Source organism: Python bivittatus, unplaced genomic scaffold, assembly GCF_059951505.1.
Source record: "Python bivittatus isolate LINGU-HERP-01145 unplaced genomic scaffold, Pbiv_v1 ctg000960_np1212, whole genome shotgun sequence".
Classification (NCBI taxonomy): Eukaryota; Metazoa; Chordata; class Lepidosauria; order Squamata; family Pythonidae; genus Python; species Python bivittatus.
The window spans coordinates 16,125,354-16,197,442 of NW_028277124.1; the positions used below are offsets into that span (position 1 = coordinate 16,125,354).

General features: G+C 39.3%; 2 protein-coding genes across 3 annotated transcripts in view; one reads left to right on the forward strand and one right to left on the reverse strand.

The window, feature by feature from the left end:
- The first annotated feature begins 12,538 nt into the window (after nucleotides 1–12,538).
- On the forward strand, nucleotides 12,539–50,992 carry RBPJ (recombination signal binding protein for immunoglobulin kappa J region). Of its 2 annotated transcripts, XR_015794216.1 has the most exons (12): nucleotides 12,539–12,601; nucleotides 30,488–30,526; nucleotides 31,453–31,548; nucleotides 35,434–35,599; nucleotides 37,883–38,057; nucleotides 38,619–38,756; nucleotides 38,897–39,009; nucleotides 40,171–40,311; nucleotides 41,814–41,969; nucleotides 42,545–42,648; nucleotides 43,474–44,122; nucleotides 48,898–50,992. XR_015794216.1 is itself a non-coding variant. In XM_088131372.1 (11 exons), the coding sequence occupies exons 1-11, from the start codon at nucleotides 12,582–12,584 to the stop codon at nucleotides 43,787–43,789; spliced, it is 1,464 nt and encodes a 487-aa protein (XP_087987498.1). In that variant the 5' UTR covers nucleotides 12,539–12,581; the 3' UTR covers nucleotides 43,790–47,312. The 2 variants fall into 2 exon arrangements, 1 of the variants encoding a protein (XP_087987498.1); XM_088131372.1 differs by lacking the exon at nucleotides 48,898–50,992 and having other exon boundaries at nucleotides 43,474–47,312.
- Nucleotides 50,993–67,250: 16,258 nt separating this feature from the next.
- The window catches only part of CCKAR (cholecystokinin A receptor), a 21,540-nt gene continuing 16,701 nt past the window's right edge, over nucleotides 67,251–72,089 (reverse strand). The window contains exons 4-5 of the mRNA XM_007426858.3: nucleotides 70,606–70,733; nucleotides 67,251–69,477 (exon numbers count right to left, since the gene is read on the reverse strand). Coding sequence (XP_007426920.1) covers nucleotides 68,936–69,477; nucleotides 70,606–70,733 — 670 coding nt within the window. The 3' untranslated portion in view covers nucleotides 67,251–68,935. The remainder of the gene's footprint in view (nucleotides 69,478–70,605; nucleotides 70,734–72,089) is intronic.

Below are 72,089 nucleotides of genomic sequence, written 5' to 3' on the forward strand. Positions count from 1 at the left end.
GTCATTACCAGACGTATGTCTGTCTAGTATCCTGTGAAGTATGAGTCATGCTGCTCAGACTTTCCCTATGCTCAGGTACTCAGCAGAGAGGCAAAACTTCCAGATACATTAATATAATTTATACAGTTCACTCAGCAAGAAACAGAAGCTGGGCAGATGTTCTTTATCAGGTCAGAACATGACAAAATGTTCTGCTAGATTCGGGGAAAATGATTACAATAATGAGGATAATGAGTAGGATCCAAGACTATTTAATTGCCAATATGCAGAAGACAACAGGAATTCATAAGAGAACCCTATTAGAAAGCATCTCTATAGCGGTGTTTATTCCATGGTAGATCATAGACACCAGCTAACATCTAATCAATCTGGGGAAATTATTTGCTAGACAAAATCGGAAAGTTTGTTATAGGTATGTGGCCCTTCTACAATACGGCTCTTTAAAGATAAGGGCTGCCTAAGTATGGATGTCCAGGAAAGAAAGAGAGGAACCACTAACTCTCTGCTCCCATCTAGTGGTCTTCAGTATTTTTGCAGCCTAAATCTGGTAGCCTGTTCGAAAATAGCCAAAGAGCTCTGGCATGGCAGATTCATTGACCTGCTCGCTGCCCCTGAAGTTCAGCACATGCAAGTTGTGTTTTCACAGCAACCCTGTTTTGCACTTTTCCTCTCTTGGAATGCAAAGCATTTTTGGGTGTCTTCAGGGAGGACTTCAATGTTTTTTCTAAAGTCCTGTTTCTTTCAGAACAGCTATTCATTTCTGGCCTTTGAAGGAAAGGTTTTTTCCCTTGCATAGGGCAAATAAACCCCTAGATATTTTTAGCTCCTGGTCTTTAGCTCCTGTTGCTTGCTAAGCAGTAACCTCCTTTTTTGCATAATTAAACTGTGGAATTCACTGCCAGCAATTGTGATGAGAGCAGCCGATTCTGATGGTGTTAAAACAGGACTACACAGATTCATGGAGGATAGCCTTTCAGAAATTACTAACAATGATGTCTGTTTACCGTCTCCTGAATCACAGGAAGCTGCCTTTCCATACTGATTGCTGGGAAGTCATGATGGAAAGGGTTATGGGCTTCTCAGTTGGCCATGGTATTGCCCAAAATGGAGGATTAGATGGGTCAATGGCCTGATCCAGCTTTAGAGCTCTTCTTCTGTTGAATCATCTTCCTTCCCCAGAGAAAGAAACAAGGATGGCTTTGTGAGTCTGCTTTCTGTCAGTCTGTGGGTTTGTGAGTTATTCTATATGAACATGGATTTTTTCCTGCTTTCAATCCCCACCCCAAGGGGATGGTTGGGCATATGGATCACTTAGAGTATAGTGTAAATCTAGACATATTTGTTTAGAAATAAGTCTCATTCTATGTAGAGAGCCTTACTCCAAAGAAAACAAGGATAGGATTGGAATCTTAATCACTGCACTGAACAATTAGCAAATTACATGTAACTTGTAGATGTAAAATATCTGCCAATCTACCATTAGAGCTGGAATGGAAGAAACAATATTTTCTCTGAAAAGAAAAATATGTTTGTTTTTAAGTGTATAACTGCAATATATAACTCTGTTAAATGTTACAGGAAGTCCTTACTTAACTACCATTTGTTTAACAATTGTTTGAAGTTATGATGGTGCTTAAAAAAGCTACTTATGACTAGTCCTCACACTTATGACTGTTGCAGCTCCCCCTGCAGTCATGTGATTGTGATCCGGGCACTTGGCAACCAGCTCACACTTATAACTGTTGCAGCATCCAGGGTCATGAGATTGCCATTTGCAACCTTCCCAGCCATCTTCCAGTAACCAAAATCAATGGGGAACCACACGATCCACTTAACAACTGTGTGAAATGCTTAACAACCACTGAAAAAAGTCGTAAAATTGGGTGTGGTCATGTGATGTTTCGCTTAATGACCACCCCACTTAATCACCAATTTTCCAGTCCCTATTGTGGTTGTTAAGCGAGGACTACCTGTATTCTATTACTGTCAGCCCATTTCCTTAATCTATCAAGATTAGTTTCAATTTTTATTTCCTGATCATATTTCTATTCATCTCAAGATTGAATCTTTCCCTTTTATCCTGCTGTTCACAAATGCCTGGTAGGACACATACCCACATCTCAAGAAGACTGAGTTAATGCAAGAGTTTAATTTTTTTGCCTTTCCCCCCCATCTTATTAGCATTTTGCTGTCTTCATTCTCTATTTCAAACATATCTGAAGAGGCCTTGTTGTTAGTCTTGCCATCCTTCACCAACCTGACCTCTTCCTCACCTTTAGCTTGTCTACATCATCTCTCCAATTCCTACCTGTATGTACTCTTCCTTCCATGACCTGTACCTCTTTCCATCTTCTATATGTGTCAGGTGGGGCTTTTTTTTGGTCCTTCAGAACTTTTTTGTAGAATGATGCTGCCTTTCTCTTCTGCCTTCCATTTTTCCCCCAGCAGAGTTGTTTGCAATTGTGCTTTTAGAATTTCCTTTTCTTAGGAATTTCATCCCATTTTATTACTGTGTTGGCTGCTGATTTTGTATACCACTTAGAGTAGCCTGGACTGCAATATTTATAAATTCATCAGTAAAGGTTAAAAAATATGATATACCTTGGGCTCTTTTTTCCATTGGTTTCTCCTGCCACAGAGTCCTGGTTATCATTGTTCTGAGTTCATTAAAAAGTATTCTTCTGACAGTTGTCTCCTGCTCCCCCCTTCCCTTGATTCTCAAATCTCTGAAGGAGAAGTCAAGTTAGGAAGGTAAGATAAGAATGCCCTGGAGGACCATGCTTGGCAGAGTTGATCTTCCAACAGATGCTGGCGTAATTAACCTTCCCTATCACTTTTGCATGGGTTATTGAAATATAAGCTTTTTTGGAAAGTAATCATCCATATTTTCTATGGCTGAGTGTTATTAGACACTCATAACAGTACTGCTTTCAGTTGCTATTCTTATCCTTTTAACCCAGATGATCTTTATAGAATTGCCAAATATATGAACTTGAATTTCTGAGCAGGTGTATATACTTTTACTATATGTAGAGTGCAACTCCTGTCTTCTGTTGTTGCTATTGCTTTTCAAGAAATTGTATCCTTCAGCTGCTGTATTGCAGTCATGGATGGGACTCATCCAACAAGTCTCTGTTGTGCTTATTAAATCATGTTTGCCTTCCTGTACTAGACATTCAAATTCATCTTTTTTTATTTCCCATATTCTGAGCTTTAGCATATAGACAATGAAGGCCATGAACTTTACAAGCCAATATATTTTGAGATTTTTTTCTTTAATAGAGTGACTTAACAGTGTTCCACCTTGGACTAGTGTTGTCTTTCTCTTCACCTTGCTTATAAAAATCATGGTGAGCTTGTCTGGTTTCTGGAGACCTTTGCTGAGGTGTCACCAGTACATGGAGGTTATCCAGATCTATCTCCCATTGTAATCATTTAACTTTCTTGTCACTTCTTTTCTACATCATTCTAATTGTTTTAACATGGCTGCCCATTTTTACTCCTTAATTTTATTTTTTAATATTACTTATTAGATCCCTTAATTAAGATTCCTTGGAAAATTACTTTGAACATTGGGATAGGCTATCTTAAAGAAATAAAATTTATTTCATGGCAGCAATGGTGCCTTGATAATTTTCCCTCCATGCTGCTATGTTATGCCTACCATCTTATTCAGATGAACCATTTCATCCTCCATTAGGCTTTGGAGGCAGACATTAGTTGACCTTGTCGAGCAGAGTCATCCCTGGTTGGTTTTTGTATGAGAGACTAGCAGGAAAGTAGAAAAGTTGAAGAAGCCAATGGCAGCTGCTTCTGTATTGGAAATCTATTTGGATGTGTCCATGAAGTCACCAAGCATTAACTTCAATTCAAAGAAGATTTTACCTTCTTATTTTTCTGAGCAAACTTAGAACCCTCTGAAGTTATGTATCTATGTAAACCATATGTCTTCTTTCTGCTCTGACTACGGCTATTGTTTCCATATCTTTCTTTTGGGTGACACCTCAGAATGTTGCGTGTATAGGATGCTACATTACCTATAAAATGAATCTAGGAGTTTACCTGGTGGGAAATTGAAGGCACTTTAGAAACGCCTTCGTTGTATTAGAGCATCTTTTTTTCACAGGAAAATATATTGTAGAACCTTTGTTTCATGCAAATTAATGCGATGATGGTGAGAGAGTTCACGTTTCCTACCTCTTGATCCATATGGATTCATGCTTCCTATGAATGCTTTATTCACAGTACAACAATCATGGGTCAGTGCTTGGACTGACCTGGACAACTGGCCAGACCCCCTGCAGATGGTGGTACAACTGTGTCCTTCCCTCCCTTTCCCTTTCCCTTTCCCTTTCCCTTTCCCTTTCCTTTTCCCTTTCCCTTTCCCTTTCCCTTTCCCTTTCCCTTTCCCTTTCCTTTTCCCTTTCCCTTCCTTTCTCTTTCCTTCCCAGATAGATAGCTTTTATAAGAGCTGTATCCTAACTATCACTTCAACCTCTCTGCCGTTCATAACAGGTCATGTGTAGAGAAAATGTCATCTCTGTGAACTCCACAAAGTTGCCACACATTTATTTTTATTGCAAAGTAGAATCCGTAAAAATGCATACATGTCTCCTCTTCCGGCAAAATATTTCTGCACAGCTATCAGAACTCATAAGAAGCTCATTGACTGATTATGTGCCATTGGTGTCAAGAGTTAGCAACCACATAGATAGATTTTCTCCAGGAGGATCAGTCCTTAATCTGATCTTTCAGGTTTTCCAATGGCACACTAATCATCACTGTATCTGAGTCTTCTTCTCATTCCTTCCCTCTTTCCCAGCATCAGAATCTTCTCCAGGCATAATGTGTCTGAAGTAGAATCATTTGTACCTCAAGTGAGAACTCTTAATTTTTACTTTTTTTTTTTTGATCCATTTGTTTGTTTTCTTGGCTGTCCATAGTATTCTCAGGAGTCTTCTCCAACACTAAAGTTAAAAACCATCAGTACTTTTTCTATCCTGCTTCTTCAAAGTCCAACTTTCACTTCCATAGAGTGTCACAAGAAAAATCATTGTCTGCACTATTCCGATCTTTGTAGGTACAGTGGTACCTCGGGTTACGAATGCCTCTGTTAACGAACTTTTCGGGTTACGACCAGCTCTGGCCGCAAAAATTTACCTCGGTTTGCGAACTCCGCCTCGGGGTACGAGCAGGATACGTGGCCATTTTCCCTCCTGTGACACAGTCCGCAGCCATTTTTCCACCCCTGACACGTGGTCCGCGGCCATTTTCCGCCCCTGACACATGGTCCGCGGCCATTTTTCCGCCCCTGACACGTGGTCTGCGGCCATTTTTCCACCCCTGACACGTGGTCCACGGTGTTTTCCGCCCCTGACACGTGGTCCGCGGCCAGTTTTCCGCCCGACACGTGGTCCGCGGCCAGTTTTCCGCCCCTGACATGTGCTCCGTGGCCATTTTTCCGCCCCTGACACATGGTCCGCGGCCATTTTTCTGCCCCTGACATGTGGTCCGCGGCCATTTTTCCGCCCCTGACACGTGGTCTGCGGCCATGTTCCGCCCCTGACATGTGGTCGTAAGGAGGGGGGCTCTCCCTCCAAGCAATAGCCGCCTCCCTGTCCTCCACGCCAGAACGGATTAACGGTAATTGCATTGAACCTTATGGGGAAATTTGCTTCGGGTTGTGACCAATTCGGGTTGCGGCCAGAGTCACGGAATGAATTAAGTTCGTAAACCGAGGTTCCACTGTATAGATACATCACAACATCTGATTATCTTTTCCAACACAAGAAACTGCTTCAGCATTATCTGTGGAGTTTACCTTTGGAAAGTTGTCTTGACATTAAAAACCTACAAACAGCCCTTTTGGACCAGACCAAAGCCCACCTTAATCCATATTTTGTTTCTCACAGTGGCCAACCAGACACCTTTGAGATACTCTCAAGCAGGACCTACTTTTCTTCTGCTGTTCTCCTGAAATTGGTATTTGGAGGAGATTATGCTGCTCCCCAAGCTAGAGAAAACACAGAGACTTCAAGACCAATGGTTCTTTATAAGTCTGTCCTCCTCACTTCATCCTCTTTTAAAGAAGTTCCAAATTAATGGCCACATGTTGTGGTATGAACTGGACTGTGTACCCTCTTCTGTCTATTACAGTGTTGTGCAAACTTGGCCACTTTAAGATGAGTGGACTTCAAGTCCCAGAATTCCCCAGCCAGCCATGAGTTGAAGTCCACTCATCTTAAAGTGGCCAAGTTTGGACAACACTGGTCTATTATAAATTTCCCTCCAATCAGCTTCATTTGGATAATGTGCGGTCCTAACTTTTTGAGAGAGAAATATTTCTTCCTATCTACTTATTTTCTTTCATATGTGATTTTACATACCTCAACATGATCTCCCCATCAGCTTTTGTCCAAGCTAAAGAATCCCTAACATCTATCCTCTTCTGTACTTTTTCCACCTGTTTTTTCAAATGTGGCAACCAGAACTGTACACTGTATTCCAGATGTGGATATGGCATAGAGTTGAGGAAGACCATTACAATGTGGCTGCTTTTATTTTCATTCCTCTTCCTAATGGTCCCTAACATGGAATTTGCCTTCCACATGCTGAGTCAATACCTTCATTGAGCTATAAGCTATGACCCCAAAATATTTTCCTGCTTAGCTTCTTCTTAGAAGGCCATCATTTTAAACTCTACACCAATATCTGTCTAGCATTGTTCAGGGAAGTGGAATATTAAAATAGAGATGAGATCCAGTTGTCTTACAGGACTGAATGCATGGAATGTATGCAATTAAAAAGAAAAAAAATCCAAAAATCTTTAATAAGCATACATTAAAATTGATCTAAAATTTATCAAGAAATAAAAATTTATCAAGAAATAAAAATCTGACCAAAAAACTATTTTTAATTTTTTTTTTAAAGAAATGTAGCATTTTCACTTTTTTAAAAAAGGTGGATAGCCAAATGCAGTTCTATGGCCCAGGAACTATATTTATTTATTCATTTATGTATTTATATTTCTATCCCGCTGCAATTTACAAAAGACTTTTGATGGCTTACCCAGAACAGATTATACAGTTAACACATCTATGGTACAATCTAAAAAACCCAGCAGTTATAAGTAAAAAAAAAAAAAGCAATAAGAATAAACAATATAAGTAAAACCACAATAATATATTATATATAATTACAATAATTATATAATGTAAACAATTATATATTATATATAATTATAAATATATAATGGTATACATTTATATTCATATATATCTATATTCTGTAAAATATAATGGAAACACCAAATCAAGGGAAGGCTTTCCAAAACTGATTTTCAACCATTTTTGAAAAATCAACATAGAAGGGGTCAGCCTAATCTCCAAAGGGGGCCATTCCACAAGGTTGGTGCTGCCTCTGAGAAGCAACATTTCCATACCTCAACCCCTGAGACTCTCAGAAGTGCATGATGGGTAGCAGTTTCTCTTTAATGGATCTAACCAGTTGGGCTGATACTAGCTAGAGTAAATAGTCCTGCAGGTGTTTGGTGCCAAGCCATAAAAGATTTCATAGAGCAAAAACCAGCACAGGCAAAAATTGTTTTCCATATTCCATAATAAAACACGTAGAATAATATTCCATAATAAAACATCAAAAAGAATAGCAGTTGGGAAAAAATGCTAAAAAGTACACATTATCAGAGCTCTGTATCTTTACCTATGTTTATTCCCAAAGGAATTCCCTGTGTGTGGCAACTCCCAAGTTTTATCAAGACAGATGACAACACTTGTTTTCATCAGGTACTTTTATCAGATAGAGCTGTAGCATAAAGATTTCCTTATTTTCTCTTTTATTACAGCATACCAACAAGCATGAAGAATTATGTTTTGGGGCTTCCTATATGATTTAGGGTCCTAAGCGATGTGCTAGAACTTTCTCTTATTTTAGTTTCACTATATACAGTATAAAAGAGGCATGAGATATTAAAATATCATTCTCTTATCGATGTTGTATCACACAAGTACAGGCCAAACCACTGATGTCAAAATGAAAATAGGTTAGGAAATTTACCCTGTCTGGCACAGTTATAGTGCAATTCTGGGGGCGGTTGCAGAATTTAGGGTGTCTAAGCTGAATGGACATTTGAGGAGTCTTAATCTACTTCAAAAAGTTGAAGGCTGAAGAAATCTCTCCTGATTTAGGATGTTTCAGGGACCATTTTGGCTTGCATGAAAGTACAACTTTTACTTTTTTAATTAAAAAAACACCCTATGAGCTCATGAATATTCTATTCAATGCAGCACTTCTTAATCTATCACAGCCTTGCCAGAAATTTCAACAGTGAGAGGAGAAATGTTGGGGGAACTACTGAGGAACAATGACCTGCTAGCTTGAAACTGGACTAGGTCCTTCAACCAAAAGGCTAGTGGGTTTTGATGGAGAAAGGCAGAAAGAAAATGACAATGGGAAGTATCCCAGCAGCCACTCTGCTCCCCATCATCTCCATCCTATCTCTTCCAGGGAGAACTATACTGGAGGACAGTCAAACCTCAGAACCAAAACTATAATCTGACTCATAATATCATGGCAGTTTGGACTAGCTCATTCTGAGGTCCTCCAACAGCTGGGAGAAGATCCAAATAATTGTAGGATCTTCAGAAGACCATCTTTTGTAACAGCTAAGGATGGGGCAACCCTATAAAAGAAAGAGCTAAGCTGGTAAGCCTTCTCCAATGCCACCAGTTACAATGGAACCAAATTAATGATTTCCAAATTATCTTATCAGTCAGTGAATTCTCAGTAGCAATGTATTTCTCCCACTTGTATGGCTGCTGTTATCAGAGAACAACTTGTGGAGGTGTATAGCCTCACTCTTTTGTTTGGAGAAGCCAGGAAGGAGAACAGAGCACCACTGCAGAGCAGATGCTTCCCCCCTCCCCCATTTTCAATCATCCCCCTTTCATTCCTTGCCTTTTATTTATTGAATTCTCAACCCAGTTTGATTTGCATGAAATATTTCCCACTCAGTGGAACCAAGAATGGTCAGAATGAATAATTATTGCTCATACAGCATGCCAGATCTGGGAAGACAATGAGCAACAGGATGTTTAAAATGCAAGATGTGGTTGGCCTGTATATTTGAAGAGTTAGGAGTAAATATGCCCTATAGAATGAACACATTTAAAGGGTATAATCACCAGACTATATAAGGGACTACAGGGAGTCCTCAACGTATGACCACAATAGGAACCAGAAAATTCTTTGTTAAACAGTGTGAACATTGAGCGAGGCATCATGTGACCGCACCCAATTTTATGAACTTTTTCGCCATAGTTGTTAAGTGAATCGTGCGGATGTTAAGCAAATCTGGCCTCCCCCATTGATTTTGCTTGTCAGAAGCCAGCTGGGATGCTGCAACTGATGTAAATACATGCTGGTTGCCAAGCACCTGAATTTTGGCCACATGACCATAGGGACACTATAGCGGTCGTAAGTGCAAGGACCAGTTATAAGTCACTTTTTCCAGTGCTGTTGTAACTTTGAACAGTCGCTAAATGAATGGTCGTAAGTCGAGGAGTACCTGTAAATCTCCAAGAAGCAAGGAATGTGCTGATCATTAAGAGTTTGCAGCAAGACAGACAGACAGACAAATATAGATCTTAACAGGAAGTTCTTTTCAAGTTTAAGAATGTGAAAGGAGTCAGTGGCCTACATGTAACAACACTTGCCTGTTACACATAAATCGTAAAAATTGGGGTAAATTGTAGGGGTGATACAGAAATATGATTTGCATATTTTCTTATTTCTTTTTGTTTCTCTTATTCTATTTTTAATATATGGTCTTATTAATGTTCTGTGTTTTATATTCTATATTCTGATAAGGCCTAATGGCTAATCTATAATAATAAACTAAACTAAACTTGCCTGTTACCCTCTCCTTTTCAGATAAGTAGAAGTTCTCAAGTCCCTTGCGATATGAAAATTCAAGAGGTCCCTTCTAGAGAGCACTGCTGAACATAACACATTCATGTACTATTAGATAGCTATAGCAGTTACCAAAGGGGCAAACAGAGAAAAAGAAAAAAAAATTGTGATAGAGGAAAACAAAGGAAAAGACAGCCTATAGTTTTAGGGTTTTTTTTTCTTTTTTTACTAAGGTCCCATTGGTCTATAGCCCCAGCAGATTACCTTGACAGATAAAATAATTCCTATATGCAAATATTGATAATGTAACCATTTGCAATCTTTTGACTCCATGGCTATGAGGAACGTGGTGTTCTCTCCCCCCCTGCTCCTTTGGAACAATACCTGCTTGCTTTTCCAACCAAATGGGAGGCCATTATACTGACATTTAGTCAGTTTGTTAAATAAGACAGGACCTGTGCCCAGATCCCATTCCTTTGGCAATGTTCACATCAAACACGGAGCCACAACAACATTTAACCAGTCCCTGGGATATAGTTTATGCTTCACAGAATGTGGCGGAATGAATGAACCATGGGTTCAGGTTGCTGGAAAATTACGGTAAGTAATCTCTAGTTTAGTTTGTACTCAGCACCCTCCCAGTCAAGCCCTAAATTTAGGACAGAGCAAGCCCCCACGCCACCCACATCAGCCACAAGAAATCCGCAAACATCAAAAAACAGTTGACTGGCAAAATGGGCAAAAAACAGAAGATAGATGTATAAACAAACAACCAGTAAGAATGGACATCTATGTCATATAAACATAGAAAATTATCTACGTATACAAAAAGGCACTTAACCTTCCAGAGCCACTGGAAACAATACGGTGGGGAATTAGCAGGGAGAGTTCCTACCGTTATTCCAGCCACAGCTCTTTTACGTACATAACAGCAGCAGAAAAGAGATGGAAAGTAGGACACCAGGTAATCTTTCCTAAATGTTGTACCATGAAAGAAACCATTTGGTGAATGGGGATGAGGTATCCAACACAGGTAACAATGGGTAAGGGAGCCAGGGAACGCAGCCCCTGAGAGACTCTCTGACAGTTAGAGTGAGGATAAAAATACTTTTAAAAAGCTGTTGAAAAAAAGTTGGAAATACAAATCATGAAATAGGTTTTCCCCCTAGAGGGAAAAACGGTTAACTTATAGCATCATCTGCCCTTTTCTAATAAAACTTCATATAAGAAAAACTTACTCAGGCTTATAGTAGACATAGAAGTAAATGGAACAAGATGTTTATATTTCAATGGGTAATATTAATGGATATCCTACGTATAATTTTGTAGGTATTATTCTACTATTACATATCTTATACTGATTTAAAAATAAGTTTGACACACCTGCTAAAACTGCTGAAACCCTGTTTTGGACATGGATCTCTGTCCCAATTATTTGAAAGCTCAAGATCAGGGCTGTTCCAACTTAAAAAAACAGAAAAACCGCAATAGCAGGATTTGAAGCACATTGAAATGATCATCTAGAGACAGATGGTGGCAAACATCCAGACATCATTCATAGTTAGTTGAGTTGAAATAGCATGCATGCTACCATTTGCCAGGAGTGACTTTGATTTAAGGAGTTCATGCGCAAGCGTTATTGAGAGGATTCCGCCATGTACTGTAGTAATGAATGCATGACAAATGTTAGGAAAAACTAATAAAACTGATAGTTTTTGTTTGAAAGTCTACTCTAGTAGTCATACCAAAATAAAAATATCACTAGTGGTTTGGGTGGAAGGAAAACAAAAATGTATGACACTGACACAGGAGAAGGAAACAGGAAACTCAACATACACAGTTGTGTGAAAAAGAAAGTACGCCCTTTTTGAGTTCTATGGTTTTACATATCAGGATATAATAAAAATCATCTGGTCCTTAGGGTTAGTCCTACAGGGCTTTTTCAACGTTACTGTTTTTATTTTCCATATTCTTCTTATTTTTTATTCAGGTCTCAGAGGTTATTCTTTTATTCTTGTTCTTCTCTCTTTATTTTTATTGCCTCCTTTCTCAAATCACCCTCAACCACGAGCCCCCCCGCCCCTGTCCGAAATAGTCCCGCCCGCAGCGCTCGGTTTCCCTCCGGCAGAATCTCCTCCCGCACACAGCGCACCCCCCAATCGTTTGCGAATGGTTTGTCTCGCTCCCCCTCCGACCGCTCCAACGACGGGGGGCCGACGAGAAGGGAATCCCTTTGGCTCTCCCGCCCGGCCGGTCCCCTCGTCTCGCGAGACTTGGCAGCCCGGTTCCCACGCCTGTTGCGTCTCAGCCTGGGGCGGAAGGGAGACAGGGAGGGAGAGAGAGAGAGAGACAGCCGGTGGGCAAAGTAAGTAAGCGAGTGGGCGGGACCGAACGCGGCGCTCTCTCCTTTTTTTTTCTTAGCCCCTCCCTTAATTAAAAAAAAAGAAGGAAAAGGCTCGCGCGTGCCGCCCACAGGTTAACCCCCGCGCGTGCGCGTTGATGGCTGGCCGGGGAGCGTTGGAGAGAGAGAGGAAGGGCGGGCGCGCGCCCTCGCGCCAGGCCGCACGCACGCCCTCGCGCAGGCGCGCGCGCGCGGCGGACCCCCATTGGCTACTTCTCGCGAGAGTAGGAGTTTTGGCGAGAGTTTGTGGAAGATGGCGCCTGTTGTGACAGGGTAAGTGCGGGGGGGTGCGCGGCACAGTTCCTCCGGAGTCGCCCCCTCTCGCCCTCCCGCGAGGCCCCCGGCTTTGGCCTCCCGCGGGCTGCTCCTCGGCTGGCGGGGGCGTGGGACGCGGGAGGCCCTCTTGGTTGTGGACCCCCGGGGCTCCTTCCGCGGAGGACCGGCGGGGCGGGAGGCCGCGTCTCGGGCTCGTGGAGGCTGAGGAGTTCGGGGGGCCCCTGCGCTGCCTCGGCCCCGGGCCCGGGGACGGTGTGAGCGACAGCAGCAGGCTCCTCGGGCGCCCGCAGGCTGTGTCAGGGCGAGAACGTGTGAAGGCGAGGACACGTGAAACCGCATTTATTTATTTATTTTGCTGGGGGTCCGGCTCCCGTCCCGCTTCCCCTGCAGGAGGCCCGGGCGGTAAACGCAGCCCTTCCTCCGGAAAAACGCCAACCCCGCGAGGAAGGGCTGGGTTGCGAGAGCGAGGGGGCGGCTGGCCCGGAGTCCCCCAGGGAGATTCAGTGGCTGAATGGGGGCTTGGAGCTGGGTCTTCCCTAGCCCTGGTCCAGCGTGTAACCCGGTAGCGTTTTCAGCCTTCGGGCGTTGGTCTCTGGATCCCCGTGTTGTACTGCATTTTTGTACCAATTAATATTGTGGAACTGAAGTCACACAAAGTTTCCTTCCCCTGTAAAAACAAGGAGGGACTTGGTTTGCTCCCGCTCTCTGTCTGCTTGTTTTGTTGTTTGTTGTTTTGGGAGCTGGGTGCTTCAGTTTCCCTAAGTGGAAAAGGGATATAATGAGCATGCTGGTCTCAGACCATAGTAAAGTTTATTATTATTAATGGTGAGAGTTTAGGTGGTGCATTACTCACTCCTGAGTGAGGACACATGTTAGTTTCTGTAGGAAGTCTAAGCTGTTTCGAGGGAGAGCTGTCATTTTAGCCCTATAATTATCTGGCTATAATGGCCACTTCTGTTGCATAACATAGCTCATTTCCCCATCTTTCTTGCAGCACATTTGTAGCCTATTTAAGGGCTGAGCTGCTCCCTGAAATTGGGTCCAGTGACACTTGCCCTGTGTGTCTGTAATTTGACAGATTTAGTAATGGGAGATTCCTCTGCAAGGGAAGTTTTGGATCACATAATGTACTGAACCTGTTCCACTGTAGAATGTAGAAGTTCTCTTGCATCAAGCAGCAATTGCTACCTCCTCTTTGTGTCATGCTTCTCCCCAGTCTATTCTCTACAAATATCGTTACTGCTTCTCCAAATACCAGGAATATATAAACTTTGGTGTCTTTGTGTAGCCCTAAAACGTATTGGGATGGGGGCTGGAATTGAACCTCAAGGTTTTTCATTTAGAGCTCTCATTGCTGTGTTACAAGTAAATTGTGGCTCAGTGGGCATCAATTTATCAGCTAAAAGTAGTTCACTTTTAAATGATGGAGAGCATGATTTGCTGTTTCTAGTAGTTGCCTTGCTCACAGACCTTTTCAAAATATGTGAAATTGCCTCTTTGATATAAAATTCACTTCTGTAAAAATACTGAGAATTAGCATGCTGTGATTTCTTATTAGAACTGTCATCGAGGTGCTGATTCTGTGTTGTCCACTGTAGTAATATCTGCTTGTTCAGTTTTGTTATTGTACACTTCGTCTATGTGTTTAAAGGAATTCTTATTTCTTTTATTTATGGTTACTCATTGATGTGCTTTCCTCTTAAAAAAAAAAAAAAAAGGATGTTTTTTCCCTGATGAATCTGAAATCATGTCCTTGGATTCTAAAAGTTAGGACAACCAAATGAAAATAGACTTTGAAATTATGGCTCAACTTTTATGGGATGTAAATATAATAAAATTAAATATTTGTTATTTTTGTTAAGTACCTGATATCTCAACTGGTGGAGGTGGGGGGGGGGGATTCCATATTTGTTGCCATAAACATGTTTAAATTAAAATCTATTTCCGCCTCAAGCATTGACTTGTCAAAAAAATCTGTTCTTTGTTTTGTTCTATTGCTTTCTAGTGTTATCATGAAATGGTTGTTTGAATGTTATTATTCCTGAACATTTGCAGGGATCATGGAGAAAAGCTTAGATGGCTTTGCAGAGAAGACTAGGGAGTTTAGAAAACTGCCTGATAATGCAGCTCCTAGTGCTTTCTGAATGAAGTACTTTAAGATAAATTCGTAGAAATCTGCAAATTGAAAAACAGTAATCTTTGCAAACACATTTATATTTCTTAAATTAAATTTATAGTACACTCCTTTCCTTGTTTTTTCAGTTGGGGTTGGACTTCATTAGCTGTTTTCAAAACATAAATATTTTTGGGTATCTTTTAATTCTTTAAGTATATTTTTTATTCTGCAAATGAGATTTTAGGACACATATTGGCAATCAGTCATAGAAAATCTGAATATTTTATTAAATAGTGAATTGAAAAAATAGGTTTCAGAAAAGAAAAGAGTTGAAAAATAGATTAGCTATTACAGCTAATGAAATCTCAGCCTGGAGGAGGGACAATAGCATGAACATCACAAATATCCATTGCCTAGCTGCTGTTTAGGAAGGCAGATTAAGAAAGGTACAAATCAGGTAATGCTGATTTTCTCATGACATTTATTTATTTTATTTATATTTTATTTTATATATCAAATTTGTCACCACCCATCTCACTGTAGAACGACTCTGGGTGGTGAAATAGTTGTTTGGATGTTACTATTCCTCAACATTTGCAGGGATCATGGAGAAAAGCTTAGGTAGCTTTGCAGAGAAGACTGGGGAGTTTAGAAAACTGCCTGATGATAAGATAAAATAGCTCACAGTATTTCTGTGGCAGTTTCCTAATCTGGCCTTTAAAATACTTGAAGGTATCTGACTGTGCTGAGCCTGAAAGCCTATAATGATATATTTACTTAATGTCTTTCTTATATGCCTTTCAAAATGGCAGTCTTTTATAAGGATAGCATATAATGTAAAACAGAATCCCACATCAATATAATGTTAAAAAAATCAAATAAGTTTCATATAAATATGCTAAAATTCAATAAATGGCTTTCTGAAATTGTTCAGTTAAAAGTCAAAGGAATCTATTGATAAATAACTTATGTAGCCATATCTCTTTTGTAATTCCATAGGGTATGGACCATCAGTGAAGGCACCTTTTACTGTCCAGTAGTCTTAATGTTCTTAACAGATGGCCAGCAAATAGTCTATCTGATTTAACACATGGAGCATTTCATAATAGCACAGACATTCCTTCATGTTTCCTGAATCCAAATAATTTAAGAGTGTCAGGTTTCAATGCCAGTATTTTGAACTACAGTAAACCCAGAAACATACAGGCAACTTGTGCAGCAGGTATAATTTGATGTATTGAAATACATTATGTCCATTTGCAAAACAGGTAGTTTGCGAAATAACAAGTACGTGTGATTTTATATTTCTATGTTTTGAGAGATTTTTAAAGGGATAAGTACCATGGCTCTGAAACATCAGTTCATACCTGTGAAAATTAACCTTGCCACATACTGTGCATCAAATAAACTTTCAGAAACTTGAATATGATGTGCATTATAAGAAATAAGTTGTTTTTCTTAATTGTAAAGTTGGTTTCATTTTTAAGGCTCAAAATCTTCAGGATTACAGTTGAAAACCATATCCTACAGGCTTATAGCATGTCACAATTAGGTCAGTGACATTGCAGAACTTGTAATATTGTGGAATTTGCTGTGTATTGTAATGACAGTATTAAATGCATGCACCCATTTTATTAACCAATTTACACTGATGATTTGATTCTGCTAGAAACATTCTAGGCAGAGATTTTTGAAACCAGAGAACAGTGTAGAAAAGTATTAAAGTGCCTTGCGAATTATACATTCAAGGTATTATCTTTGTATCTAACTTTTCTGCAAAACAATTCAGAATCATGACAGTCTTATGACATGAGTTGAGTTTGCTCAGTGCCTGAGCCTTTAGCTGAACTGAGATTTCTATGCGAATTTTCCATATCTAGCATTCAGGGCATTATGCTACAGTGACGTACACCTGGGGTGTTTGTGTGTACGTCCCCTTTAGTTTTATTAGTAAGTTTCAGGGAAACAAAAAGGGTGCTTATTTTCTGCTAAGTTTCCTTATGTTGAAATGCAAAGCTAAATATTAGTTACTTTCTGCCAGTGCATTGTAATTTCAAGTTTGTAAAGAAAAGAGTGTGTGCCTGCCAGATTAAGTTTGAAACTAAATTTGTTCTCCAGATATAGGTTCCTTACACTTTTCAGGTTTCATCAAATGTAGCATTTTTAAAAAGTGCAGTCTTTGTTTTACAATATTTTAGTCTTTAAGTCTTAATCCATACATGTAAATAATAGCTTACTTGGGACTTATATCAGTTTCTCTCAGGTGAACAGTCAAGAAAGCTTTTTTTAAAAAAAATTGATAAGCTTATTATTCTAGATACTATGTAAACATAGTTATATGAGGTAGAATCTGAGCTTACAGTCTCTCTGAATTTTTCACAAGATTTTATTGCAGGGATAGGCAGTTTTTCTGTTTCCAGAGCTGTAGCGGCAAAGAAGTGAGGTAATTCTTTTTAACAGCTGGGGCCTGTGTTTTTGTGTGAGAGGGGGTTGCACTTAGAAAAGAAAATCTAGGGTTTACCAGGCAGGTTTTTAATTATTTCCACAAAACATTGACAGGAACTTGCGTCATAACGTAAGGTGATGTTGGAGATGACTTTGGAAACTACACAAAAGAGCGTTGGGAATTGCCTGGGGTTCTGTACCCCTGTTACATTGTTAAATCAAAAAGTTTCCTTCTTCCCTTAGAGCCATACCACTCTCAGAGACTGAGAATCTTCTTGCCTTGTGTATCTAGAGTACACATCGATTTTCATTGCTTATTGGTGCTTCTCCCTTTCTGGAAACTATTAGCATACAAGCCAAATTTGTTTAGAAATATTTTAAATCATCCTCATTAGTTGTGGTATTTGGTGGCTGAGAAGTTTATTTACATATCAGTTAGGTTGACTATGAATCACACTACTCATTGACATTTTGATAGGACAAGCTAAAAATCTAAATAAAATATTAGAAATGGTTAGGAAATTGATGATATTTAAAACGTTACAAATAGACTTACTCAAAAGGAGCAGAATGGACTTTTTTTTTGGTAAAATATTTTCTAAAAAGAGCCCTTCATCTTAAAGAAAAAGTACTTCATGCTCATGTTCTAAACTTGCAATGTTAGATAATATTAAAGAAAGCAGTGCTTCTATTCCCTATCACCCTTGTTCATGGCCTTCACAACTCTAATGGGAAGGTAGTTTGTTGCTTGTGTGGTATGGCTTCAGTCTGAAGAGCAATGTGGACTGTTCCTGGATGAATTATTTGTAATTTCTCACTGAAGGTTAGTAATCCTTACATATATTTGCTGCCGTGAATTTTCAGTATGTTGCTATATTGAATGCTGCAAAGACTTTCAAAAAGTTATTTTAACAAAGGCTTTTTAAGAGGATAGGATAACCTGCTAGATAACCTCACTGAAGAAAACAGAATGAAAAGGACAAGAGAATTCCTTTAAGCCTTATGTTAATTTCCGATGAGTATGGACTTCAGTATTAGAAGTCATTTTATCAGTGAAGTGCTATAGTTTGTCTTACATTGAACACTTTGAAAGTAGAGTGGTAATTCATAAATGCAATTTATTTATTTACAACTCAGGGCAGCCTACATAGCACCCCCCCCCCCAGTTGTTCCAATAACAACTGTGTGAAATAGGCAGGGCTGAGGAAGTGAAAATGGTTGAGTGAGCTTCCATAGTTGAGGACGGACTTAAACCTGCATCTCCCTGGCCCTAGACTATTGCTTTAATCACTACACCAAGCTGGCTCTATCACTGTATCAGCTCTACATTTTTTTTCGTGCATTGATTTGGTGGGTATTTTAATGCTACTTAAATAGCATCTTGAAGGTTCAGGCGGTTAGAAATAACTGAAAACAAAAAACATACTCTCTTCAAAGTTTAAAATTGAAATCAATAATAAAGCTGTTTCTGGGTATCCATTTGTTATGCATGTTAAAAGCTCATTCTAATAGTGTTTATTAAAACAACTACAGCTTTGATTGGCTACCAAGGGACTGAAAGCTTTTTTTATTATGTATTCATTCTTTAGATTTATCTCTCCTCTAGGAACTCAAGTCAGAATAACTAATACCTTTTTTTCCTACCACAGTCTTTGTGGTGAGGGATTACACTGAGAGATAGTGACTGCCCAAAGTCACCCACAAGCTTCCATGGCTGAGGGAAACTTACCCTTATTTATGCATTTGTGGATGCTGTAGTCTGTATTCTGCTGAAGTTGGGATTACTATGAAACATTGTCAGGATCTGCTTTTATGTCTGCTAATATTTAAGGCTTTATAGTTTAAGACAGCTTTTATAGTTGTATGTATTGCATATCAAACATGTGCATTACCTGATGTAACCATGGGTAATAAACTATTTTTATATTAAACTTGTTGAATGATGCTTGATTCTACCTATTTGGAATGGTTGTGATATAGAATCATTCTACAGTATAGCTTAAGGCTTTATCTAGATATATGACAGGATTCCATTTTTATGCAATCTGAAGACTCCAGGCTTTCTTTTCTCCCTTGTAATAAATATTATCTCCTTTTTTATTTTTTACATAGTGTTTGAACAAGCTTTTCATGTAAAGAAATATAGAGCCAATTTATGCTAAATTTGGCCAATAGTCAATGCAATTTTATTTAATCAAATTTAGCTTGCCTTTTTACTTGATCATCTTAGATTTTATCAAGCTGCCTTTCACATTCTAAGAGGTATTTCATACAGTGTTATATTACACATCTGTACAAAAGGTCCTATAATAGCAGTTGCCTTTCTTCTTGTAAATATATATTCACATGTGGTAAGGAACCATTTAAATGTATGGAGTGTTCTGTACTGTATCTTGTAGGTTTTAAATTTTTGTAAACTGCCTTAACTATTTATTCAAATAGAAAGGTGAGGTATCAGTGAAAAATAATGGGTAATTTCTGGATGTTGGGCAGCAGACTAACTGCAAATCTGTAATCTACTAATGAGCCATATATCATTTTGAAGAACTTGCTGCTAGGTATATGCTACAGGAAGATCTCAAAAGCAACCAGCTGACTCTAAGACATCACTATAATGCTCATCTGAAAGCACTGGGGTTATAATGATTTTTATCATTGCTGTCCTGAGCATTTGAAAAATAATTAATTGAGCTTAGTTAGATTTTCTCAAGTTAAAGACATATTTGCATTTCTGTTTTATATGTCCAAAGAATTGGTTTTGTTGATGTGCTCTTTTCCTTTGGTATATAAGCTCCATCTGGCAATACACTGCATTTTTCCTGGTTTTCTTTATCTAATGCAGTATTTGTTTGGTAGGAGATTCCTTTTTATAGGATAATGTTCTCATTTGGAGTCTTTGCCTGAGACATTATTAATCTGTTCAGTACATGTTTTTGAGTACTTTAAGGATGGGAGTAAGAGCTGTCTGAATGGGGAAAATAAATAAAGGCAGAAATTTGTGTCTGAAATGCTCAGCAGGGTTTATACAGTGTGAGATTTAGGGAATTCTGTTATTTATAGTAAGAATGGAAAAGGTGAATGTGAATATGCATAGTATTGTATTGTGGGGGGAAATCTGGCATTTACAAGTACATATCCAATTGCATAGCACAGTTGGGAAATTGTAGCCTGGCATTCTAACATACTTCCAGGCAATTCTATTGTTGCTTCTTTTTCAGTCTCTGTTTTTGTCAAGAGCAAAGGTGTAGATGGGTTGAATCATTAGATGAGGTTCTGCTTTGTACTTGTGAAATAGAGTAGTAGTTTCTGATTGGAGTTGTTGGAGCTGTCTGCCTCAGACTAAATTATAGTAGGATTAGTTAGGAAGTTCTTAGAGTTTACTAGAGCTGTTGCTATCAGTAATAATAATAGTAGTAGTAGAAGTTAATTTCATGGATTTTAAAGATAAAGAAGCCCTTAAGTACAGCTTGAATCCTGATGACTAATGGATCTAACTGTGCAGTTTTCTTGGCCATGGTACAAAAGTGGTCTGCCGTTGCCTTCTTCCAAGATGATTTTTTAACTTCCAGTTTAGCCTGCAGCCTGGACATTCCCAACAAAATAGTGCTCAGGCCAGATATTGTTTTGCTTCTCAACCCTGACAAGGGCAGCCAATGACTGCTACCTACTGAGACCAGCATTTTAAACAAAGAAAGAAATGGCAGTTGCAGGTGTATACCTCTAGAAATGTGATAAAGAATGGTGGTCCCCTTGTCCCAATCCATTTATCTAACCAAGTGTTTTTATACATAGAACTTTTTATGAGTAGTTCTGTGCTGATTTTGGGTAGTTGAAGCTTCCTAATTGTTTGAAACCATGTTAATTGTGAGTTCTTGAATGTGTTGTTCCAAATGAATGAAAAATGAAATGCATTTTAAAAAGCAACAAGATGCATTTTGTTGAATTTGAAAATACTATTTTTCTAACCAGTGGTGAGGGGGGAAAAATCCCCTGGCCCATTAGCTATGATAGAAGTCTATATTGTTTATTATAAATGGGGAGAGGAGATGAAGGAGTAGATGTGAAATATTACCAGTGGCAAGTGAAAGGGAAGAATGATTTTGTCTCAGTCCTCTCTTGCAACAGCAGTTGTGTTCAGTCTGTGAAAAGGAGAATAAAGGAAGAACTTATAGCCCAGGATAAAGAAGGAGGTGATAGGAGACCATCCAGCTCATTGAAATTGGCTGAGTCTAGAGGATCAAATGAATAATGCTCCAAAATGATAAAAGAGCTTGCAAATTAAATTCAGGGCTATTCTCCTCATTGAGGATTCTTTGAGTATGGCTCAGACAGAATATTGGTATGTCTTCAGGCTTCTGTCTTAAAAATGTAGAAAGGTGGCTTTAGAAACTTGTAGACTTGACATTGATATATTGGACAGTTTTAAACAGTCTATGATTGTTTTTAAAAATTGGCTTGATTAGTTAAGTATTATTGGTTGTCCAGACCCAAGCTATAGGTCACACTGTAGATTTACTTACTTTGACATGTTCCCCAAACTCATTTGTAATGAACTAGACTCATTAGGGGAGATTATCCTCCTCCTTTTCTGAAATTTGGACATAGAGATGTGAGCCTAGAGTAGCAGCAAATTTTAAGCTAATTAGAAATGTCCCATCACATAGAGTAATAGTACCATTATTTTCTGTCTTAAGCTATATTTGGAATATTTTGTCACCATTTTTTGAGACAGATACTGAGAAATTGGAATGTATGTAAAGAAGAGAGGCTGATGAAAGCAAAGGTCTTGTAACTAAGCCTTTGGAGAAACAGTTGAAATAATTCAGTTTATTTAGCTTGGGGAGGAAAAAATAAAGGGAGGTAAAATAGCTGTCTTCAAATATTTGAAAGGTTGCCTCTTGCTTTTAATACATAGGGAAGGCCTTGAACTAATGTATGGAATTGCAAGGAACGTATTTTGTCAGTAGGTTCAGCGAAAGTTCTGAATCATGAGAGCTCTTGAATGGAATGCACTGTCTTTAGAGATTATAGACTCTTCTTTGCTAAAAAATTTAAAGTAGATGTTAGATTGGAGAGGGATAATAAATGGGGTGCCATGTTCATTAAATGTTTGTGCTTGCATTGGGATTCTTGTGTTGTTTGTGTTGAGATTGTATTAAGAGATTTTTGTGAGCATTGCCAGTTTTCCATCTATAGCATTTTGTTTGCATTAGTCATTTTGTATTTGGATCTGAAACTCAACCATTGCATTTTACTTGTTTTATTGATTGTGGTACTTGCCTTTTGTTTTCACCTGATACTTACGAATGTGTCCCTGGTCACAAATGTTTGAAGATTTTGTTCCAGTTGCACCTTGCATTGTAGAACGATTGGGTTAAATGGTCACCAACATCTACTGGTGTTTCCAAATCTACTGTATTTACCTGAGAGGAAGTTAGTTCTGAATGTTAGTCTTCCCCTCTTCCTTTGGAAGAGGAGATAGGCCAAAAAAAAAAAAAAGTGAAGATAGAACAAACCATTGTTCAGACCCCATTGTCCCACATTGTCAGACTAGGGTTGCCACCTCTAGTTGAAACCAGTTTGGGGTGGGTATTATGCTCCCCAAAAGCCATACTTCAAAAAAGAGTAGGGCCAGGGCAAAGAAAAAGGAATATTAATTGAATTAATAACTACTGATTAAATTTAGTTTCCTGTAAAATAAAGTGCCACATTTATGAAATTGATCCTCCATTGGCCTGTGCTAGCAGTTCTCTCTCTCACATGCGGAAACAGGAAAAAAAAAATCTTATCCACATGTTGAAAGAAAAGGATACTTTTAATGTTTATTTGCTATATTGTTAGAAGATGTATGTCCTTCCTTTCCATACATATACAGATGTGCTTCTATGCATTTATTTCTTGTTAATGCCCCTTCTGCTCTACACCACCAGCTTGCTGGTGCTGGATGAGACTAGAGTTGCCAGCCAGTAAGCACTTGCAGATCAAGGGGGTTGATGGTTGTAGCTGCACACACTTTTAGCTGGAGGGAAAAAGCCCTCCTGCATCCTTTCGATCTTGGGATGTCTGCTACAGAAACATTTGATTTGTCATAAAATATTTTTTGTGCATCCTCAGTTCCTGTTGGCAGTTTCTTTTGAACGATTTCATTGTGCGTTGTGAATACTCTGCCAGACTCTAATTCCAGGCAGAAAGCTTGTAAATTTTTTAGGATGTGCCTAATTCTAGCTTATAGGTTTGAGTGATGAATAATAAAGAACAAGCAGTTCATATTAATTACACAGAAGATTAGGCTACCTTTGATAACATAGCACTGGAAATTATTGGACTTTGGTGGGAAGCCTAAAACCTTTCCTACCTTGAAGTAAGCTTAAAAAAAACAACAACAGCTAAAGTTAATATTGTATTAATGATTTGAAGCCATTTACGTAAATGGAGCCTTGAACCTTTTAACTTGTTTGTAGTAAAAAGAAAAAAAAGTTTGCTGGGGCATCCTTCCCTTTAAAAGTTCTGTGGAGTGCAGTTTTGTCTGCCCTTGAACTTACATGGAGTGACTCAGAATGACATGGTCATAGAAAGATTAGCACAGTTTAATGGAGAGAGTACTAGGTCTTATGATCAATACGGGCATGTAGCATGTATGTATGTATGTATGTATAACTAAAAATCCCTTCTCACCCCATGGGTGGTATGTGTTTTCCTCAATCAAGAAGCAAGCATGTGGTGTGTCTTCCTCAAGAAGCCCCTGAGCCTCAGCATGACACATAGCTGCAGCGGCCCCAGCCCAGCCATGTGAAGCCACCCCAGGAAGCAGCAGCTGTCCCAGCCCAACCACCCCAAGCCATGCAAAGCAACCCAGGAAACTGCAGCTGCTGCCATCCCAGGAAGCATTCGTTTACCCAGCTACCTTCTCTCCCAGTTCTCTGCACCAACCTTTCGCCTTTGCACCCAGCTCCTGCGACTGAAGTAGAAGCACCTTGCTGCCTTTGCTGTCTCCTTTTCAGACCCAGCTTCTCTGGCAAACTTTTCCTACATGTGGCTCCCTGAGCCTTTGGAAAGGGGCTTGCTTTTGCCAGCTTTGCGCAAAGGGGAAGCTGGCAAAACCAAGCTCCTTTGCAAGTGGTTCCTCCAGCAAATTATTCTTACACATGGCTCCCTGAACCAACCCTCGGCTCTTCCATGGGGAAGCCAGAAAACGGTTTCTCCCAATGGCAAAGGCAGGATGTACGGTGGCCAAAAGTGCAGAGATAGAGAGCTAGGCAGGTGGGAGAAGTTGAAATATTCCTGCAGTTGTAAGCGCAGGCAGGCTGCCAAGCACCCAAATTTTGATCATATGACTGCGGGGGCGCTGCAATGGTCATACATTTGAGGACCAATCATAAGTCACTTTTTTCAGTGCTGTCGTAATTTCATATGGTCGCTGAACGAATGGTTGTAAGTCGAGGGTTACCTCTACCTATAGCAGATGAATGCTAATAGAGAAATGATGAAAGGACATCTCTTTAGATAGATACCCTTTCATTGCTAAATTTCTTAAACAGTTTAGAGCAGCATGTATCAGATTTGCAGGTCCTTCCCTACCCCTCATTTTATCCTTGGAATGCTACTGTGATGTAGTTTAATATGAGAATTAGTGACTGATACAAAGTCATTAAACTTCCTTGTGACTTAAGAGAAAGACAAACCTTAATTTCCCACTACATGTTAAATATTCTGTCTGCTGTCCTTTAGTGGTTTTATATTCACGAGTGACTTATAATAAAGTTAAAGCTTTGAAAAAGTTCGTTCAGATGTGTGATAAAGATTGCTTTTGAACAATTAATTTGAAATTGTTTCTAAAAATTTATATCTGTTCACTAGCTACATTACTTTAATTACATTGCTGTACAACTGGGTTCTCTCAATGCGTTAAGCCAAAAACAAAACAAATTACATCGTGAATAAGCATGGTTTAATGAAATATGTGAATCATGCCTTATAAAACTGAGCAAAACCCTTCAGTAACATATTTTGACCTGTCACATACTTGGTAATCTTCCCCAACCCAGTATGCTTGGATTATGATTTGTGGATTTTGTATAGCTGTGTTGATTTGTACTAACATTAAATTTATGTAAAGTTGGAATATAAAATTTATATCAAAAAAGAAAAAAATACAAAGCTTAAGAAAAGGTTTCTTCAAGTCGAGCTTGACTTCTGATGACTGATATATCCATGTACAGTAGTCCTCAACTTACAACCACAATTGGGACTGGAATTTCTGTCGCTAAGTGATGTGGTCATAAAGTGAGATGTCACATGACCTCATCACTTAGCAATGGCAGTCCTGGCAATCCCTATTGCAGTCATTAAGTGAATTCCGCTGGTTGTTAGCTGAGGATCCACCCCAATCCAAGCCATTCCAGGCTTGGTCGCTTCCAGCCCTGAGCCTGAGTAAGACTCCTCCAACTCTCCCCACCTGTCTATCTCCCCCATCTCTGCCCTTTTGGCCACCATGCATGGCTCTGGGGCTGCTTGCCACTCCCTGGAAGCCACAGCCACCTCAGCCCAGCTGCAGTCACCCACACATCCCTGTACTCTGAGACCCCTGCCACCCAGCTGACCGTTGCCATTTTCTTGCTCCTGCTGCTGCTGAGGTGTGCCCAGCCTGGCTGCTGGACCCTAAGCAATTTTCAAGAACAGATTTAAGAAGACTACTTGTGTCAAAATATGTCATTATGGTGATGGAGCACTTGAATAACCATTCCATGTTTTATCATACTGTGTTCTAACAGTATAACAGTCTGATACTGTATTTTATCATTTCTCCTAGATGATCAAACACATTTTATATATACAGTAAAACCTTTATTTTATGAACCCCCTTTTAATTATGCAAATGGCATAAAACGTTGATTGTGTCAATTGACTAAATGGACATAATTTCCAAAGCACTCTAGTCAATTGATGTCATTTATATGATTTGCATAGTTTTACATCATTTGTATAATTATATCAGCAAGCTAAAGACCTAAAATAAATTAGATAAATTTGGATTTGACAGATATAGTATTTAACTTTATCAAATACCTGTCAGGCCTAGCGCAAGGAACTCCAAGAGACAATGCAAATTCAGTCCAGTTATGTTTATTGGCTACAACCTCTAGCAAGAATCTTCCCAGACCGAAACCCCAGCTCCCAAAGTCAGCCAGCCACAACAGTGTGAATTCCTCAGCGAGGTGCCAGTCTCATCCTCTTGTTCCTCCCGCGCTCTTCTGGGGAGCTAAGAAAATGTTTATCTTCCTGAGCCTGGCCTTCATAATTCCATTCCATCACAATACCCTATCCCCCAGTTGATTCATAAAAATTGAGATTTTACTGTACCATGTTTTCCCACCCAAGATAATAACCAGTATAGCCAAATTCTCTCTGATAAGTAGAATTTGCCAGGAATGAACATTTAATTCAAGCCTGTATTTCTTTTTTCTTCTCTCTTTCCAACATGTTTATCTGGCAGTTTTACCAGGATGTTATACATGTAAAAAGGTAAATGTGCTTATCAGCAATCTTTATAACCTAAATTTGTTGTGCTTGTATGTGTCTATATCTATTAGTAAATTTAATTATGGTGAGTGGTTGTAATAATACACATTTGAGTTGTTAAGTAGCATCATTCTGCTCCTCTCTATAGTCACATGCATCAGTTATACCTGACTGGGGCCCCAAGGTGCCCCTCTGAAATACAGCAGTCTAAAAGTCACTTGCATTCTGTCCTACTATGGAGCTGAAGAGAGGTTATAAACTATTCCTCTAATTTCTCTAGGCAACCAGTCTTTTCTGAGCTGGCTGGATGAATGCTGTTACCTTAAAAAAACGATTGAACCATGAAATCTCTGCTGGTTTTTAGATACCTACTACTTTTTGATAGGTTCAGCACATGGAAGCACCTAGTTTATCTTGGCTAATCTTGGAAGCTAACTAGAGCTAACCTTGGCCCTGGTTAGTATTTGGATGAGGGACTGCCTGACAAGGTCAGGGTTGTTGTTTAGAGTGCTAAATTGAAAAAAAAAAAGCAGGGGCAAACAAGCTTGCACTGAGGTGTCTTTTTATTGATTTAATAAATTTGTATGCTGCCCAGCTCCCCCAGAGGGTGATTCTTTACCTTTTAATCTTCAGTTAGGATTAGTAATGGTTATGTGGTACTATCTCAGAAGTTCCTGTCTGACAGTAATCTGATACACTTTCCTGTGTTGCTGCAGTGATTTCACCCAAGGTGGGTTAATCTGCGATTAGTTTCTGAACTAATTTTAAAGTATTATCTAGACCAGTGCTGGCTCGGGGAATTCTGGGAGCTGAAGTCCACACAACTTAAAGTTGCGGAGGTTGAAAAACACTGATCTAGACGCACAAATAACACTTATATTGCATTGGATACTGGATAAGACCTCCGGTCAAAAAGAAAACACTTTTAATCTATTTTATCTCAGTGCTTAAGATTTAAGCCTACAAATGCAGATCTTGTCAAAGCGCTTGAAATTTATGTGTGGTCAAAGCCTGACTATAATTTTTCCTCCCACAGTACCAGCAGCTTCTCACTGAATTTGTCTATAGTTCGTGCTGTTACTGCTTTATCTCGGTATCTTGCACCATGTTTCTCCTCCTGTCTAGTCAGCCAATTAGTGTCTTCTTTCATCTAACATAGCAGATGATCACTGGAGTGCATACTGCTATCCTTACATAGTAGTTGCCTATTTGAGGCTTTTCACTGAACAATGTTACTTGTTGACAGGTTTAATAAAGCCCATAAAAAGTGACCTTGCCCTCTTACTTTTACTTGGTGCATGAAATAGTCATACGTGAAAAATTCCGTACGTTACCACATCAGAGGACCAGCTTCATATCCTGCGTAAAGGAAACATAAGTTATATAGGTTAGCCTATGTTTTGAAGTTGTTCAGCACAATTACTGAAATTCAGGAAATCTGGTCTAGCAATATCAGTTGAAGCAATTAGATGCCAAGTGTTGGTCTGGTATTGCTCAAAACTATTATTATCTTGATAAAGATGATTGAAATTGAATAGAAGGAGAGCTCGGAGGGTAAGCTTTCACATGCTGTAGAAAAAGAGAATATCTCTCCTCGAACATTCATATACTCAGTCTGTACCAACATCACATAGTGACTGGATCGTATGCACACAAGTAAGCTGAAGCAGTAGAGAACATTCCTAATGGCCAAGCAGGAAGAAAAAACATCACAAATTTGTCTTTTTGTAAATGGATGTTTTATGGCCAGCGTGGTAGCCCTTGTGAAAATAGGCAAACTTCTGGCAGCCATTTCATGAACATGTCTTTAATGTGCTTCCAAATTCTGAAGGAGTCTGGGAGCACTTTTTCCAAGTAGCAAGCTTTATTAAAAGGTATAAGATTTTGTAAGCTGCAGCTCATGAAAGTTATACCTTTTAATAAGGTTGGTTAATTGAAAAAGGTGCTACTAGACTTTTTTTTTTTTTTTTTGCCACCATAGTCTACCATGGTTCTTCTCCTATAATGTTTTCAAAATTCAAAATGTGCTCATCAGTTCAGAAAGAATACCCAGTTCTTTTCTATAAGCAGGTGATTGCCCAAGTGCAAGAATTATTATGAAAACCCACTATACACATAGTATATATTTTATAGCTTTGTATGAATGAATTTACCTGTAGGTATTATTGAAATGGTAGTGGTATGGTATGGTAGTGTTATTAAGTGCTATGCACTATATGGTAATTTAGTGCATAGCATGGTATTTAAAAAGTAATCAACACATGCTCAAGATGGATTCTGAATTAACCACAATTGAATATTAGAAACCCCCCAAAAAGTACATACAGTCATTGCTTAGTGACTGCCTCATGTAGCGACTGTTCACAGTTACTACGGTGATGAAAAAGTAACTTTGCAACCAGTCCTTGCATTTACGACCTTTGCAGGTCTGTAAAACAAAGTGTTAATAAGCGCCATGCACTGTATTTGACGTGCTCCAAGGAGAAATGTACAATTAGTACATCAATTTCTGTCCTTAGTTTAAGAACTGTCATTAAGATACCTTTTCAAAAGCGATTACAGGTAGTCCTCATTTAACGACCGCAATTGGGACCAGCAACTCAGTCATTAAGCATAGTGGCAGTAAGTGAAACTGTGACTGTTGTTTATTATTTTACTTCAGCTTTCCTTTGTTTTACAGACTTGTGAAGGTTGTAAATGCGAGGACTGGTTGCAAAGTTATTTTTTCATCACTATGGTAACTGTGAACAGTCGCTAAATGAGGCAGTCACTAAGCGATGACTATGTGTACTTTTTTGGGGGTTTCTAATATTCAATTGTGGTTAATTCAGAATCCATCTTGAGCATGTGTTGATTACTTTTTAAATGTCCACCAAACTCTTTTTTTCAAACTGAGTTAAATTGGAGTATATAACATTTGTTAATATACAGATATGTTACAGAGATGGTAATTTTCTTACACAAAATTGCTTATTTGATTTCCTGTATAAAGTAAGAGTTATTTTCTTAGGTAGAGAAGCCTTATGAACAGGAGGAACTCCTAACCAAAATATTGTTAAAGTATTGTGTTATTGTAGGGTTGATTGTATATCATGACAAATAACAAATTGGGAGAATAACTCTGGAATTTTCATTGTAATAGTCATTTTTCAGTTTTGTGTTTATGTAACATCAGGCAATGCTGTCTTCCTAAAATATCGTATTGTAACATAAATCTGGAGTGTTATTTCTGTGGAAATAACGTTGAGGCTGTTTTTTTTCTTTAGCCGTCTTCTGTTATTTATGCGTGATGAATGGATTGTGTTTCCTTGGACAGTTCTCTTTAGCAATTGCATATAAGTAGAATCCTACGCTTAAAAACCATAATGTCTTTCAGGCATTGGCAAAATATAGGGAAGGTTCTTACATCGTACCAAGCTCTAATGTGGTTTACGTGGATTTGGCTGAACTTTTGGTGTGAAACCAGCTGTTATGGTTTGGGTTATAGCAGGGGTGGGCAACCGGCAACCCCCATTTCTTTTAATCTATGCTCATTTTAAAAATAGCTAATATACTTCAGTTCAATTGCAATTCAATTCAGTTCATTTTTACTTGGTAAGCAGTCACTCAGAATAATAATTTGTGAAAGATATTTCAGAGCAATATGAGTTTCCATCTTCCTGGCTTTGTCTTAGGCAGAATGCTTTTTTAAAACAAGTTAGGAAGCAAGAGAGTCCTCAGCCAGGTTGGCATCCACTGGCACCATTTTGCTTGTACCTCATGCCTGTTTTGTTATTAATGACTTGTTTTTCTTCTTCCTACAGGAAATTTGGTGAGAGACCTCCACCTAAGCGGCTCACCAGGTAGGGTTCAGATCTTATGTTACCTTGAGCGGTTGCCCCTCTGGCAAGACAAGGGATCTCATTGAAGAAATCAGAGCTGGGATAGCAGGCAGTCTGTTCTGAGGGCTTTTAAGCTCAATTCTGTCATTCTCTGTACAGGAGTAAGCACTTCACCTGCACCTTCACAAAGCTGCTAAGATTACTACTTACTTTGACCCTCCATGGAAAACATGGAGACCAGCATCTTTCTGCCTGTTACTACAAAGGGAATGTGCCTCACTTGGTGATGGTACCCATGTCCAGTTCCTTGCACATATTTATTTATATTAACTGCTTAATTTTATCAGCTTGAGGAAGATGGGGAAAATGTTTAGACCTAGCTGCAGCCGCCTTATTAGGCAGAATTAGTTCCGTTCTTCATATATGATCACCTATTATGGCTTGGGTTAGAAGTCCAGGCCTCTAGGAAGGATAAGGAAACACTCAACCCTTCAGGCCACTGCTATTGTCTGGGGTACCTGTGCAGGCAGTTATTTTTCTTGGGAAGAAGGAATAAGTCAAAAACTAAGTTAAGCATCATGGTCCTCCTTTCTCATCTCTCAATTCCAAAAGTGGCCAGTTAACTAAATTCTGTCATGCATTCTTCCTCAGCCCAGTTACATCCCCTTGGGAATGTCCCCAAGGGAAAAAAAATCATCCCCTTGTGTAACTTCTTCCTCAGGTCAACCTTGACTGCGACAGGGGTGGGGTGAGATGGCAAGATGGTGGTGGGAATTAGGAGCAGAGGGAGCCCCAGCAACTGTGTGGGGAAACTTTGGCAGGCCCCATAAGAGAGATGTAGCTTGCATGCAGTTCAGACACATGGAAATGTCAGCCTTTGGAGTGCTTTAAAAATACATATATAAATTGGGTTTCTATTAACTTTGAATGCCCTTTTCAATTCTTAGGGAAGCTATGAGGAACTATTTAAAGGAGCGTGGTGATCAAACAGTCCTAATACTTCATGCAAAAGTTGCTCAGAAATCCTATGGAAACGAAAAGAGGTAATGATGGATGTCTTGAATTGTGCACCGTGCTATTTTGCAATTGAAAAGAAAATTCTATGCATAGAACAGCTTTAAACAATCTTTTGCTGCTTGGATGTGATGGTTTGTAACTCCCAGAATTCCTGGCTTGGGAGCTTGAAGGGCAGAGGGTGTATATTAGGAGGTCATGGGATTAGAAAGAATGGTGCAACATTTCTGGATTTTGTGTTCTAGAAATTTAAAATATACTCTCTGGTTTGTTTTGTTTTGTTTCATTTCTGAAGTATTGGTTGACAGACTGTAGTTAAAAAAAAACACTGAAAAGTATCAGTTCAGGATCCATAGGATTTTACAGTGTTAAGTTCTGAATTATTTTAAATGGTCTTCGTCATATTCATGCTTTGTGTGGAGCTCCATCTAGTGACCATTTAAAGTAAGTTAAGTTCTTACCATGCCTACATTCCTCAGTCAACCAAATGAATAGCAACAAAATAGATCATTAAAACAAAAACAAACAAACAAACAGAGAATGTGAATAACCCTAAACAAAAACTGGCTTAGAGATTATTCTGGGGAAAATGCTTCAGTTGTTGTACTTCAGATTAAAGTCTTACTCTCATTCTTTCAAACTGATACCAGTTTCCCCTCATTCCTGTAGCTTAAAAATCTCCAAATCCAAGGTATACAATAATAATCTAACTTTTCATAAGGTAGTACAAACATTCTAGGGGGATGTATGTTTTAAATACAACTTTTAGGTATGAGCCAGGAAATTTTAAAATATTTTGAAGTCCAACTGTTTTTCAGTGGAGAAAATTTGCATATTTGGTTTCTTCTGTGGAGTCCTTGATGCCCTCTGAGCTCGGCTGTTTGCTTGCAGACATTTCATTATGCGACTAGGGAACATCATCAGTGCGAGTGAATGGGGGGTTTGCTCCCTGTTTGTATACAGTAGCTTGTCCTGACAGTGTTGCGGGGGGCTGTAGTTTTCTCCTTGGTAGTTCCTTGATTAGGGTATTGTTTTCTGCTGTTGGTTTCTTTTAAGTTCCCTGGAGTTTGGCTTTGGTTGAACGGTATTCAAAATTTATTAGCTCTGTGACATTGCATTATGAAGCCACAGCTGTACATACTAGGTTTGTTCTGTGGATAGAGTTAAAAACCATTAAACATTTTAATTTTTAAAATAGCACATTTCTACCCTTGAAGGCCCAGTCCTAACTAAAGATGTATGTGGAGTTACAAGACACTTCCTTCTCACTAATTCCAAGTCCACCAGAAGAGAAATCTTATTTATTAGAGATGCCAGCAAAAATGCCAGATAAAACCAGATCCCAAATCTGATTGGATGTGGGGCAATCCTAAATAAGGCTAGGATTTGGAGAAGCTGTAAGGATATTTCTGACTTTGGGAATCCAGTTAAGCTCCATCCCCCCTAGGGTGGGATTAGCTTAGTTGCAAAATCCCCTTTAGCTCAGATTATGTAGTTGGTGTGTATTACGTAGGTTGGTGCAGTTTCCTTAAGAAATGGCATTTGGCGAGGGCGGAGCTGGCGTCGCGGCGATACGGCGGGCGATCCTGGGCTCCCAGGATGGCAGCCGATATCTCCTCTCCCAGACGGTCCCGATGGACCTAAGCCGTCCCGTAGAGATGGCGAACGCAAAGGGCGCGTCCCGCGGATCTCAGGGACGCCGCAAGTCCCAGATCGATCCGGGGAGAAGCTCTTGAAGCCGGCGGAGGAGAGGCAGCCAAAAATGGCTGCGAAAGCCGGGACAGCTCCAAAGGAAGATGGAAGAGAAGGGTGTCAACTGGGTGAGATGGACTTTTACTATTCAACTATTCTTAGAGAACACCTTAAGTAACTTAAAGAGATTTTTAAAAGTGAAGAAAAGTGGATTAAGCGGCGAGATTGAACCCTATTAAAAAAAAGAAGGGGGAGAAAATTTTTCTTTTCAACTTTCCCTTTAGTGGAATTGACAAGATGTTTTTCTTTTAAAAAATATATTTTTAACTGGATTGGCTTTCTCTTTTTAATACTCAATAACTCTTTATTTTAAGCCTTTTTTTTTTACTAAGATTTCTTTATTGTTATAAGAAATTTATATCTTTTTGACTTTGAAATGGGGAAAGTGGAGTTAAGAGAAAGTAAATGAAAGAAAGTTGCACTGCCATTTAGAGGCGCGACTTAGTGCTTTTTTTTTTTTTCATTGTGACGCACGCTCAAAGACCCTGTGCTTTCTGCTAAAAGATAGTGGGATGTGCATGTTTACACAGGTGCCATCCGTAACTATAAACAAGAAAGTGGAGTTGAAAGCGACTTTGAAAATATTAAGATGGAAAGTTTGAGCCAGTCACAAGAGCCTTGATTAGTGGCAGTAGCTCTTTTTTCTGCTAGAAGCTCTGCTTTGCTCTTTATTCCCCCGATGGATTTTTTTTTAAAGAGGCTTAGCCTTTTCCTTCTTTTACTTTTCTTTTTATTTTTCCTTTTTTTTCTCTCCTTTTGCTTCTTTTTTTCTCTTATTTTTGGCAAGAAAAAAGATAAAGAATCCTTTGACTCAATGAAGGTTTATCAAGATAATAGACTATACGAGAAACACAATGCAGAAAAAGATCTTTAAACTATTGAGGATGACTATAAAAAATTGGAAGAAGAGCTGCAGAAATTCTCAAAAAAAAAAAAAAAGGGAAAAAGAAAAAGAAAAAAGATATTAAAGCTAAAATGGACTTAATTAAACATAAAACGGGATCATTGGAAAAGGAAGAAATAGTACAAGAAATCAGAAACATTAAACGGAATTATTGTGAGGCCTATAAACTGAGAATTAAAAGGGTTAATCAACTGATAAATGAAGAGAGACAGATCTGTTCTTGGCACTGAGGGTGAGAAAAAGATTATAATGGAAAATCGTACTAAGAGAATGTACAAAAAGAAGAAGTAAAACAATATTGAAAGAAACTATTGCAGATGTTTAAAGAGAAAATCAGGGGAATACAACAATGACGGAACTGACAGAAGCTTCCAAAAGCAGAATGTTCAAAAGGACACTTATTATTGCTTTCTCTTATCCAATAATATAGAAAAAAGGAATGAACAGCCAGATATTTTGGGATATTGAATGAAAAGGGTGAACTCAAAATTATGCAAGCGCTGGAATAAAGTATAAATCTGAGATATATAGTTAAAAATTGTATAACATGTAGTGAAATCTGGTTAGAACTGTAACTTGGTTAGAATTGTAATTGATACTGTAACTGATATTGGTTAGAATTGTAATTCTTAAGAATTGGAAAAATTAAAAAGTACTTATGCAGGAGGAAGTTATTCAAAATTATGGAATGTGCAGAGATGAGTTAAATTGAGATTTGAAATTAGAGTAAGAAGATAAGCAATTTTATATGACACGGGATTTGTTTTTATTAATGATTAGATGAGAAAATATAGTAATGTAATAGATTAGGAAATTTTATAATAGAAATTTGATATTAATTATCATATATATACACATATAATAGATAGATGGAGATGTATTACTAATCCTATTGAAAGTTAAAATTTTTTGCAATATATGATTTTATAGATTAGCTATGAATGATTAATAATTGTTAATTGATAAGTATACAAGTATATTTTGAATAGATGATATGAGAATTTAAGATTATGAAAGGGGCACCAACGAGTTTAACTGGTTGACACACGGTATAAAATGGAAGATGCTTTTTTATGCCTTTTTATGTTTTTGTTTGTTCATGTTTGTTTTGTGTTTGTTGTAAAAATAAAAAAAACATTATAAAAAAAAAGAAAAAAAAGAAATGGCATTTGGCACAAGGTGCATGTGACTTGGTACTTAAGGGGAATGCATGTTCCTAAGGGGAATGTACACCTAACATTCTGATCTTCATCTTCAGATTTTTTTGCCCCCCTCCATGTGTCTATCTTATGGGTAGTGGATGGAAGAAAAAAAAAGAACAAATGGAGCGAGATGGCTGTTCTGAACAAGAATCACAACCATGCGCCTTTATTGGGATCGGAAATAGTGACCAAGAAATGCAGCAGTTAAACTTGGAAGGAAAGGTTGGTTGAATGCAACTTACATTTTGTGAACATGTTTACCGATCTCTCATAGTCAGTGTTAGTAATAAATCAGTTCAAGGGGTGAATGTACTCAATTTGGATCTTCTCTGTTCACTTGTAGTGACTGAGTATCTCGTGGTCTTTATCCTATTTTTATACAAAAGCTAATAATTAGATCGTCTCATAGTCTTCTGTCTTGTTTTTATACTACAGGTGGTCCTCGTTTAGTGACTGCAATTGGACAGGGAACTCAATCTTTAAGCAAAGTGGTCACTAAGTGAAAAATCACACGACCACAACTGTGCTTATGATTTTACTTCAGCTTTCCTTTGCTTTGCAGCATCAGAAGGATACAGCTGGGTGAGCCCAAATGGTGGGGAAGGTTTCCAGAACTTGACTCACAAGGAAGCCAGGTAAAAGGGCAAATCTTGCAGCCCTTTTTCCCCACTTCCCCGCCCTTTGGAGTGCTCACCCCTGCGCTGGGGTAATTAGCAAGAAGAGAATCGATGTTCGTATTTACATTCATTGGAGAGGAAGGGATTACAAGCGAGTAAGCAGGCACACAATGGGGAATACACATTGAAAGGAATGCGCCAGTGCCGGCTGTTTGCCTAGCAAGCTGGCAGTGAGCTGCTTAGAAGGCAAACAAAAGCCATTAGCATGAAACTGATCAGCATCTTGTCAGTGTCAGGCAGCAGGGCCAGCAGCCCCAGGGTTTTAATCAGCTAAGGTCACAGAGCTGAGCTTGTTAACTTGCAGTTAGCACTTTTTAGGGATGTGCTGCGCTCCGGAGAAAAGCAGATCTGGAAGACATAGCTTGTTTAGGCAACCTCTGTGCTCTGTGGCGGGGGAGGGGGGGAAGAAAAACAGGTCAAGCACAGGACAGTGTTATTAACTGACTGTAATGGCGAATACGTGACAGAGATGTTGTAAATGCGGGCATTGGTTGCAAAGTTACTTTTTTATCACCATTGTAACTGCGAACAGTTGCTTTCTGAGGCAGTTGGTAAACAAGGACTACCTGTATATATGTACTGAACTTTCTTTGCTAAATACTATATATACTTCGTGGTGGTGTTGATAAATGTGCAAAAATTCTGGATAATAAGAAAAAAAATACTTATTACTTCCCTTGCTTTCCCTCACTAAAAGGGAGGTGGATTACTTTTGCTCCTAAATATCCTGTCTGAAATTATTTTCTGATATTGTAGGCTTGGTTTTTCTCAGCAAAAGGGAATTTCCTTGCCTGTTTATCAGAGAAAATGAAGCGATCAAATAGTTTTGTGATAAGAGACTGTTCCCTCTTTTGCTGGGATTATTAATGCATTGCAGTATAGAGAGAGTTCTTGATCTAATATGATTCCAGGCCTTTCCTAATACTCCCTTTTTCATCACTGACGATGATGAATTGGTCTGTTAACGTGGTAGGCATGTTAGCATACCACAGTACACCAGCACTATTGGTTTATCCTGGTTGACTGTGAACAAATAACTTGATGCTTGCATTAAGAATATTTGCTTCTGCTTCACACAAAAAGTTAATCGAACAAGAAATGCCTAAAGAATGTCAATAATATTTAATTGTATTATATAAACATCACTGTATTGAAATAATGCAATGTATCAAGATTTATAACAACACAATAAAAAAGAAAAAAGAAAGAAATGCCTAAAGTTCTGAATCCTGGCTGATTGTTCCTAAGCAAGCTGAAAATGTTAAGTCAGTATTTCTCAACCGTGGCAACTTGAAGATGTGTGGACTTCAGCTCCCAGAATTCCCCAGCCAGCAAGGGAATTCTGGGAGTTGAAGTCCACACACCTTCAAGTTGCCACGGTTGAGAAACATTGTGCTAAGTCATCAAGTTTAGATGGTGGAATCTTGTCTTATTTTGAAGAAACCAACTAAAGCTCTGGCTTTAAATGACAGAATAAGCAATATGTTTCCATTTAATTTTTCCCCTTACAGAAGAAGAGTAAAGCAGGAATTAGTATACCAGCTCCTCATAGCAGAGTCATTATCTTCTCAAAAATACTTGATGCTGATCTAGTTCATTCATTTTCTCCCTGTGAAGAGGGGGAGGTAGGGACATACACATACTTGCAATTCTCACCCTGCCGGTAATTTTTCTCTGAAATGCAATGAATTGGAACCATACACAGTTTGATGATTCAAATTTGTTGTAATTTTACCACTGAAAACTTCCGATTAGTATATCTAGGCATGATTACCTTTAACAGGGCTTCAGTGGGAAATATTCAATTATTGTCTGTCCTTGTCCACAGAACTATTGCACAGCTAAAACTTTGTACATATCCGACTCTGACAAACGAAAGCACTTCATGTTATCCGTGAAAATGTTCTATGGCAACAGCGACGATATTGGTGTGTTCCTTAGTAAACGGATCAAAGTAATCTCTAAGCCTTCTAAAAAGAAACAGTCGCTCAAAAATGCAGACCGTAAGTATTGGGCAAACGAGCTTCGTTGACTGTCGTCTGTGTTTCATATACGTGCTGTGATTCTAGCAAGCAAAATGCTCATAGGGCTTATGAATGTTGGTGTTGGTAGAGCAGCCCTATCAGAAAATAACTTGAACCATTAAAACAAAGAGAGAAGGTATTTGACTCCAGCTTCTAGCAAGCCCAGGAGTGAGAGAGATGCACAATGGTCTGTCTTGTATTTTTGACATTATCTGATTAAAGAGGTAACAGTATTTCAAAGCATGCTTCAAGGGCCATCCCACTTGTAAAACAGTCTCTAAAGGCAGACAATTAAAAAGGATAATATTCTAGACTAGTTTATTTTATTTTTATTTATTTAAAGACAGTTTGTGACTAGAAAAAGGGAATGCCTTTAAAAAAAAAAAAAAAGAGCAAAAGATGCCCATTCTCTGAAGGGTTTAAAATAGCTGGAAGAAACTCGCACTTTCAGATTGGTAGAAGCACTGCCGCAACTTCTTTGCTGGCACATTTTTCCTGTCTGATACGTTAAAGGCTCTGCTTTTGTTTTTGCTTCCGCAGTATGTATCGCATCAGGGACAAAAGTGGCGCTGTTTAATAGACTTCGGTCCCAAACAGTTAGCACCAGGTATTTGCACGTAGAAGGAGGGAACTTTCACGCCAGCTCACAACAATGGGGAGCATTTTACATTCATCTCTGTGAGTAAAGCTGAAACCACTGGTCGTTTTTTTTTTTTTTTTTAAATCTTTCCTGCGTTCATAAGAATAGTAGCATTATGCTTTCTTTTGGAACTGATTCAATTTTCCCTGGCCTGCTTATACCTTTCTTTTCTGCGCAGTGGACGATGATGAATCGGAAGGAGAGGAATTCACCGTTCGAGATGGCTATATCCATTATGGCCAGACTGTCAAACTTGTTTGTTCGGTTACTGGCATGGCACTCCCAAGATTGGTACATTTTACATTTTCAGTGTATCTGGGGCCCCGACTGTGGGACAGAACCCGTTCCTTGGCTATGTTGTTTTTATGTTTCTCCAGCAGCTGTGTATTTTATTTCTTGTTTTATCTTTTGTATTGTATACATCTTTATTTATTTTTATTGTTGTGAGCCGCCTAGAGTCATGTACTTGAGATGTGCGGCCATATACATCTAAATAAATACATTCATTTTCTAAAATTGCTAGGCAGGTTATTCATATTTCTGCTATTAAATAATAGACCTTTACTCCATATTTTTATCTGTAACTAGTTGTGCAGAATGTATATAGTAGTGAAGTATTAAGAAGTCCAAATTCATATATGTAAGTTTGTTTGCTTGATTGATTTACCTTTCTACATATGCACCTACTTGAACAACTCTGTGCACCTTGCAGTACAGTGTGCCAAATTTAAAAATCCATAAAATCAGTATCGCATTTAAACTCTTAAAGTCGTGTCACTGTCTTAAGCACCAGTTCTGCCTAAATATTTGGCATCCAGCTCATAAGTGTCTTTTTTTCTTTTTAATTATTATTTCTTAAATTTGCAAATATAGTCAGAGAATGAACTAAAAAAAATAGAAGAAGCAAGTTCTAAACAAAGAGGCTTCTGAGCACTGAAAAAACACACACCCAAAAAACAAAAACAAAATTACATTGGTATAAATCTACATATTGGAACGTTTCAGTTTAAAAGTTGTAATTGGCATCTTGGTGCCTCCTCTTTTGCCAGTATCGCTTCAGGCATCTCCTTAGACACTTCAACTCATCCTCCATGAATTAAGGAGTACTGGATGTTGTAGATTTTACTTCTCCCTTGATCCTACTTCCTGACCGTTCTGTCAGCATCTGATCCTCTTGCAGTGGGCATAATAAGATAGGTCTTCTTTTCAAGGTTGCAAGTATCACCCTTGAAAAGGCTTCACATGCTAATTTTGATGAAGTGAGGAAAGCCAGTGCTCTGTTAACGTACTCTGAGTGTATCTGTTAGAAGCTGCAACAACCACAGTTCCTCAGCAGCGATATTGATATCCATTACCAACTGATAATGCGTGTGGAGATACACATTAGAAGTGATAGATTTGTGATATTGGTGGTTAAAAAACCTTTCTGAATAATTAACTATCTATTGACAGATAATACGGAAAGTGGACAAACAAACCGCTTTGCTAGATGCAGATGATCCAGTATCCCAGCTCCATAAGTGTGCGTTCTACCTTAAAGATACTGAACGAATGTACTTGTGCCTTTCCCAAGAGCGAATTATCCAATTTCAAGTAAGTTGTTTGACATACTAGCGTAGCATGTATTATTACTGATTTCTTGACAGTGCGCCTATCCAAAGACTAGCACCATGGGGGCTGTAGCACCTACCGCAGCCTTTTGATGATGATGACTCTTAAAATGGCATGGCAGCAGGGTTTATATTTGCAACACTGTGTAACATTGCACACTTTACTTGCAGATGGCACCCTTAATGTGAGAAAGGGTCACTCCTATTGGTTTCCTGCCACATATTTCAGCATTGAAATTGGTGGAGCTGCAAGTTGGATAGAGGCTTGGCTTGGAAAGGAAGCTGTAGGGGATTTGACAGGAAGAGAGAACATGACCGAGGGAAGCTGTTCAGAAAAAGGCATGTCTGAAGGGAATACGTAGAGCTATGGTCTGCATTTTGGGCCTGATATTACTTCTCAGGGTTGGGCAGTGCTGCAAGTTTGCAGGCAAAAAGGTGCTTCTGATTGCCAACTTCTTAAAGCAGCTGTATCTTTTCCCGGTATTGTGTAGCTGTTTGCCATAGTTCCACTGCCATCCCGGGAAAAGTCCTCTTGGTTTAAGAAGTTGCAGGCAAGAGCTAGCTGTTTGCCTAGTCACTCTGGAAAGCACCAATTTGCCTTCAGAAGCTTTTCCTATTACTTTCTGCTTTAGTCACTTGGATTGAGATGGAAGGCTATAAAAATTGCATCAATCAATCAATAAGTAGTAGGTGTTGCAACTTTTAGAAAAAACAGAGGGAAGAGTAGCCCCCTATGTTCTACTGAAGGCCCTAGTCAAAGCAGACTCCGTCCGTATCTAAAAAAGTTGTCAGTGCAGAGGCAAAGAGGGAAGAGCCCCTTAGTGTTCTGTTTTTTAACTCTTAATACAGGTAGTCATTGACTTACGTCTATTTGTTCAGCGACCAAAGTTACAGCAGTGCTGAAAAAATGGGCCTACAACCGGTCCTCAAGTTCTGGCTGTTGCAGTGTCACGTGATCACAATCCAGGTGCTGGGGGCCCGGTTCGTGATTACAACATTGCAGCGAGCTGTGTTACATGATCACCATTTGCAGCCTTCCCTGCTGGCTTCCCACAAGCAAAGTCAATGGGGAAGCCGTCAGAGAGGTTGCAAGTTGCCCCAGTAAGTTGCTCCTGCCACTTTTTCTTCCGAGGAGCCCGCCATGGAGTACGAGGGATTTCATATTCCACAGCACTCGCTGCCTTCTCACAGCCTCCACCAGCCTGCCTGCAGCATCCTCCCCCGCACTCCTTACTAGGACTCCTGCTTCTTCCCGGATAACAACCCCCACATCTTGGGATCGTTAACAAATGCGGTCATGTGACATCGCACCTTATGACTGCATCACTTAGCAATGGCAATCCCAGTCCCAACGGCTGTCGTAACCCGAGGACTACCTGCGTTACATTTCCAAAAGACTCTCTAGTCTTCATATTAAAAGGTCTTTGTTTTTGCACAAGACATTATTTACGTTCTATCATGTGTCTGGTAATTATTTTTTTACAGGCCACTCCATGCCCCAAAGAACCAAATAAAGAGATGATTAATGATGGAGCTTCATGGACAATCATTAGCACAGATAAAGCAGAATACACATTTTATGAGGGGATGGGACCGGTCCATGCTCCTGTAACACCTGTGCCTGTTGTAGAAAGTCTTCAGGTAAGCAACCTTTTCTTTTTCCTTTCTAAATACTGCTGCTTGGACATAGCATATAGTATAGATGAAAGAGAACAAGCCATTTATTTCTGGACTGAACTGTAATGTCATTACATTAATAGAATTAGTTGTATATTAAATCCTTTAATTGAATACATTTCTATTTGTGAACCGCTGAAAGCCCTTAATTAGATTGCAGCAGGATATCAGTCAGTAGAGAGATCTACTTGCTACGACTCTCTGAATGGGCTGCTTTACATTCTTCTGGCAAGCGGCAGAATTGTATAGGAACTTAGTTTGGAAAATAGTTTAAAACGTGATTCAGTGACAGATTCCTTTTTACTCCTTTGTGTATTTCCCATATGATAGGTAGGATCTTGGATGGTTCAAATTAAAAAACATTTTTTTCATATATTCATATATACATCTGGTAAGGATGAAGATTTCCCCTCTGAAGATTCAGCTGTTTTTCTCCCAAGAGCTCAATTAATTCAAAGAGGGTTCCCTGAATCAGTGCATTTTTGTGGGTGTTTCACATGATAAACATAGTGTGTTATTTTTCCTTTTATTTTCACCAGCTGAATGGTGGTGGAGATGTAGCGATGCTGGAACTAACTGGGCAGAACTTCACTCCAAATTTGCGTGTCTGGTTTGGGGATGTGGAAGCTGAAACGATGTACAGGTGTGATACAGTCTTAGCCATGTTAATGTAACTGTTTGATGTGGGTTTTGGACTCAGTAAAGGCAAGATGTATCAATCCTTCATTCACCTAACTGAAATAACAAATTTTCTGAGTTTGCATGTTTGCAAAAAAGGTCTTTTTGAGATAAATTCCAGCTTGGGAAGCCATTTTTACATTTTTCTTCTCACCTTCTTTTAAAGTAAAAAGCAGAGCCTAAATAGCTCCAAAAAATAAACAGGTATGCCCTTTACCTTCATCCTCTCAATTAGCATTTTCCCCTTCACTTGAGATGATTAGGGCTGCTGCCGTGGATTCGGTTTCTTTGGACACCAGCGCTGCAGAGTGTAAATCTAGCAGCCTTAGCAAGAACCTAACTAGAGTGTAATCATCTGAATGAGCTTCCCTACAGTTTTTATTAAGAGTTTTGTGGGGCTGCGAGAAAGGAGCAGAAGGTGTGTTGGACGTAGCACTCAGCTTCCCAGCTTTCTCCACTTTCTTTGTTATTTCGAATGCCACTTTGCGTGCCTGCGGCTGCAAAGATTGCCAGTCCATACCTTGCAGAAAGTTCAGATGGAGACTCTTGACGCCGTAAGTCGGTGGAGGTGAGGCTTTAATGCCTGCATAACTCATTGCATCTTCCCCCAGCAAAACTCAGGGAAATAGCGCAAAATAATTCTTCAGTTTCTGCTTAGCTAGAGATCATAAATAAAACAATGTCGATTGGAACAATTCTATTTTCTTGCTGCCGAATTTGAAATGCTGTGGCAGCTTTGCAAGATGGTTTTTCCTGGGGGAAGTTAATGTTTTCCTCTGCTTCTTCCCAGGTGTGCCGAGAGCATGCTGTGTGTCGTCCCCGATATTTCTGCATTCCGGGAAGGGTGGCGGTGGGTCCGCCAGCCCGTCCAGGTTCCGGTCACGTTAGTCCGCAACGATGGCATAATTTACTCCACCAGCCTTACCTTTACATACACCCCAGAGCCAGGCCCCCGGCCGCATTGCAGCGCAGCAGGAGCCATCCTCCGAGCCAATTCAAGTCTCCTGGCATCCAGCGAATCAAATACAAACAATGAGGGAAGTTACACAAATGTCAGCACAAACCCCACCAGCGTCACGTCATCAACAGCCACAGTAGTTTCCTAACCACTGCTCTTTGTATGGAACTTCTTAAAAACTTTCAAGTGCTTCAAACGACAAAACTGAACAACTTTTGTGGTTTCGTGGGAGGGAAGAAAAAACCCTCTTTGCCGCCCTTTGAACTTTTATCACCTACAAGTGCTGATCTCATTAGAACCACAATAAAAAAACGAATGCGTTGGGGGCCAGCACCCCTTTATTGAAAATCTATTTTTAGTTGTCTCTTTAAAATATGGACATGTAACTACAGTTAAACAAAAGTGGCTGGGATTCAAATTGAACTAGAAAACATGGACATAACATGGTTTTTATGGACCAAGGAACGCTTTAGTAGAAAAGGTACATTTTCACCATGCCTTTTGTATCACAACATATAGTACGCTTTTGTTACCAAATAGTTTATATATTATTTTTTTTTCCTCTGAGCATTTGCTCTGAAGTATATTCAGGTTCCAAGCCTGACCATGCTTGTATAATCTAATTACCATATTCTTCCATATATATATATATATATATATATATATATATATGGATGGTCTGTGGCTGGAACTGTTGCTTTTTTTAAACTGAAGTCTTGTGACTTTTTATGAACTGAATTCTGAATTTTTTGTTTTTTGTTTTTGTTTTTTTTTCAGCAAGTAGAACCTTGTAAAGGCCAGCATATTTTTTTTAAGAGTATATGAAGTTTGTGCAAAAGCTTTAAAAATGCCTCTGCCTTGCCTGCAATACATGCAACATACGTTGACTCTAGAGCTCCTTTTTCCATTGTTGTGCATCATTCTTATTTTGTGTTTCTTTTTTTTTTAATGTATTTATAATGTTGATTCCTGAGGTTTTTAACATTACAAATGTGGCCTCTTGTGCAGTTATTCTAACTGCTCCTGCGTCTAATGTATGTGAGTGTTTCAAAAGGATTTGTTCTTCCCTTTCACCATCAATACATGCATCAGAAAAATATTTTCAGGATTTCTTCAGGTTGGCTTTATTTTTATTTTTGGCTACACTTGTACATAATTTGCTATTAATTGTAAGTTAAGTGTGTGTGCGCGTGTGTGTAGTTTGATTTTTTTTTTAAAAAAACTGGTCTGCTCCCAATAACTTTATCTGGCTGCATGTTTTCTGTCTTATAGGCAGACACCAACATTTACTGCAAACATCGTTCACAAACAGAATTGTTGAGTGCATCTCTTTATTTTGTGTTGGGAATTGTCACAAATTACCATGGCTGTCCTCAGGTGTTACCCCCTTCTAATGAACTAATGCCCATATATATTTTTCTCCCCTTTGCATGTAAAGAGATTGTATCTAACCTGCTAGTATGTAGTAATTTCTGATTGCAGAAGCACTGATGAGGGCTATTCTTTCCCTTTTCCTTCCCAGTTATCTAGTGCAGCGTTCAAATGTCTCTCAGTCGCATGTTAAATGAGCACCAAATTACACCACTGTTTTCTTCTATTGTCACTTTGGTTAAAGCATCATAGGGGCTTGCTGTGAATGGGTCCAGTAGGGCTGCCATTTTTAAAACCTGTGATTCATGGGGAGTCAGTTGATTTCCATTCTAGTATAATTGCTTGAGGCACCTCAGAATACCATTAAGGAGGATTTCTTGGCATTCAAAAGGATCTTGTCCTGAGACTGAAGCTATTGTAAGAAGTACGTGAAGAATTCCAAAACATGGATGAAAGATCCCACAGGTTTTAAGTTCTATTGATTGGAGTCTCCTGATAGTGTGTGTTTTAGAATTCTAGTGATTTGGGTTTGGTGGGTAATTAGGTGATCCAGAAGCCCAACACATGTTGAGCCTAGGCACAAGGCGATCCTCTGTGTGGATCTTGTATGATATACTGGTGGACTTTCAAATGCCATAATTGGAAGAAAAGTGGTTAATTGGGCCTTGAATTGCACTAGATATATCTTATTGGTACTTGATTAGGAATTTGCCATGTCTTGTCTTTACCCCTCCCTTCTTTGGACAATTGATTGCAGATTATAAATAAATTATAACTTCATTTGCAAGCTCAGAATTAGGATCAACATAGTTTAGTCTCGGTGGAAAAATTTTCCATCATAAAGATGACCTACTGTATTCATTATAAATCTTCATTGTTCCATAAACAGAAGACAGAGTGCAGTAGCTAATGTTGAACTTCTTAAAAGGCAGCATTTGTGTGCCTAGGCAAGCAACATGAATGACTTCCACATAGTCTACAGTTTTAATCTACTGCTATTACTTTTATTCTCCCCCCCTCCCCTTTAAAGGCTGGTTAGTTGAAGACTGCAGCTGCTAAGCCCAGTTGGTCAATTCAGTGCCACTATTTTAAAACAGGCTTTTATTTCCAACACAGACGTTCCTGTGTGTTGTTTTTTTCATGCCATTTAATCATTTCCAAATAACATGATTTTTTACTGATTTTCTTGGTTCTTAATAATAACCAGTTTCTGCCTTGCCTCATCTCATTCTTTTCAGTGACCAAAGGCAAGGATTTATTGTAGCCTTATCTCTTGTTTAACCTCCTCCTAGCATTTGCTCACAGCCCTCCGTATTTTTCCTGTTTCATTGTTCCTTACTGTGATGTACAGGAAATCTATGTGTAGTGTAGTGTATGTTGGTTTTCCTTAGAGTCAGAGAACTGAATTGTCCCATACAAAATTGATTAAAACTGTTATAAGCCTTTCAGCCTTCACAAGCTGTTTCGGCAAACTTTTAAAACCCTTTGCCATAGTTCAGCATTAGCCTCTTTGCATATTGCTTGCCAGCTGATCTATTTAATTTCTGTCAGCCATTATTGAACAGTATATATTTGGTATTTGTATCTCTGAAGGAATCTGGTAGAAAACATGCTTATTCTCTCTCTCTCTCTCTCTCTCTCTCTCTCTCTCTCTGTCTTTTTTATCTACCTGTAACAATTATGAGAGCATTGGAGGGGGGCAGTCAGTTCAGTTTTCAACAGTATCTTTTACTCTTGGCTTTTAGAGATTTATTGGAGGAGCTGGGGGGAAGAATAATTACGTTATCTTTTGTGATGCTGTTAGATTTGGAAATAGTCTCCAGAGCCTCATTGCTCTGAGAAGAGCTCATGTGGCATGCCTTTTACTTTCTGAGTCTTATCTCTTATCAGCTGCATTTTTACGTCATTGAAGTATTTGTTCAGGTCTTAGAACAGAAACCTCAAATAAGCTAATGTTGCATTTCTTTCCCACCGTTATTTGTACAAGAATAAAACTGCCATCCTCTGTTCCCTTCTGTTATGAGTCAGCTGGCTGCCTGTGAGCTATCTCAGAGTAAAGGGGTGGAACTGTAACTTCCTGATTGGAATTGGCAGTCAGTTTTATAGCACCAATTCAGTCCCATTTTCCCCACATTCAGTAGGTGGGAGGAGTGCATCTGTGAATGTTAAATCCATCAGGCCCATGATAAAGCTACATGTCTGGTGAAGGGACTCTGCTTTTTCCTACTGTTGTTCAGGAGTCTTTTCGCCCCTTAGAACAAGGAGGTCCTACCCCCTGTCGTGTGACCTTCTAATCAAAATCTTCTACTTGATTTGTAATCTGGCCCTGATGCTTCCATTGTTACAGAGTGGGGAATCTATTTGGACTGTGGTTTAAACAGCTTTTTCTTGATAATCTAAAAGCAAAGTGAACTTGCTTTGTTCTGCTTGGGAACAGTTAAATTGTGAGCATCGCAGTTACATTTTAAATCATGGTTGAATTTTTCAGCTGATGTTCTCTAATTGTCGGGATCTCAAAGATTCCTGTCGATCATCCTGAAGCCTCTTCCAATCAGCATACTTCTGATGCACCGTTGTTACCAATGCAACCCAATTTGGACCAAATAGCTTTAGGGTGGCTTTCATTGCAGAATGAAATATCTGCTTCAGTTACTAATCATGCTGTTTACCTTCACTTTTTGAAAGCTCTGTATGTGATGGAATTCAGAATTGTGTACTTCTGTGTGTCCAATATTTTAAACTTTTTTTTCCCCCCAAACACTGTAAATGTAGGATTTGAGTGGCAGCTTTGTGTCAGAAACAAGGTTCAGTTTTTTTCTCTCTGATACATGTTTTTCCCCCTTTCCATTGAAACTGCAGTATGCATAACTGCTTCAACATCATGTCTGTGCCCTCCAGCACACTTCCAGTAACAAGCAGATAATGCATGAGTCTGGGCCTTGGGGATGGGGAACAAGGAGGAACATCTGTAACCATCTCTCATGAATGCTGACTTGGAAGTATTCACATGCAATGTAAAAGGATTTATTCACAATGATTTTGTTATTATTATTTTAGACTACCACGTGCACTCTTGGAAGCAAAAAAACCTTTGCTGAGCTCCCTCCATTCTTCATCCCAGTGATGGTAGCCGTCTTTGCCAAGCGGGCATAGATAGCTACCATAGATAGCTGCCAGTACTCCTGGCAGAAATTCCTGTTGAGTTGGCTGCTGCCTGAGTTGGTGGGCAAAAAGCTGCTGGGCAGAGCTCTAGTCGTGTGGAGAAGGATGGCGAGACCTTGCGGGGTTTTTTTCCTTATGGATAGTAGTGAGTGTGCATGTGTATGCTTGTGTAGGTAAATAGGCTGAAAGTATGAACAGCAGCAAGCCTCTCTGAGCTCAGTAGGGTTTACTTCTGGGCAGCCTTTATGTAATAGCGGCCAGTTAGAACGTAGTGTGTCACTCCCCAGGTGAAACACGGCTCGCAGGCTCTAGTTACTACATATTTCTTGTGTTTGTCTGTGCACATGGTCATTTGGTCCCTAAAGAGTTTTATTTTGCAAATGACGCACCTGTAAAGTTTCGTAGCAATAAGAAGGCCGAGCGAGTCTTCACCATAACCTTTATATGAAAACCAATCTACTCAGTGACCTGCTTCATCAAGTTAGTCTACAACAGCAGTTTGCAGGAATAAATAAAAATGAAATGTAGACAAGATGATGTTTGTTGTCACGTGTACAGTGTGTAATTAGCACATTGAATACTTGATTTTAAAAAAAAATTCACTGAGGTTTGTTAAGATTGAATTAAATGTTCTGTTACTCTTCATGTGACTTAATTCATCAAAAAACATGTGACTTGGAAATAATCACACGCTTGTTGAAATGTTGATGTATTTCTCCATAGAAGGAGCCAGTTGCATTTTTCGGACAGGGAACAACAAGGTAATCCAGATGCAAAGCAGAAGAAAGGACAGATCCATGCCAGAATTCAAGAATAGTCATGAAGATCTGGACTCCGCTAAACTGGATATGAAAACTCTCATAACACTTGTAAAAAAAATGCAGAAGTTAGACAAAACTGTTTTTATTCCTATATTGTAAATATGAACTAGTTCACTTTTTGATATTATTTATTAAATAAGAAAAAAAGAATTGTTTTTAATTTCATTTAAATTCAGTGCCAGTTAGTTTTAGATGAAACAATGGGGGTTGAAGTTTGAATTGGCAGCATAGTTCAGGTTGGTTTGTTTGTTTTTTGGAAAGGATAGAAAATGCCATCAGTTCTGGCAATTCTTATAGAATGAATACTGTGGTAATTTAATTTGGGGAAACATACATGAGATTCCAGGAGACTCAATAATCTTAAAGGGTTTCCAAGAATGGGAAGGTTCCGCATTTCAGTAAATGAAGCAGTCTGAAGACCAGCAGCTGGAAAGACATAACTAAAGAAGCTCTCATGTTTACGAAAAATTGTATTAATGCCATTGCTTCTCCAGAACTGGGAATGCTGTAGAGAGGCAGGCCCTTTCACACCACTATCATTCTACTTGACTTTTATTTTATAAGCAGTTATTGCTGTGATTTGCTTAATTCTAGTTCTCTTACCTGGTTTCTTTTCACTTCTCCCATAATGTGGTTTATTCTTGACACACATTTTTATTCTTATACTAGGTCTACATTTTTAGTTTCTAGATTCTTCTCTGAGGAGAAATAGGCATGAATTCCCTAGGAAAAAAAGTTGTCTACAAGTTGGCCATGACTCCTAGTAACTCTTGGACATGTCCATGTTGTTTTTCAAACCACAGTAGAAGTGAGTTGCCATTGCCTTGGATTTTTTTTAAACTTCCCACTTTAATGTACACCCCCAAGATTTCTAATGGTCTTCCATTCAGGTACTCATTATGTCCACATCTGCTTTCCTTTTTGAGATCTGAAACGTTGGCTGCATACTCCCATGATTAAAATAGTGATCTAAGGATCTATATAGTGTTGCTCAATGTTCAGAGATGTTCCTCTCATGTTGATCTTGAATGTTGAACTTAAATGTTCATCTTAAAAAAAAGCTAATTTCATTTTAGGAAGTACTCAAGACAAAAGTACCCCACCATGAAGCAGTGATACATTTTTTAATGGTTATTGCTGGAATCATCCAAAGGCACTTGTTAGAATTAGTCTGGCAGGTAGGGGCCCTTGTCCTAGTTTAAACATGCGCAAACCAGTTAATGTATGTGAGGATTTTATTTTTGCAGTGGGGTGTTTGTGTCTCCATGGTGTATTAGCAAGCCCGCCATGGGTTTTCTTCACATTATTTGGCACTGTGATTGATCTGTTTTGTTCCTGGTTTTCTTGTGTGTGTGTTAATGTCAAAGTCTGGTTCTACGGCACACTCAATCGCCTTGCCCTTAGCTTATAGATGAGAATGAATCCACTTCTAGAAAGAACTGTACAAGGCAAACAAAATTAAGATCTTAACTAAGAAATATATTTACAAAAAGGAATAAAATGTGGAGAAGAGGACCCAAGATGGTGTTGGAAGAGCGATTCTTTTTAGTTTTTATTTGTTTTGTTCTGTTGAACTTCAGCAAAGATAGAAAACGATCCAATCGGGTTGCTCCATCACTGAACAAAGAATGACAAAAATGACAAAGATTTTTGAGAGAGAATTGAGATTGCTTAAACATGCTTGAATTTACTAGGATTGGTTTCGGATTCTCATGAGTATGCTGAGGGTCAACTACAAGTCAAAACTTGTCCTATTTTAGCCCTAGCTAGAAGCACTAGTCCAACATCAAGCAATTTTCCATACTGCTCCAGGCTTATAGGATGATTCAATAAGAGCGCTCATCCGCTGATTAGCCACAAGGTGGTGGTGTGTGTGTGTGAGTTCTGGCTTGGCACATTGTACGTACTCAGATGTTTGCAAAACATGGTTTTGCCTTGGAATGTTACAGGAAACCACCAAATATGTTTTTCTTTTTTTTTTTAATAAACTGGTTCTGCTAAGGCATGATTTGTTTAGCAAACCAAACTAATATCAAAGATTCTTGCTGAATTTCCTTTTAATGCTGCAGGTCTACCACAAACCCTTATCATAACTTGTCTCCCTGCTCTCTTCACCCAGTAAGGTATCATCTTCAGGTTATCATCCACCAGGTTGGCAAAGGCTTCATCTGTCAGCTCTGAGCTCTGTTCACTTTAGCTGTCAACTTTTTCTCCATCTCCAAAAACTAGCCCCTTAGCTTCTTTGTAGATTTTCCAACTTCTGGTCCACTATGACACTATGACTGATCCATATTTATTTATAGAAGTTACATGGCTTTAAATTATATTTTTCCACGGGACAGCTTCTTAACCTGTTTTCAAACTAACAGCATGAGCCTCCCTTTCAGAGCAACCAAGGTAACCAATTTTCAAAGCCAAGATTCTGGTGTCAGTTTCGTTATAAAGTTACTAAAATATATAGAATTACAGTAAGTGAGGAACTATAGTGTTTGTAGTTCTGTACTCCATCACTGGTTCTCCACCTTCTCCAGTAAGTGAACCACGGCACCCTCACTGCACGTTTTTTTGAGGACCACCATGTGAGTTGTAACAAGGTCATCGTGAGTACCAAATAAGACCAATCTTAAAAACGGCCAATGTCTTGCCAGACCATCACATCTGATGGGATTTTGATGTTCTTGTTGAAAGCTTGCAAGACAGAAAGAATGCCAGAATTTTACTCCATTGTCTAATCTTGCAAGATTTGGGGCAGACACGTGCACGCACGCACGCACATTGGGGCTTACAGCAGGGATTATGTAGTCAAGCCACAAATGGCTGGATTTTAGACCACAGGTTGGCATCCATTGCACTTCTTGAATGCTAATATTTATTTATTTATATGTCACATTTATATAGCTGCCCATCTCACACAAAGCCACTTTGGGTGGCCTACAACAATTAAATAAAATAAGTGAATAAAAATAGGCATTATAAAAAGATAAAAAGTTGTTGTTAGAATAAAAACATCATCACACAGTTCAGAAAATCGATTTTAAAATATACAAACCCCTTGGAGACAGCAGAATATCAATTACAGCGGTGCCATCTAAGAATGTCTCCAGTTCCCAAAGACCCCCCAGGCCCGATTACACAACCAGGACTTGAGGGACTTCTTAAAGGACACCAGGGGAGGGGCAAGCCCCATTTCAAGGGGGAGACTGTTCCGCAAGGAGGGAGCCACAGCAGAGAAGGCCTGCCTCCTGGGACCCACCAAATGCAAGTCCCTGGCCGATGGAGCACATAGCATACCTTCCTTGCTGGATCTTACGGGACGGGCTGATGTGATCGGGGAGAGGCGGTCCCTCAGGTAACCCGGCCCCATGCCATGAAGGGCTTTAAAGGTCAAAAACAGCACCTTGAATTGGACCCGGCAGCAAACTGGCAGCCAATGCAGCTTGCGGAGCAGAGGTGTAATATATGTGCTTCTAGGAGCGCACATAGCTGCCACATTCTGCACCAGCTGAAGCTTCCAGATACTCTTCAAGGGCGGCCCCATGTAGAGTACATTACAGTAGTCCAATCTGGAAGTGACGAGGGCATGAGGGACAGAGTGTTTCAGTTTCTTCTGCTTGTCCATACCTTTTCTTGCAAAACTGACTCTAATGATTACGTTTTAAGCCTAGGTGTCGTTTTAAGTGTGCAGATTGCTAACAAAGGTCAAACTTCAGGATTTGTAAATATGCAAATACTTCAGTGCATTTCTCCAGTGGTTCTACCAGTGTTTCCATGTTAGTGCTTTAGCAGTAGGTGAGAAAACAGCTACTTTTCCCCCATCAGTTGTTCAAGTCATGAAACCAACAACGATATAAAATCATATCTTAGTGGACATGGGAATAACTCATTTATCCATTCAGAGAAGATAAATTATTTTGGCTTTCCAGTTTAAAAATATTACAAGCCTTTACAATTAGTGGTTCTTTGTTGAACACATTTAAATGGAAAATCTGTCATTTTCCATTTAGATGGATGACAAAATACTGGGTTTTTGTCAAAAGATGCACTGAATGCAGAAGTCTGGAGGTAATTTTTATTGTTTTTATTCCCATTTCATAATTCCCTTCTCTGCACCATTGGAGGAGTTCAGATTGTGGTGGTGAATTGAAGAGTGATTAAAAAAAATACTCCTGCTTCCACTGTTAATGAATAAATTGTGGATAATGGAGCTAGTGAAAGGTAACTATACCTATTACTGACTTTATTAGCTAAAAAGAGCTAGCTGGTTGGAAAAAAAAAATTTCCTGTTGCAGGCAGGAAAGACGGCTTTTAACACTCTCCTTTTTCTCTCAGGAGCTAAGAGCTAATGATCTGCATACTGCAATCAAACAAGCCAAAAAGAAAAAAGAAAAAAAGTGAGATTCAGAGAAATATAGCCTTGTCTGAAAAAATTGTGTGTGTGTTTTTTAAACCATTTGGAAGCCAAATGGAAGAGGTTATAAGAAGGTAAATGAATGGCCAATGAAAGACAGTGACAGCTGAACTATTCTAACATTCAGTGGCTGCACAATAAAAGTTTGGTCTGGAAGCATCATTTCTCTGTGAGCTCACACCACCTGATTTTCTTTTGAAGAACAGTCTGAGGGTGGCTACACTAAGCTGACTTTTTGATCTCAAAAAGCTAAGCAAAGTTGGATCTGGTCAGTATTTAGATGGGGGACCACTAGGAAGCCCTTCAGCTCTCAGCTAGCTTGGAGAATCCAAAACAGAACAAAAATATTCCGCATGAAAGCTGTGGCAAACTGGTTCCATATTGTGCAAAGAAAACTGCAAGGGAAATCACCAGGAATCAATCTTAACTTTATATTTACTTTAAAGCAATCTCAAGAAATGCAGATAATCTTGGTTATATTCTTCTATGGCTTTTTTTTAAAGAGCTTAATGTAGAATGACATTTCAAGTGGCTGTTAATAACTGCCCTACTCTTCAGATTTTACTACCTAATAATAAATTTTAAAAGTTTATAGTATGTTTTTTTTAAAAGGTCAGCTGCTAGAAGAGTGCTTTGCTGCCTCTCCTTACACAGCTGTATTGTGTTCCCTGGTCCTACTTATACAAAGTCGCTACGGAGTCTGTTGTAATCACGTGTAGCTTACTGCAAAGAGAAATATCTATATTTGGATTGAAAATCTTATGACAGGACCCTCTGGTGATAAAGCCCACTGTAGATCGATAGGAGTCCCATCTTTGTGTGGATATCACCACTGGTAAGCTTTTTATACTGGAGAATTATTATGATTACCAAATTCTAGTTTCTTTTCTTTTCTTTTTTTTGCGGGGGGGAGGTCTAGTGTTTGCAAGAGAATTAAAGGGTTGCCTTTACATCATATCTGATATATTTCCGGCATTTAGTACTTGAGAGTCAAATAAACTGTGGTGGTACTGTTGGTGAACTGTATTGTACTGTGAACAGCCAAGAAATTATTTTTTCACTGAAAGTATTTCTATAGCCTTCCACTCTCTTCCATTCCCCCATGGCTGAGCCCAAAAGCCAATGGAATAATTGCGTCCTCTGGTCTGTTCCCTTGAAGAAATGTTTGATTTTGTTTTCAACTGAGTTGTCTGATACCAACTGACATGCAGCAACAGTAACATTGAGCCCAGGGAAGGTTTTGATGTCAGTTCTGAAGCGCCACCTGAACTAAAACTAAATCCCTTGAGGACCTCATGCTAGTTCAAACAGGAAATTGGCAGTGGGCTCTATTTGTGTCAAGCTTAGCTGCAGGCTAGATGGGTAGTCAAGACTACCTCAGAGCATGCAATCATTTTAGAGTCTGACTTGCTCTCCCTGAAGTTATCGGGAGCCATAAAACAGAGCGGGTGAGTTATGCAATTCTGCACAAGATCTCATGCTCACTAAAGTCATCAAGGTCTCTCTGACTTGTACCCCTTTGGACTGCAGACAGGGCTGATGTAGCAGCTTATACACAAATCTATGTGTGTGTGTGTGTGTATATATATATATATATATTCAGTGTACAGAAAATTAGGACAGCAAAAACAACTTGAGTAGGAGCCCTTTCTCCAAGCAATTCCACTGGGTGTGCTTGTGGGTGTAAGGAAAAGCATTCAGTTGGAAGAACCTGCAGGTTGATGTGGAATAGCCTGGAGGTTAGCAAGAGCAGGCAGCCCCTGTCTGACTTTGGTCATATAAACCTAAACTGGGTCAAACCTAGGTAGTTCTTGGATAGGGAACCACTAGGAAATCCCAGGGTGAGAGTCCACAAAATATCCCAGGGAAAGATGACTTTTCATCCAGAGAGGACTTTCTTGATGATGATGACTTCTTGCTCTCTTTTAAATTGTTTTCATCGAAAGGTGCTTTATTTGAGGGTGTTTGGATAATCTGGTGGACGTAGACCTGGCTAGCCAAATAAGTAAGACAGTGAGATGTCAGTGTAAGCGGAGCTAACATGTAAAGATGGATTAGGTGCAGAAGGGTTGAGTCAAATTCTCTTGGTTGGTTATGAACAGCATCAAAGGTAACCATCATGGTGACATCACAGAAATGCCACCATCTTTCTTTTCTATAAGTTCCTCTTGCAAATCTTATTCCCTTTTTTGCCTCTGAGAGGTATTTAAGGCTAACCTTTCAAAAGGATTGCTGCAACTTGGTGTAACTTCAGCTCCCAGTCACGCCACTTGCTGAGTTTCTTTTCATTTCCCACCTCTCCTCCCTTGAATTTCTGGCATTGAATCTCTAAACAGCAAACAGGATGTATTTTGCATCTGGGGAAAACAGATCTAAAGGCAAATACAGAATGTATGGTGTGGTGAAATCACTATTTTATGCACAAGAGCTGGTCAACCTCATTTGAGTGATTCTCTATACGGTATAGAAAAAAATATGCTGTAAAAAAACACACAGATGATCCCAATATCTTGTATCACTGTTGCTTTAAGTATGATTAGCACTTTAATTAACAGCTGCCTGTATTTTCTATCATTACCTTAGCTCACTCTATTAGAAATGAGTTGGTATGTACCAGAAAGAAGAGGATGGAATGGGAAAAGGGGGGGGGGGAACCGGGGAAGTGTCCTTGGGAACTCTCTGGAACTTTAAGAACTATTTATTGCCTAGCATGTTTGAAAGAAAGAAGGCAAAAAGAAGAAATCAGTTTCATCATTGCACTGCTTGGAAACAGATGTGTCCACATAAAAGTTGAAGCAATGCATCATTAATTTGACAAACTTCTCCCTACTTTCAAAGACCTTTTTAGCCGTTATCAAAGATAAAAGCAAGCCCAGGTGGAAAGATCTCACATCTACTGAGAATAAACTACAGTGCAAATGCCTCCGATGCCAGATGCCAAGGACAACTAAAAGCAAACAGTAAGAATTCTTGGCTTAGAATGAAAGACTGGAGTGAAATGGATCAAGGCTTTATCTGAAGAGGCAAGCACAACCCACATTTCTGTTTAAGCCAGGTTTTTTGGGGGGGGGGGGGTTGGTTTCAGGCTGCATAGAAAGTCAGCTAAATCCGCAGCATTCTGCAATGATCTGTTTATTTTTGAGTCTATTTTGCTATGCTTCTTCCAGAAGACCCAAGGGGGTTCCAACACAACCTTTGCAAGCACATGTACCTGAAATGATTAGGTTGTAGGAGGTAAGCAGGCTTTTGGTGGCAGAAACATTGATCTGTGGGAGGAATGAAAATCAGTAGGACTGTCTACTCTTTCTTGCATCATCTTGTTGCATTTACAAGGGCCAGAGTAGTCTTTCCACATGTACCAGACCATAACATCATTTTTTGGAATCCTGACTTCAGCTGTTCATTTAATTTGTTAGTTTTGGAAATGAAGAAGTGCATCAGTTGGAGAAAACAGCTTGTGTGCCCTTTTCTGACACTTCTTTCTGCTTTGAACTTAAAGAAAAGCAAAAGATAAATTTAACTAACTTACAACCCTCTCAAACCTCTCATGTCAGACAGGCAGAACTTCAGGGTGGGAGGAGCAAAAAGCTGAGAGCCTTCTCTTATAGCCCTGGTTTAAATTTGGGAACTTTTGAAGAAACAAAGGAGTCTGGGTAAATTAAAATGGAGGGAAAATCTGGTTCAAGAGTCTGGTCCTTGGATGGAAATAGAGCAGTTTCTAGCTAGACATTTGTTTAAGTTTAATTTTTATTTTCTTGGTGCTAAAATCATGTTTATTCCTCTGCCTGATTTAAGGCAATGTATTTGCTGTCAGTGTGAACCAAACCTTCAGGCAATCTCTGGTGTCCGTCTCTTTAAAGAAACTTTTATAGCTAGCAGATTAGTGCCATTTTGTGATCTGCCAAAATCCTTGTATTTATTTTTTTTAATGTTCTGTTGGGTGGTTTCTTGGTCTGTTCATTTGCAGTTGCCAGATCTCTGGAGTAGAGTAGCTGTGTAATCTATCTTTTCCAACACTGATTATCTACATTTTAATATTTAAAGATAAAAGGGGCTTTTTCTACAGTCTTATCTCTTCTTAAAAAAACAATAATACTGCCCTCTTAGTTTTTCCCCCATTTAATTTTGTTTATTCCTTGTGGGATTGATTTATCCCCATCTTCAAGGTGGAAGAAGGGCTCATGCCACTAGTCACAGCTATCTGTATATGGCATATATCTATCATGTAGTACACCTTCCTTTTTAAAGTTATTCTTGGAAAAAATGAGATGTTACAGTGACTTGTTCTCCTATGCAAAGTCCTTCTCTCCCCTACATCCAAAGTTGAATTTTCTCCATCTACATTCCTATGGTGTTATTGACCAGAAAATCAGCAAGTTGTGGAAACACTCATGCCAAAGTTAGGGGGAGCATGCCACATGAGGCGTCCTCTGGGGAGGTAGGTAGTTGCCATGAGATCTACCAAGCTGCCAAGGGATTGCAAGGGATGAAGTGGAAGGCTTCTGTGAAGGGTGGTTTAAAACCTCCATCCTTCCTATAGGCTTAACTCTGGCTACTACAATAATACTGCCCTCTTCATTTCCCCCCCATTTTCACCCACGTGTAATAGGTTGGACTAAGAGAGAGACCAGTCCAAAGTCATACAGTGGGTTCTCACTGCACACACACACACCCAGTCCCAGGCTAGTACTGTAGGCATTCCACTGGACTAACTTTCACCAAGGATAAATGCAGCTGCTAAGGAAATGAGCTTTTTGGTTCTCTCGCCTAGCTGTGGAAGCGCATTCTCAGAGAGACTCATCTGCCACTGTTTATATTGTCTTTTTGGTGCTACATTAAAAAATAAGAGCCTGTGTCTTTTAAATAAATAGTTTCAGTTAAAAAAGGAAACAGGCTCTTTAACTATGAGTTCTATTTGTTACATTTTGAGTTGTTGCCTTTTATTTTTCTCTGCTAGAATAAATATTTTTACCTTGTATTTTGTTACTGTTTTCACAGTTGAATTTTAATATGACATTTTATTTTTCTGCGTGCCATTCAGGCAGCAGATGTGCTAGCAGTTTGTATATTTAGTAACAGCAGCAATGAATAATCTAATATATTCCTTCTGGAGACATTCAGCTTCCCCTTAAAAGATTTCCAGGACTGGAATGGGGTTGCAGGGGGAGGAATGATGTTCAGGCTGTTGTGAACAACATAGGAATTGCCCTACTGGATGAGATCTAAGGCCTGATGCAAGTTAACCCAATACATTGGGTTACAAGTCCCACAATGTCCTCTTGCTTAGAATTGCAATCTTTTGCATCAACACCTCTGGTGAAGGAGAATTTGTCATCTGTCTCTGCAAGGGGCCCTATTACCAACATGCTGCTGTTACAGCTTAAGTCTGTCTTCCCGTCACTTCAGTCAATTCTTCCATATGCTGATTGCAGGGAAGGGAATAGCTCCCGGAGAGGCTACTTCTGTATTGACCTGCAGCTCGTTATGTTTAAGAATTGTGCTGGAATTTCAAATGCTTCTCTCTAGCTTTGATGAGTGATCCAGTTGCAGACAAGGCAATTTGAATGGGACGTGAGGCTCAGTTTGATTTTTCTATATTTTAACAGTTTGGCTTATGAAAACACTAGAAACTGAAACATAAATCTAGCCACTTCAGTAATACTCTTTCTGTAGTGAACCTGATTGATACGTACCTTTCAGCAAAATCCATGTCTCCTCGTTCCCCTATTGGATTTCATAATGTGTGTGTCTGCATGGGGATATCTAATTTCCATTTTCAGGTTCTGCAATTGTGCCTACTCTTCTTACATCCAGCTGTAATCCCTTATCTCTTGCTGCTGCTCCTGAACTCCCAATTAATGCTTAACCGGCAGTTGGCTACTTAATGTTTAGCTCCCTGCTGAACATAATGAATGCATTTTGCTGGTGTCCTACAGAGCAAGATGGACAAGTAAGATTTAGCTCCCCCAGTATTGTGTTTTCTGCCACAAACATGTTTCAAAGGCAAAGGAAACCATTCATATGAGGATTGCTCCCTGGAGATCTAGAAAGAAAAGTGCGTTCCTGCTGAGATTTTGGTGTTTTTTGTTTTTAAATAACTCAAGTCCACAAAGTGGATAACTTTTGCAGATCAGGAAGAATGCCTCATCTTCTGTTATGAGCACGGAGTCTGGGAGCAAACCAACCTTTGCTGTAACAGGTTATAACCATTAATAGTATTTTGGCTGTTGTGTAGAACCTGTCTAGTAGATTGTACACATCTATAAAAAGGGATGAAGACATGCAGATAACCCAGATTTATTACTTGCTCTTGGTAAAATATGCATTCAGCCCCCGTGACAATTTACAATTTCCAGTTGCATTTCTTCTTGGTTAAACTAGAAGAGGAAGCTGTAACATCATAGACCAGTAATGATCTCCTTAAAGAAGTTTATCCTGCACCCTTAAAGATTCTCTCATACAGCAGCTAGAATGAACTAATATTTATAACATATATGCCTAGCTTTTTGAGATTAAAATAAGGTAAGACTTAGAAGTTTTCCCATGGCCATATCTGGAGTACTTTGGTTCATTTCTGAATCCTGTATTTTAAAGGCACTAAAATACTGGAATGGTTCTAGAAGAAAGCCTCTGTCAGGCCCCTGATAGACACTCAGCCAAGAAAGCTAAATTTTCACAGACTTTCATTTGTCCAAATTTATTGAAAAAAAGAAGTTAGGTTATAGGTTTTTGGAAACAGTCTATGTGTTCTCTTGCACCCCTTTATGCATAAGGTTAAGATGGAACCTCCTGGATTTCTCTTATCATTTTTCTATTGTCTCTTGGTGCAGAGGGGAGGTGGCTCCCCGTTTGCCAGATGATAAGGAATGCACAAATCTTCCTGACCTGTAATGTTTTGAAAATTGTCTTTCCCAGATTCAGAGAATTCCATTACAATCTCTGAATGTAAGAAATCTGAAAACCAAGTACCATGAAGAATAACTTCAAAAGAATGCAGAGGTGGTGAACCCATGGTTTCAATCTTCTTATCTCTGGAGCAGCCATTGTTATTTTAATCCTGAGAACCAATGGGTAGAAATTACAGGGAGCAAATTTTAGAAGAAATGTTGCAACCATCACAGTTACTCAATGTTGGAATAGACTCCCTTTAGAGGTAGTAGCATTTAAGGTGACGTGCACAATCATCTGCATTGCAGATCTTGTATTCAGCTGGGACTAGGACTTTGTGACACTTGAATCCCTTTCTGGATCTAAAATTCTCTCTGAATAGATGCTGGGAGGCACAGAGCAGCAACTAACTAGATGTAGAAAAATGGAGCACAGTGAATCATGCAACTTGCCCTTTCATCTTCTATTCTCATGTGGAGGGAAGGGTTGCCATTAGTCCCATTCAGATTATTCAAAAAGAATGAAATCTCACAGGGCATCTATGCCACTTAAAATGCCCCACCACTTTCCTTCTTACTTGCTCAAATTAAGTCATTTCCTTCAGGACTTCCATCAGCGTGAGGTAAACATGTGCTTGGACAAAGGTGAAGGCAATCATATGCTTTCGAATTGTAGATCTCCTGAGGAAGCAAGGCATTCTGAGTAGTAAGGGACTCCTGTTTTGAACACCTGGTTGGGGCTATAGATCAACGGGAGTTGAAGAGACATTGGATTTTTATAGAATCGGGTATCCTTAGGGAATTGTCAAAAAAGTCAAGAAGGTGACCACAATGTAGTCATCAAGTTCTGTTTTTTATGTGCAAATATCAGGCACAGCTTTAACTGCACAAATGTGGCTCCATGCTGACTTTTTTGACCACACCTTGCAGACACCCCTGTATGGAAAGAAGGGATGGAGGCACTGCAGGCAGCAAGATATTTTGGGATGACTGATTTGAAAGTTAGGGGATCATTTCCTTGGAGAAAATACTGCAAATAGTTCCTTCTGTGCTTTTCCCCAAATTAAAATCTGTCCCTATTATGGGAACACAGTCAATGATTGGGTGGGTGGTCAGAGATAGAAATTTGACCCCAATGATAGCCTGTTTGTTTCATGTATCTCCTGCTTCTCAGCAGGAATGCCAACTAGATATAAAGCTTTCTCCGAAATTGTTTTTTGTTTTTCCCCAGATGTGGATTAATTGGATCCATTACTGCATAAAACACACGTAAAATGTTGTTTTTTTCTCCTCTTAATGGCATGAGCCTTCCTGTATCATGTTGGGGATATTATTAGATTTATTAACTATTTTTTAGATTGATGCCCTGCATTTTCTCCAGAAATTCAAGACAACCTCCATAGCACTCCTCCTTCCAATTTGCTACCCATAACAATAACCCAGGGAGAGAGAAAGAGACTCTCCCCAAATCACACTAGGAGTTTCCATAGTCCATAGTGGACTGCCATGAATGTGGGGTTCCTTGCTCCAAATCCAGTATCTAACCACTATAACACATTGGCTTTGATTGTTTCCTAAAAGAGATTCTGTCTGGGAATCATGGCACTACTTTAGAAGTTGGGGAACGTTACTTGTTCCTCTGTCCAGTTGATTGGCATCACCCTAGCTAACCATGGCTGATCATGAAAACCTAATCAGATTAACATTAGAATTTGGATAGGAGGCTACAGAATATCCCTGGGTTGGAAGCTAGTCTGGAAAGTTGGAAAAAAAAAAAAAAACCCTGGAAGAAGACAGTGGGAAACCATTTCTGTCCTCTTGCCAAGAAAACCACATCGACGTGTCCATGAGGTCACAAGCAGTCAAGTGCTACTTCAAGGAGATTTGAGCTGCCTTATCCTCCCCAAATGTCATCTGCTCAGCACTGCACGTGACTCTTATTGTACACCAGCCTTACAGGGCTCAACAACCTGAAGGTACCAGAACAATCACTTCTCCTCCCTCCTGGGCGAAACAGTTGTTGGTCCCAACCTGGCTGATGAGTTACAAGCTGAGCTGAACAAAGGGGAGAGGCTGCCCCCAGCTTTTAAATCTTGGGCCCTCTTCAGTGTCTCTGAGCATGGCCAAAGAATTGAAGCTTTTCTTCTGGGAACCAGAGATTGGGGCACAGAAACAGCAACGTTTCAAAGAGGGTGATATGAATGCCAAGCCAACTTCTTACTCCAGTTAGATTCAGTTTTCAGAAGACGATTCTGAAATTCTGTTCCCTCTGCCCTGCAGCTTCCCTTTTTTATTCTTCACTGCTTTTCCTTTCTTTCTCTGTCTTTTTTCTCGTCTTAAGAACTTCTATGCTCCTTGCCTATAGAGGGAAAATGAACAGACGCTTCTCTTTGGGTGAAAGGCACTGTTTATTCGGTGGGGTGTGGCTGCAGAGCTTCACAAAATCGGCATATAGAATAATCTTTGTTCTTTTTCAAAAGTCAACTGCGTTGTGTGTGTCTGGGCCTCATGTAGCAAACCCATGAATTATATTGATCTCGCAGATGTATTTACAACATTGTTTCAGAAGGTAATTTTAATGTATCACTAGAAGTCTATAAAAATGACTAATTAGAACTATAAATCAAAGGATTTCAAGAAAGTTAGGGCAGTAGGAGAAACTTCTATGCGCTGAGCATATATAACAGGCCCACTAGCACCAAAGAGACCCAGTTTCAAATTCTCCCTCGGACTCGAGTGGCCATTCTCTTTCACCCCAGTCTACCTCATAGGGATGTTGGGGAGAAAAAAAAAATGGGAAGCTGTGTATGCCACCTTGTGTTCCTGAACGACAAATGGGATGTAAATCTAACAAACAAATGTATTGTGTCTTATCTGACAAGGTCAAACAAGATTTTGCAGGCTTTATGGAACAGAACAAAGCCAGCTTATTGGAGGCACAAGTGGGAGGAACAAACATGTTTTTTTAATGTATTGAATATAGTGTTGTCTAATTATGCAAACATCAATGAAATATTGTACCTGAGAAAATGAGTCCATAGACAGAGTGATAAATAACTTCATTTATACTCATCAATCAGCCAAAACCAAACCTTTTTGCCCAGATCACCTTCCTGAATCCAAATGTACTTAATTCCCAGAATTCTCAGAAATGCCATGTTGGCTGGGGAATTCTGGGAACTGAAGTCCACATACTGGAAGGGTACCTTGGTAGGGTCTACCTGGCATAGATCAAAGAATTCTGTCTAAATGCAAGCACCGTTATGGTTGGTTTTCCTCATTTCAAGCAATTTATTCATAGATGTACATTGCAATCAACTGTGTGCCATGATACTTTGCTGCCTTTCAACATTCAAGATTCATTTGGTTTTATTTGTTACAGAACATAAGAAAAAACAAAGCTCATTAGAGTTGAGTCCAGTGTTTTCCCACTAATTACCCTGTAGAGTGCTCTCTAAATGATTACCGTTAAAATCTCTCACAAGTAAGATCATGCGAGCTCCATGCGTCAAATCAAACCCAAGCGAAGATGGGAATAGCCAGGAAGCTGGGCTGAATAATTACAAAACCTAAGCTTACATAATTTGATCGGTGCCTATCTGCGTCTTAAAAAGTGCTTTCTCCTTTTGAAAGCCTAGCAGCCAATGCCCATTACAGACGGAAATTTCATTTCAGTGTAATATGAAAGTGAAGATTGGTGGCTATAATAGTTCAGCACAGTATGGTGAAAGATAACTAATTAAGGGATATTAACACGCAGGAGATCAAATGCGCTCTCCTTTCAGGCATACAGGACGCATATGAAACGGGAGAATCTTCACATGCTAACGTTCACCCCACTCTGACATTTCCTCATCTCGTAAGTAGGACGTGTCCAAAAGGAAGTATGTGGATATACAAGCATACATTCTCCCTACAGTTTAAATTCTGCAGCCCCAGCTCTGTTATGTGTCAGTGCATGGACAGGTATACACAAGTAGGCATTCCTTTGTAGCAAACTTTGATCTGACTTTCACTATCTTTGGAAGCTAAGCAGCATCAGGCATGATTAATACTTGGATGGGAGATCACCAGATAATCCCAAAGCTTGAGGAAATAGAAAAACACACCAAAATAAAGTAATGGGAAACCACTTCCACACTGTTGGTAGGAAAATCACAAGGATGCATCTGTTACATCACGAGGAGTTGAGCTCAACCTGGAGAAGACTTTACCTTGAATGATCTCAAGGGTATGATAAATTGAAGTTACAAATTTTAAGAATGTATGATTCTACCCCTTTACGCTTGTTTCACAGTAACGAAAATAAGTAACAAGGATCTCTGCTTTTATGCTGAAAACAGGTAATGCTGCAAGGTAAAATATCTTTTTAATAAATGTATTTGTAGGCATATTAGTATGAAAGATAACATGTTAAAATTATGCAGTTATACTGTACATCTGGATGTTCAACAGCAGGGAGACACAGAACACATACACACATTTAGTGTAAATCACTTAATGCCCTTTTCATCTTGTTCAAGAAAACAAAGAAGGTGGTATAAGTTCCCCAACATATCCAAAGCACAGAAGAGTGAGGATAAATGAAAATAATCATTCAGGGGAACAGGAACACAAACCATGATCTGCTTTACATGTATATTGACATGTGTCAGTCAACTAAGAGTAGTAGACATCCTGAAGTTTCCATGGTATTCACTGCTTTCCAGACCTTGGTTTCAACTTTTCACAGCCTCTATTGTGTAACCCTTATTTGATTTCCTTCACATAATCAAAGCTATGTGTTCTCTGATCTAATTGAGGAATCTAGCTAATTTCTTTCAGCCAGTCAGTGGCCTGACATTTCCTCTTCCTTCCAGCATTTTAGCTTTCCCCAGATCTACTTTAGGGATATGGCTTATCTGAACCAATTTGCTAGATGTCTAACAGTGGTTGTAGTGTCAAGCTCCATTTCAATTAATGGGTTAATATCTTGTAGTGAATTCAATAACCTAATTAAGTGTGCAAAGAAACACTTTCTTTTATCTGTGTGAACTTTGTTTTAATTGGTTTTATTGGCAATTCCATCTATTTGGAATTCATCTCCCCATATTGATATTTCTGCTGGAATGGGAAAACTGAAATCCAGTCTTGGCTGATCTTAGAAAAGTAAGCAGGGTCAGACCTGGTTTATTCTTGGATGAGAGTCCAGTTGGAAATCTGATAGATGGGAAAGGCAAAATACATCTCACAAGAAGTTCTGTATCACTCTAAGAGGTATCCATCCATAAAATTGCCAAAAGTTGGACTTAACTCAAAGGAATACGTACTTTGCTAATAAATATATCACTTAGCTATAGATTTTTTTCCTCCCTTAGGGAACCAAAATAGCTATGATTTATTTTTAAGTACCTGAAAAAAAACCTCCACCTTTGATTCTCATCAATATTTTGTAGAGATGAATTAAAGCACCTGTCTTTAATTCAAGAGGAAAGATATTGTTCAGCTGGGATCCAGTCTTGTGGAATGAATTCTCAAATCACCAAAAGCCCCAAAGGAATAATTTTCTCTAGCTCCCTTTCTCTAAAATAAGTTATATGTTCTATAATGTCCCCCATTCCCATTCTTTCTTCTACTTCTCCTGCCTTTCCTTCATCAGCTGCCTATGTTGTCCCTTGCATTGGCCAATCCAGGATCCTTTATATCTTGAATTTGCTCAGTTCCTATCAGATCTCCTAAACTGTTAGCTGCATCCTTAATTTCTCATGTCCTTCTTTGGCATCTGTAATTACTCCCATCTTCATCTTCCTCTCCTGTTGGTTTATTCTGCCTTTAATATGGCTGATCATGATTTTTTCCAGATAAATTATGGAATAAATAAAAATAAAAGAATAATTACAACAATTAGCACTCCCCCCCCCAAAAAAAAGGGGTTGGGTGCCAAATAGAATGTCATGTGGACAGTAAAAATGGTAGTGAATCTCACAAAAATCTGGGGGAAGATCCCAGTACTGGAATCTAAGACTTATGTCCTCTGAAGACAAAACAAAGCTTCAAGAAATTCTTAGCCTGTTTCATCCAGAGGAAGTACTATGGACCTCCCTGCTCCCCAAGAGTTAACCCTAACCCTTATTCAGGAGAAAGATATTACTTGTGAGTAGTCCTTTTGCCCAGCTCTTTGTCAGGATGCCTAGCTTGATTGGGTTGATGCTATATCTGGAGCATCCAAGCTTTCAGCACACCTGTGACTTGGCTCTTGCTTGATTTCTAGACTCTGAATCTTTCACTGCTGCCTGAGTGTCACATACTTGACTTTGTAGGACATTAAATGTACTGTCCCCGTTGGTTTCCAGTTACTGCAGTGCCCTAATGGATGGGCAGAGTTGGAATCGGAGGAGAAATGCTATTTTAACACCAATATAGCTAAGATGATTTGAGCCTGTCCCATTCGTGAACTGGAGATGAGGAGAAGACAATATTGTGGGGACACGGGGAGATTATGTTGCCAGAGCATGATTAGGCCAGGTTTGGGTGCCACCCCAGCATAATTTGTGACATTGGATATTAACAATTTTTCACTACTGGTTCTGACCAGATTAGTTTACACTGGTCCCTTGGATTCCCACCAAAGAAAAAGGGTCTTCTACAAAGTTCTGGAACATGCTCAGCCTCTCCTTTTAGGAAAGGAGTTGAGTCGAGGCCTTCTGAGGAGCTGAAATTAATGGTGAAGAGCTGAGTTTAACTGTGGCCATTTGCTCACTAATGATATATAACTTTTTCTAGTGCCATCCAATCATCCTTGGATGATGGAATGAGAATAGACTCCTTGGTGGTTGTGTGACGTTGGAAGACCCTATGAATCATCAGGGAAGAAACAGTTTGTGTTTATGGTTTAGGGCAGTGTTGTCCAAACTTGGCCACTTTAAGATAAGTGGACTTCAACTCCCAGAATTCCCCAGCCAGCCATGCTGGCTGGGGAATTCTGGGAGTTGAAGTCCACTCATCTTAAAGTGGCCAAGTTTGGACAACACTGGTTTAGGGTTATTGATAGCTGCTTTGAATGCCATTTAGGCAGAAAGGAAGGATGCAGATTTTAGAAATAAGAAAAAAAAAGTGAGCATGCTTGGTGTCCTGACAGCCTGAATTCTGCCAGATCTATAACATAGGACTCCACGCTGCCTTCTGATGTTGGTTTCCATTACGGTCAGCCTGTGAAGTTACCTGCCTCCAGCTGTGAGGAGAGCAAACCAAAGTGGGGTTCTGCACGTGAGAAGTTCCTTCCAAATCAGGACTTAAAAAAAAAAAAATTCTGCCCACTTGAAGGGAGATCAGGAAATGAGCTAGAAGTTTCTGAAAGAATATAGTCCTGATAGTTTCACACCTAGCATGGACATGATTTTAAAATGGCTGGAAGGAAAGCAGATGTGTTCAGTATATGGACCTCTCTATTAACAGTTTCCAAGTTCAAATTCCCAGGTAAAGGAGTGTTTTTTGAAAACCCAGAAAAATACAATTTTCAGTGAATTGATCTACCTGTTCTATTTGACCGATGGGATTCTTGGGGGAAATATAGATGATGTTGTTGTTATGAGCAGAGTTGAAAACTTGTGATGAGCTGTTTAAGCAGTGCTTCAGCCTCATTTTACTCCCAGTAGTTGTGTTGGTGCTGCAGCTCTTTGAATCCCCCCACGTATGCCTAAAGGCCATGACAGTTGCAGTCCAGCACACATTTAGAAGAAAGGAATATCAACAGCTCTCAGCTACGCTAGCCTTCCTATCCATAGGCAGTGTGTCTGAATACTGGTTGTTGGTGCATGAATACCAAAGGCAGAGGTATTACTTTTGTGTACAGAGGGTGGCTTCTCTGGAAGCAAAGCATTTAAATGACAAAGGTTCTGGGGTAAGCCAAGCCTTGAGCTGACCTAGAAGGTCTCATGTTGTTTTCCTGGGTGGAGATCATGATCAAAAATTACAGTCAAATCAGTTCCTTGTTCCACCAAACTCTGAATCAAAGCTACATTAAATTATCATAGAAAAATGGAGCTATAGTGAGGTACTTGGGGGCTTAATTGTTCATTTCCCAAACATAAAACTCTTTACCTTCCCAATCAACTGTTCCATTTTTTAACTTTGTCTTCCCTCATCTTCAGTACAGTTAATTTGAAGGCACTGAAGCCCAGCAGCAAAATTAATTAGGAGAGAAAACCATGGATAAATTTTGACCTTCCTCTTATAGATATTTTGTCACAGATTATGACAATACAACTCTGGATTTATGAAATGGTCTTCGAAGAATCCTACAACTGTACAAAGAATTTTTCAAAAGGGAAGGGACCAAAAAAAAAAAATCTACCCTATCTTTGAAGAACATTTGCCATGTTTGTTACTAACTTTTTTGCAGTGTACGTGTGTGGATAAGTTGCACTGAATTTCATGGTGAACCTCACTGTTTCTACCTGAGATACATTTAGGACCATTGAGATTAAAAGCCAGAATCCTTCCCTGTCTGATGGGAGACCTTTGATCAATGAATATGCTGTTCATCTCCCACTCCTATCAACCCCACCTGCCTTTGCAGAAGTACCAAACCAGTTTAGACAGGTTTGACGCATGAAGGTGATGGCAGGAGTTGAAATGTTTGCAATATTCTTCTCCCCTTCCCCAAATCATGGAGGAACTGCCATATTCATGTGGGTGTAAGAATACCTGGAAAGAGATGCTCTGGTCGTCTTTCCTTCCTCATCCTCTCCCATCTCTGCTCGGACTGCCGGAAGGTGTTGCTTGGTACAGCAAGTGAAGGTTGCTAGAAAACCCACGCGGAAGCGTTTGTTCATGAAGCAGTAGACAATCGGATTCACGCAGGCAGAGGTGTAAGAGAGCAAATGAATGAACGAGATGGGAGCTCCCGAAAGGAGGAGGTGAGCTGAGGTGGTGTCAAAGGCCCGCCAGGTGTTGACGCTGAAGATGGGAGTCCAGCAAATGAAGAACAAGATCACAATCACAATCAGCATTCGGATCACTAACTTCTTGGCCATCAAGTTAGCTGTGGATGAGCTGCTCCTTGGGCGGTCAATCTTCTGGCTGTTGCTGCAGGAGCTGGTGGCTGAAAGTTGGCGAAGGGGTATCTCTTGCTGTTTCTTGTTCTTCTTTAAGTAGTAGCCATCCCCATCTTCGTATCTGACACTGCTGCTGACACTAGTTTTCCTTTCTGCACGTGGAGAGCAGGAACAATGGCATTAACACTGATTAGCATTCAGAACAATTTGGCCTCTTGGCTTCCAACCCCAACCCGCCCTTCCTAGAACTTCCCTGCCTCCCTCACAACTGGGGTTAGCTAAAATGCCATTCTCTTGGGGTGAACTGAATGGATGATCCAGGAAAGCTTTTGTGTTAATCTTTAACAAGCCTTAGGACTCTTAAGCAAGGGCCTCTGTGAAGGGGAGGGGGAGGTAAAAAAAAAAAAAAAAAGTCCAGATGATGGCTGTGATTGTGCAATTAAAACCCTGCTCCTTGATCACATAGATGGCATGCAAAGCATGCAAAAATGGATGGGCCTTTGATCAGGTGGTGCGACTGCCATCCTGATGTTTTGGACATCCTGCTCTTAGGCTCCCCCCCCCCCGCAACAAACTGACATCTGTGCTCCATCTGGAAACTTTAACTCATCTCTCTTGTCCCAGCTGAAATATTAAAACTGCCCAGTCATTGGGAGATAGGTGGCATATAAATTTAATTGATGATGATGATGCAATGTCTCCTTGAGTCACACTCCATTCCTGGTAATTTCATGGACAGATCTGTATTCTTTCCTTGGAACAGTCTGGAAATGTTTTGACACTGCCTCCTTCCAGAATGGTTTTTCAACTACCAGTTAGCAGAGAGTCCTGAAATTTCCTTGTGATCTCTGGTCTAAATGCTAACTAGGTTTGATCCTGCCCTGCTTAGATTTTTTCAAATCAGTCAAGGCCAGCCAAGAGCAACTGGAATAGAAACACATGGTTAAAAGGGAACAAGAAGAATCTATTGCTTTTATTTTTAATGATTCAGTTATTGCTGTTTGAACATAGTTATAATGTCATTGGTAAGGTTTTGTCTCTGCGCATGCAAAGGAGTTTGAAAACCATACATATATCTAGCTAGATAATAGTGTATGTTAAGAATAAAAGCAATCATTCTTGCTTGTCAATGATTATTTTTTACTCTTGACAGTAAACTGGAAGCATCTGCAAGATTCCAATCTTAGCATTGATAAAAATATATATTTCACTTATCATGTTTGTACATGTCAAGCTATTAAGACAGAAAGAAAATGTACTGGTTCAGTCTTCAAGATTACCTCGAGAAAGTTTCCTGTGGCTCGCATCAAATTTTATCCCTCTATACAGCTCCAAGGAGATTAATCCATACGCTATCATCATTACAATCCCTGGGATAAGGAAAAGGATGAGGAGCTGGAAAATGTACCTGGAAAAGCCACAAGCAAGATTTAGATCAGTAGAAAAATCACATTTTCTTACCTGCCCTTCAGCAAAGCTGATTCTCAGCATTTTGTTCTGCCTCTACCACCACTGTACTATATATTTTTTTTAAAAAAATGAGTGTAGCAATTACTGTTCATAATGGGAAAGAAGATAATGGTAGGGATCTCAGATATTGCTTGTTAGATTTCAAAAAATCTGCTCTAAACTGAATCTGAATTTGAGACTGGATGGGGAATCATGACTGAACTTTCATAACATACCTCCATTTCACCACAGTTGATATTTGTTTTATGAGCTGGTCAAGTACATTTTCACTGTTTTCAAGTCTCTGGACTTGAAGACAGATAATAGTTTTAAAGAAATTGAAAGATGAACTAATAGGGCCAACTCACTGCAAATATAGCTTTAAACATGTGAAAAGTGAACGGTGTTGGTCAAAGTTTTCAATCACCTACAATGGTTGGGGGGATAACAATATTTCTTCCATCTTCAACATTACTGAGCCTTTAAAAGCACAAACTAAGACACCAGCTCCTTTTCTGAACCAGTTGGCAACTCAATCAATCTTATGCATGCAAGAGAGGAGATCTTGGACATGCAGTTTGCTTTCTAGACTTCAGGCTCCCAAAGCAATAGACAGGGAATATGTACCTCTGCAGTGTAAACTAACTAATGTTTCCCACAAATTAGAGCAATTTGACCCAGTTGCAGATAATGGGAGATTGATCATCATTGTCTTTCTCTAAGCTAACTTGAAATCACAATCAACGGGGAAACAGTCAAAAAAATCTAGAACCAGGTGGAGTTTAGGACAAAATTGGACTAAAGATACAAAGAAACACCCATATCAGTCTATCATGTAAATCAATGAAAAGGACACTAATTTGCATAGAGAAGACCCTTTTCTCTCCTCTTGGTTGAGATGGTGGGGCCCAGTCTAGGAAAGGATGTCCTCTCTTCTTGAGGTGAAAGACAAATAAGTTTAAAAGATAGTCCTCTGTCCTTTAAAAAAAAAAAAAAAAATCTGAGAGAGAGGGAAATGTTCTTGCTCCTGACTGATTGCTCAGTTTTTATTTCCTGGACTATGTGGGTCTTCAGACTGGCAAGTTTAGGTTTGATTGATCGATGCTTTTGTATCTGAATCTTTTGGGAATGAAATTTCTCTCCATTTCTTACAAGGCAACCATGTCCAGCCTGTGAATAATGACTTGATCCTGGGGTCGATAGTTGGGTTGACATATGGGAAGAATGTATCCATTGTCCATAGTAAGTAGGGAGGGTAATATGGACGCACCAACCGTTAGAACAAGAGAGGGATGAAAGAGACTCAATTGATTAC

What these genes read in the sequence shown, in the direction of transcription:
- RBPJ (XM_088131372.1), top strand. Translation starts at nt 12,582, where the DNA reads ATGGCGCCTGTTGTGACAGG. An exon ending in AGCATTTTACATTCATCTCT is followed by an intron (nt 38,757 to 38,896) that starts GTGAGTAAAGCT and finishes TTTTCTGCGCAG; the next exon opens with TGGACGATGATGAATCGGAA. An exon ending in GCATGGCACTCCCAAGATTG is followed by an intron (nt 39,010 to 40,170) that starts GTACATTTTACA and finishes ATCTATTGACAG; the next exon opens with ATAATACGGAAAGTGGACAA.